Source organism: Pavona decussata, unplaced genomic scaffold, assembly GCF_977016875.1.
Source record: "Pavona decussata unplaced genomic scaffold, jaPavDecu1.1 SCAFFOLD_268, whole genome shotgun sequence".
NCBI classification, from domain to species: Eukaryota; Metazoa; Cnidaria; class Anthozoa; order Scleractinia; family Agariciidae; genus Pavona; species Pavona decussata.
The window spans coordinates 30,139-102,227 of record NW_028145670.1 but is presented as its reverse complement, the minus strand read 5'-3'; the positions used below and the strand labels follow the sequence as shown (position 1 = coordinate 102,227).

General features: G+C 40.8%; 3 protein-coding genes across 3 annotated transcripts in view; 1 reads left to right on the top strand and 2 right to left on the bottom strand.

The window, feature by feature from the left end:
• The window catches only part of LOC146455864 (uncharacterized), an 8,628-nt gene extending 7,627 nt beyond the window's left edge, over positions 1-1,001 (top strand). The window contains exon 5 of the mRNA XM_085093765.1: positions 1-1,001. This exon is cut by the window's left edge and continues 1,149 nt beyond it. The gene's annotated coding sequence lies outside the window, so the exon portion shown is untranslated.
• Positions 1,002-45,949: 44,948 nt separating this feature from the next.
• On the bottom strand, positions 45,950-51,027 carry LOC146455863 (uncharacterized). The gene is made up of 2 exons (XM_085093757.1): positions 50,716-51,027; positions 45,950-47,281 (listed from the first exon to the last, which is right to left on the bottom strand). The coding sequence occupies exons 1-2, from the start codon at positions 51,025-51,027 to the stop codon at positions 45,950-45,952; spliced, it is 1,644 nt and encodes a 547-aa protein (XP_084949883.1).
• A 310-nt stretch (positions 51,028-51,337) lies between these two features.
• LOC146455862 (uncharacterized) lies at positions 51,338-53,750 on the bottom strand. Its single transcript, XM_085093761.1, has 2 exons — positions 53,470-53,750; positions 51,338-51,927 (listed from the first exon to the last, which is right to left on the bottom strand). The coding sequence occupies exons 1-2, from the start codon at positions 53,650-53,652 to the stop codon at positions 51,406-51,408; spliced, it is 705 nt and encodes a 234-aa protein (XP_084949887.1). The 5' UTR covers positions 53,653-53,750; the 3' UTR covers positions 51,338-51,405.
• Positions 53,751-72,089: the final 18,339 nt, after the last annotated feature.

Here is a 72,089-nt window from a genome sequence, read left to right as displayed (position 1 = left end):
GATTTAGCATTTCTACACTTGAATCGTTTTCACATGGACCACTTAAAAACTTCATTGAGATTAATAGAAGTTGAATTTGTCAGTGTAAACAATTTGTAAAGAATTTTGACCAATAATTGCGCATTTCGCACTGTAAAAAACGATTGCATAAATGACGCCGAAATTTAATAACAATACGTTAAAAAACCTTAGCCGCCTTCTTTTGTTTGATTTCTCTCATTAATGCGAAACTACGGTTTTCTGACGTATGGTTATTCAAATTCGGCATAATTTAATAGTCCGGATTCCTTCGCTTGTTGTAGTAAAATAAAATAGAGTTTTAGGGTCCGTTCGATTGACCCTATTCCGGAATAGGAATACATACAACGATGACAAGAAATCCCCCCCCAAAAAAAGGTTTTAGGAGTTACTGGAGTACAAGACCGCTCTTAAATTCTCATGTGTGAGCGATAGTTTGCAGAATTGGCCTCCCAAATTTCTTAAAAAGAGAAATTTAACAGCTCTTCCGCTTATTATTCATCCGGAATAAGGTCAATCGAACGCATTCTTAGCCGCCTTATAATGAAGAGAAAACTAAGAGGCTTTTTCCCAGTTAGCCGATAGTTTCGGCTGTGTCACGTAAATGTATGTGTCCGCATTTGTTTGAATTATAGGACGAGTTACCTACGCCAACGTTTGCCGCGAGATTGAAGAATTGAATACGCAAAACCAATAAAGTGTGGACTTGGCCACTCATTCAGGCAAACTGATATTTGTACGGTTGTTGTACAAGGATTTCAATTTAGCGTGGTTCGGGTTTTGTCATACGATGACAGAATTTAATTAAAAAACACAATGTTGACAGCTACAACACACGTATCATAGTCTTCAGGCGAGAATATCCTTCGGAGGTCGAAACAAAAGACTCGCACCTAAAGGCGATCTTAATCCGCCACAAACATCCGAAGAACGCGTCTTTCAAAGGCGTCGAGGTCCTAAAATCTGGCCTCTGGCTTGTCATGTCATGATCTGCGGACCTGCGAATTCGGCCAAAACATTTCTACTTAACCCTCTCACAAGTGTCTACAGAACTTTTTGTAATCCTGCTTCGACTTCTTTTGCGTGGGTTGGAGCCGAAGAGGCAGAATGTATTTCCTTAAACGATTTTCGCTGGTCACAACAGATCATTCAGTGGCATGATTTCCTCCTTATGCTGGAAGGACAGTTGGTGCATCTTCCGGTGCCTAAAACGCATTATGCCAGGGACGTTGTTTTTGAAAAAGACACTCCTATTTTTTGTACGGGAAAACAGCCTTTCGTTTATATTAAAAACGGTGTTATCGATCAGTGGGAGACGGACATGATGTCTGTTAGGTGGAAGATCTTTCATTTCAATGTACAGATACAGCAGGATGTTCAAAAGGAGATCCCAAAGTGCTCTAAATGCTTTGCCACGTTTGTGTTGCGGTGATTGAAAAGTCTTTCGGACTTAAATTTCCTAAAGTGAACTGTTTGCTAAGTAGGCTCGAATTTTGCAGTGACGGTCTACACGGTCTACCATAGCGAATGACTTAAAAATAGATAACATATCATATTTCTTACTGTAGTGATGGTAGACCGTGTTGTGATGGTAGACCGTCATAAAATGATACATAACACATGGAATGCTTTCACCCCTGACTGTATTTTATCGTTGGCCATTTATAACTATTTAGGATTGACTACAAATGACATTAGTGCAAGTGTTTTGGTTTTATTGTGATCTTGCAAAAGTCACGCATTCTCGACGTGACATAACCAAATAGTGTGACATTGTTTTCCCTCAGTCACAAAATAAAGCAAAGACTTGTGTTTAATACTTTGTGGCCTCATTCTCCCCTAGACAATTTTTTCTTTAGTATTTAGTACGGCCGCCTCTGCTGTTTAGAACTAAATCTAATCGCTTATACATTGACCCGATAGTATTGTCAATAATTTCTCTTCGCACCGAGTATAGCGTACTTTTCACTCGTTGTGCAAACTCTTGAAATGACTCAGAAGTCAGATGTGATGTTATCGCTTGTCTCCTTAACTCACGCATTACTACATTAAAAACATTCTCGATAGGATTTAAATCGCCACTGCGCTTAGGAATAGCAAATAATTTGCCCCCAACGTCTTTGACAGTTCGTCGTGCCTTTGCACAATTCAAAATAGGACAATTATCATGCACAAATAACTTAGAACCTTGTTTACCGCTCTTTGTAAACATTTTCGGAAAATTTCTACGCACAAATGCAGAGAAGTAATCCCCATCCAGTTTATCATACTGTTCACAATAAATGACCCCTTTCCGATATGAGATAGCCACAATCATTTTCACAACTCTACCCCCGGAGCCCACATGCGAACCCTTGGCAGTGCACGAGAGTCCTTCATTCCGTTTACGCCAAACTTTCCCCTGAGGTGTTCTTGCATCGTCCAACGGATTGGTTTTGTGATAAAAACTGACCCCATCCAGGTAAAAACAAATGCCATTTTGGAAAAAGTCTTCCGGGTAGGTCCTTTTAACCGTACGAGCAAATTGACGACGTTCACTGTAATCTTTGTCCGTTAAGATACCTTTTTTTCGAGCCTCCATGAAGCGATATCCCATCCGCTTTAACGTACGATTTACTGTCCACGAAGATACGTGATGTAACCCTGATTCAGCTCTTATTCGGTGGCATGAAAAGTTCCCTTTTTGCTTGCGCAGCTTGTTGATATTTCGTTCAATAACCCTTTCCTCTCGTCCAGTTATTGCACGAGGCCTCCCGCGTGTCCCGCGTGACTGTCTGTTCTTGTCGCAAGTGTTTGTGTTTAAACAGTGATAAACGGACGCCCGAGATATACCACAGAGATGTACTATTTCACGCACAGTTAAATCGCTTTGCAAACGAAGACATCTCACATACGCTTTCGTCTGTGCATCTATATGTCCGCGATAAACCATTTTCTTTTACACAACGGAAGAAAACAAGAAACTCCGTAACGTCACAAAGAGCGAATTGACAATGCCACGAATTCGAACGGCCTATTTAGCGCACTTCCACCCCAATTAGAACCCTAAAATGTCCAGTGATGTACTAAATAGATGTTGCATTTTCCAAATTTAGGTCAACATCATTTGTACGTTCCTCCACATCCGAGAAAAGGGCCTGGATGTTCACCCCTAACTCAGACAACTAGTTGCAAAAAGACTTGAGACACTGTAACATATTTGGCCTTAAATGAAGTTGCCGTGATCACGTGCTTTCCATTCCCCCTCCCCCCCTTATCAATGTTGTTAGCAATGCAAGATGACGCTCAAAATTTGGAGGAACAACTTTGTATGGAGGGGAGGGAGGGGGGTACTGTCATGTCTCACAGATTTATGAGCGGCAGCAATTTGAAGTGGTAAAGGGCGATTTTTGGTTGGAGTGTCTCACTATTTTTGCAAATGGTTGTCTGAGCGCTTTGACGCTGTATGAGCATTCTCTTAGTTTCTGGATCGCTTTGGGAAGTGGTCTACGTTTGGCTATTTGTGAGGGGTTTTGGCAAAATTGGGTTTTATTGGTGGATGTTTCATGGATTACAAATGGCAGAGGAAGAAAGGTAATTTTGGGTTATTTTTGGAATGACGTCATAGCCGCAATTTTCATTGTTTTCAGTTAGCAAGTCAGAAAATATGCCTAAGTTTGGAAATAAAGAAGTGATATAAGGCCATTTTCGCTTGTGCGGTCTGTAAGGACGTGATTCAAAGTTATTTACTGAGCATTAACGTCAAACAAGTTTATTTACGTGCATAGGTTGCGCCAAAACCGTCATTAGATTTCGGAGATAAGCGTTTGTTGACGTTCTTGTTAGGGACATAAACACACGTTCTATTGTGATCGCGTGCCGTTTTAAGGGGAAAACCAGTTGCTTAGAAATGAGTCTTGAAAATTAGACCTTTGTGAATATACATTGTGATACACGCTTATTTCAGCAAATTGCTTTAAGCTAGTTACATTTTTCAGGACGTGTTTGCATTGCAATTACGACAGGTGAAACTTACACGTTCGTAAATTAAAGTGCGGCGAACGCGAGTTTGCCACTTACATGGTTATTTGCTACTCTCTGAACTTGTTTGCAATGGAATTTCTCAAAGAGTATGGCAACAGTGACTCGGACACCACGGATACAGAAAATAGTACAGACGCTGGAGGAAAAGCTAGCAACACGGGTGCATCAGAGAGAGTTATGAATGCGAGAGCTGTTCGGCAAGTGTATTTAATCACCTACAGCCACGCCGATTTAGAAAAGTTTCCCAGCAGATATTCTTTCGCGGAAGCTGTTGTCCGTTCTTTTAACAGTTTTAACACAAAAGTTGAACACTGGGTTTGTTGCAAGGAAGCTCACGAAACAACAGGATACCACTATCATATGGCTATTAAGCTCGAGCGCTGTAAAAGGTGGTTATCGTCTAAGAGGTTCCTTCAACAAAATTACGGGATTTCCGTACACTTTTCAGATGTACATCACAACTATTATAGTGCTTGGCAATACACCACTAAAGAGGACAAATATGTGTTGGAAAGTGACAGTCATCCAGACTTATCGGATTTTAAAGCACCAAAGACTGAAACTGCCTCCATTTGCAGAAAAAAAAGCGTTGAACACTGTGAGGAAGATGAACAACCTAATGATTCGGAGGACGCAGATGACAGTCCGTTTGATGAATATGCTAGCGGCCCGTCTAAAGGTAAAAAAGGGAAGAAACGCATGTCTTCATTTGAGTTATCAGAAATAATCGTTACAAAGGGGATGAAAACTCGAACAGAACTTTTGGCGTATGCTAATAAACAAAAGTCAGAGGGGAAAAATGACATAGCAGAGTTTATTGTTAACAGAGGACCCCGCGTAGTCTCAGAGGTTTTGACAACTGCATGGGAAATGAGGAGCGCTCAAGAAAAGCTCGATAGATCTAAGAAATCTCGTCTTGAAATTCTCGAAGAAGCGGCACAAGGAGAATGCGTGTCTGGTTGTAATGGACAATGGCTTACTTGTGCATGTGAGGTACTAGAACAAAATGGTATTCGTAAGGACACTTTTACAAACGCTATAAAAGAACTACTGGAGAGAGGCCGTAGCAAATTTAGAAATGTCATGATCTGCGGACCTGCGAATTCGGCCAAAACATTTCTACTTAACCCTCTCACAAGTGTCTACAGAACTTTTTGTAATCCTGCTTCGACTTCTTTTGCGTGGGTTGGAGCCGAAGAGGCAGAATGTATTTCCTTAAACGATTTTCGCTGGTCACAACAGATCATTCAGTGGCATGATTTCCTCCTTATGCTGGAAGGACAGTTGGTGCATCTTCCGGCGCCTAAAACGCATTATGCCAGGGACATTGTTTTTGAAAAAGACACTCCTATTTTTTGTACGGGGAAACAGCCTTTCGTTTATATTAAAAACGGTGTTATCGATCAGTGGGAGACGGACATGATGTCTGTTAGGTGGAAGATCTTTCATTTCAATGTACAGATACAGCAGGATGTTCAAAAGGAGATCCCAAAGTGCTCTAAATGCTTTGCCACGTTTGTGTTGCGGTGATTGAAAAGTCTTTCGGACTTAAATTTCCTAAAGTGAACTGTTTGCTAAGTAGGCTCGAATTTTGCAGTGACGGTCTACACGGTCTACCATAGCGAATGACTTAAAAATAGATAACATATCATATTTCTTACTGTAGTGATGGTAGACCGTGTTGTGATGGTAGACCGTCATAAAATGATACATAACACATGGAATGCTTTCACCCCTGACTGTATTTTATCGTTGGCCATTTATAACTATTTAGGATTGACTACAAATGACATTAGTGCAAGTGTTTTGGTTTTATTGTGATCTTGCAAAAGTCACGCATTCTCGACGTGACATAACCAAATAGTGTGACATTGTTTTCCCTCGGTCACAAAATAAAGCAAAGACTTGTGTTTAATACTTTGTGGCCTCATTCTCCCCTAGACAATTTTTTCTTTAGTATTTAGTACGGCCGCCTCTGCTGTTTAGAACTAAATCTAATCGCTTATACATTGACCCGATAGTATTGTCAATAATTTCTCTTCGCACCGAGTATAGCGTACTTTTCACTCGTTGTGCAAACTCTTGAAATGACTCAGATGTCAGATGTGATGTTATCGCTTGTCTCCTTAACTCACGCTTTACTACATTAAAAACATTCTCGATAGGATTTAAATCGCCACTGCGCTTAGGAATAGCAAATAATTTGCCCCCAACGTCTTTGACAGTTCGTCGTGCCTTTGCACAATTCAAAATAGGACAATTATCATGCACAAATAACTTAGAACCTTGTTTACCGCTCTTTGTAAACATTTTCGGAAAATTTCTACGCACAAATGCAGAGAAGTAATCCCCATCCAGTTTATCATACTGTTCACAATAAATGACCCCTTTCCGATATGAGATAGCCACAATCATTTTCACAACTCTACCCCCGGAGCCCACATGCGAACCCTTGGCAGTGCACGAGAGTCCTTCATTCCGTTTACGCCAAACTTTCCCCTGAGGTGTTCTTGCATCGTCCAACGGATTGGTTTTGTGATAAAAACTGACCCCATCCAGGTAAAAACAAATGCCATTTTGGAAAAAGTCTTCCGGGTAGGTCCTTTTAACCGTACGAGCAAATTGACGACGTTCACTGTAATCTTTGTCCGTTAAGATACCTTTTTTTCGAGCCTCCATGAAGCGATATCCCATCCGCTTTAACGTACGATTTACTGTCCACGAAGATACGTGATGTAACCCTGATTCAGCTCTTATCCGGTGGCATGAAAAATTCCCTTCTTGCTTGCGCAGCTTGTTGATATTTCGTTCAATAACCCTTTCCTCTCGTCCAGTTATTGCACGAGGCCTCCCGCGTGTCCCGCGTGACTGTCTGTTCTTGTCGCAAGTGTTTGTGTTTAAACAGCGATAAACGGACGCCCGAGATATACCACAGAGATGTACTATTTCACGCACAGTTAAATCGCTTTGCAAACGAAGACATCTCACATACGCTTTCGTCTGTGCATCTATATGTCCGCGATAAACCATTTTCTTTTACACAACGGAAGAAAACAAGAAACTCCGTAACGTCACAAAGAGCGAATTGACAATGCCACGAATTCGAACGGCCTATTTAGCGCACTTCCACCCCAATTAGAACCCTAAAATGTCCGGTGATGTACTAAATAGATGTTGCATTTTCCAAATTTAGGTCAACATCATTTGTACGTTCCTCCACATCCGAGAAAAGGGCCTGGATGTTCACCCCTAACTCAGACAACTAGTTGCAAAAAGACTTGAGACACTGTAACATATTTGGCCTTAACCCTTTAAATCCTAGGTGTGTGGTATTTTTTTCAATGACTTTTTGGCAATAAATAGTCTGAGCCACTTAATTTCTCCATAAATGGAGATGAAATAAAAATATCTGCGGTCTTAAGAAACTGTGGGCTCAGGCTAAATTGTCACGTGATGCAAGTGACGGTTGTTGTTTGTTTCGAGCGAGTGCACGAGCACGAATCTGGTAAAATCATCGCTTTATAAGTGTTTTTCGAGCCATTTTCCTCTGCAGAAACCCCCATTCTGGCAACATCAAGCTGGAATGTGGGTAGAGGCAATCCTCTGAAAGAAAACAGAGGTGAGAGGTGATTTCATGCTGACTGAGTCGCCAAACATGCTGTGTAGCAGACATGGAGGCCCACGAGTGAAGTTGCCTCTCTGGCCGTTTTGTGGATGGATTCCAGGACCTGCCAAGGCTAATTGGGCGAGTTTGGAGTAGTAAAATATTCAATGGATTCGAAATTTTGCTGGTGGTACTGGGTGGCTCGACACTTATAAAAAAACTATGAAATGGAAAGAGCAGGAGTTCTACGCTCGCGCTATGGCTGAATTACCCAGAATTCTCTTCGGGCGTAAACGAGGCAACGTGAGATACGCAAGACTGGGTCTGATAAAATGGCTGAAGTATAGCCCTCGGAAAGCGTTGAGAGGAAAACTTCCAGTCAGATACCAAGGTCTGACCTTGAGGTTTGCTGTAAATATAGACTTTTCAATTTTGAACAAATTATTTGGATTAAAATTGACGATAAATAAGTGTAATTTTTGATGTTATTATTTGGCCGAACAATTGGCATTTAGGACTTTGTTGCCAAACGAACGGTGATATGCAGCGAAAATCGGGAGGCGTAGTCGATTTGCTGGGTTTGATGATGGAAATATACATCAGCTGGTGTCATTCACACATTATCATGACGTTGTAGCTTAAGTTAAACAAGAAGCAATTCATAGAAGCCAGAACGGTGTTTTCGACGCATATATGCGTTGTTAGTATGCGAAGGGTTAAATGAAGTTGCCGTGATCACGTGCTTTCCATTCCCCCTCCCCCCCTTATCAATGTTGTTAGCAATGCAAGATGACGCTCAAAATTTGGAGGAACAACTTTGTATGGAGGGGAGGGAGGGGGGTACTGTCATGTCTCACAGATTTATGAGCGGCAGCAATTTGAAGTGGTAAAGGGCGATTTTTGGTTGGAGTGTCTCACTATTTTTGCAAATGGTTGTCTGAGCGCTTTGACGCTGTATGAGCATTCTCTTAGTTTCTGGATCGCTTTGGGAAGTGGTCTACGTTTGGCTATTTGTGAGGGGTTTTGGCAAAATTGGGTTTTATTGGTGGATGTTTCATGGATTACAAATGGCAGAGGAAGAAAGGTAATTTTGGGTTATTTTTGGAATGACGTCATAGCCGCAATTTTCATTGTTTTCAGTTAGCAAGTCAGAAAATATGCCTAAGTTTGGAAATAAAGAAGTGATATAAGGCCATTTTCGCTTGTGCGGTCTGTAAGGACGTGATTCAAAGTTATTTACTGAGCATTAACGTCAAACAAGTTTATTTACGTGCATAGGTTGCGCCAAAACCGTCATTAGATTTCGGAGATAAGCGTTTGTTGACGTTCTTGTTAGGGACATAAACACACGTTCTATTGTGATCGCGTGCCGTTTTAAGGGGAAAACCAGTTGCTTAGAAATGAGTCTTGAAAATTAGACCTTTGTGAATATACATTGTGATACACGCTTATTTCAGCAAATTGCTTTAAGCTAGTTACATTTTTCAGGACGTGTTTGCATTGCAATTACGACAGGTGAAACTTACACGTTCGTAAATTAAAGTGCGGCGAACGCGAGTTTGCCACTTACATGGTTATTTGCTACTCTCTGAACTTGTTTGCAATGGAATTTCTCAAAGAGTATGGCAACAGTGACTCGGACACCACGGATACAGAAAATAGTACAGACGCTGGAGGAAAAGCTAGCAACACGGGTGCATCAGAGAGAGTTATGAATGCGAGAGCTGTTCGGCAAGTGTATTTAATCACCTACAGCCACGCCGATTTAGAAAAGTTTCCCAGCAGATATTCTTTCGCGGAAGCTGTTGTCCGTTCTTTTAACAGTTTTAACACAAAAGTTGAACACTGGGTTTGTTGCAAGGAAGCTCACGAAACAACAGGATACCACTATCATATGGCTATTAAGCTCGAGCGCTGTAAAAGGTGGTTATCGTCTAAGAGGTTCCTTCAACAAAATTACGGGATTTCCGTACACTTTTCAGATGTACATCACAACTATTATAGTGCTTGGCAATACACCACTAAAGAGGACAAATATGTGTTGGAAAGTGACAGTCATCCAGACTTATCGGATTTTAAAGCACCAAAGACTGAAACTGCCTCCATTTGCAGAAAAAAAAGCGTTGAACACTGTGAGGAAGATGAACAACCTAATGATTCGGAGGACGCAGATGACAGTCCGTTTGATGAATATGCTAGCGGCCCGTCTAAAGGTAAAAAAGGGAAGAAACGCATGTCTTCATTTGAGTTATCAGAAATAATCGTTACAAAGGGGATGAAAACTCGAACAGAACTTTTGGCGTATGCTAATAAACAAAAGTCAGAGGGGAAAAATGACATAGCAGAGTTTATTGTTAACAGAGGACCCCGCGTAGTCTCAGAGGTTTTGACAACTGCATGGGAAATGAGGAGCGCTCAAGAAAAGCTCGATAGATCTAAGAAATCTCGTCTTGAAATTCTCGAAGAAGCGGCACAAGGAGAATGCGTGTCTGGTTGTAATGGACAATGGCTTACTTGTGCATGTGAGGTACTAGAACAAAATGGTATTCGTAAGGACACTTTTACAAACGCTATAAAAGAACTACTGGAGAGAGGCCGTAGCAAATTTAGAAATGTCATGATCTGCGGACCTGCGAATTCGGCCAAAACATTTCTACTTAACCCTCTCACAAGTGTCTACAGAACTTTTTGTAATCCTGCTTCGACTTCTTTTGCGTGGGTTGGAGCCGAAGAGGCAGAATGTATTTCCTTAAACGATTTTCGCTGGTCACAACAGATCATTCAGTGGCATGATTTCCTCCTTATGCTGGAAGGACAGTTGGTGCATCTTCCGGCGCCTAAAACGCATTATGCCAGGGACGTTGTTTTTGAAAAAGACACTCCTATTTTTTGTACGGGGAAACAGCCTTTCGTTTATATTAAAAACGGTGTTATCGATCAGTGGGAGACGGACATGATGTCTGTTAGGTGGAAGATCTTTCATTTCAATGTACAGATACAGCAGGATGTTCAAAAGGAGATCCCAAAGTGCTCTAAATGCTTTGCCACGTTTGTGTTGCGGTGATTGAAAAGTCTTTCGGACTTAAATTTCCTAAAGTGAACTGTTTGCTAAGTAGGCTCGAATTTTGCAGTGACGGTCTACACGGTCTACCATAGCGAATGACTTAAAAATAGATAACATATCATATTTCTTACTGTAGTGATGGTAGACCGTGTTGTGATGGTAGACCGTCATAAAATGATACATAACACATGGAATGCTTTCACCCCTGACTGTATTTTATCGTTGGCCATTTATAACTATTTAGGATTGACTACAAATGACATTAGTGCAAGTGTTTTGGTTTTATTGTGATCTTGCAAAAGTCACGCATTCTCGACGTGACATAACCAAATAGTGTGACATTGTTTTCCCTCAGTCACAAAATAAAGCAAAGACTTGTGTTTAATACTTTGTGGCCTCATTCTCCCCTAGACAATTTTTTCTTTAGTATTTAGTACGGCCGCCTCTGCTGTTTAGAACTAAATCTAATCGCTTATACATTGACCCGATAGTATTGTCAATAATTTCTCTTCGCACCGAGTATAGCGTACTTTTCACTCGTTGTGCAAACTCTTGAAATGACTCAGATGTCAGATGTGATGTTATCGCTTGTCTCCTTAACTCACGCTTTACTACATTAAAAACATTCTCGATAGGATTTAAATCGCCACTGCGCTTAGGAATAGCAAATAATTTGCCCCCAACGTCTTTGACAGTTCGTCGTGCCTTTGCACAATTCAAAATAGGACAATTATCATGCACAAATAACTTAGAACCTTGTTTACCGCTCTTTGTAAACATTTTCGGAAAATTTCTACGCACAAATGCAGAGAAGTAATCCCCATCCAGTTTATCATACTGTTCACAATAAATGACCCCTTTCCGATATGAGATAGCCACAATCATTTTCACAACTCTACCCCCGGAGCCCACATGCGAACCCTTGGCAGTGCACGAGAGTCCTTCATTCCGTTTACGCCAAACTTTCCCCTGAGGTGTTCTTGCATCGTCCAACGGATTGGTTTTGTGATAAAAACTGACCCCATCCAGGTAAAAACAAATGCCATTTTGGAAAAAGTCTTCCGGGTAGGTCCTTTTAACCGTACGAGCAAATTGACGACGTTCACTGTAATCTTTGTCCGTTAAGATACCTTTTTTTCGAGCCTCCATGAAGCGATATCCCATCCGCTTTAACGTACGATTTACTGTCCACGAAGATACGTGATGTAACCCTGATTCAGCTCTTATCCGGTGGCATGAAAAATTCCCTTCTTGCTTGCGCAGCTTGTTGATATTTCGTTCAATAACCCTTTCCTCTCGTCCAGTTATTGCACGAGGCCTCCCGCGTGTCCCGCGTGACTGTCTGTTCTTGTCGCAAGTGTTTGTGTTTAAACAGCGATAAACGGACGCCCGAGATATACCACAGAGATGTACTATTTCACGCACAGTTAAATCGCTTTGCAAACGAAGACATCTCACATACGCTTTCGTCTGTGCATCTATATGTCCGCGATAAACCATTTTCTTTTACACAACGGAAAAAAACAAGAAACTCCGTAACGTCACAAAGAGCGAATTGACAATGCCACGAATTCGAACGGCCTATTTAGCGCACTTCCACCCCAATTAGAACCCTAAAATGTCCGGTGATGTACTAAATAGATGTTGCATTTTCCAAATTTAGGTCAACATCATTTGTACGTTCCTCCACATCCGAGAAAAGGGCCTGGATGTTCACCCCTAACTCAGACAACTAGTTGCAAAAAGACTTGAGACACTGTAACATATTTGGCCTTAAATGAAGTTGCCGTGATCACGTGCTTTCCATTCCCCCTCCCCCCCTTATCAATGTTGTTAGCAATGCAAGATGACGCTCAAAATTTGGAGGAACAACTTTGTATGGAGGGGAGGGAGGGGGGTACTGTCATGTCTCACAGATTTATGAGCGGCAGCAATTTGAAGTGGTAAAGGGCGATTTTTGGTTGGAGTGTCTCACTATTTTTGCAAATGGTTGTCTGAGCGCTTTGACGCTGTATGAGCATTCTGTTAGTTTCTGGATCGCTTTGGGAAGTGGTCTACGTTTGGCTATTTGTGAGGGGTTTTGGCAAAATTGGGTTTTATTGGTGGATGTTTCATGGATTACAAATGGCAGAGGAAGAAAGGTAATTTTGGGTTATTTTTGGAATGACGTCATAGCCGCAATTTTCATTGTTTTCAGTTAGCAAGTCAGAAAATATGCCTAAGTTTGGAAATAAAGAAGTGATATAAGGCCATTTTCGCTTGTGCGGTCTGTAAGGACGTGATTCAAAGTTATTTACTGAGCATTAACGTCAAACAAGTTTATTTACGTGCATAGGTTGCGCCAAAACCGTCATTAGATTTCGGAGATAAGCGTTTGTTGACGTTCTTGTTAGGGACATAAACACACGTTCTATTGTGATCGCGTGCCGTTTTAAGGGGAAAACCAGTTGCTTAGAAATGAGTCTTGAAAATTAGACCTTTGTGAATATACATTGTGATACACGCTTATTTCAGCAAATTGCTTTAAGCTAGTTACATTTTTCAGGACGTGTTTGCATTGCAATTACGACAGGTGAAACTTACACGTTCGTAAATTAAAGTGCGGCGAACGCGAGTTTGCCACTTACATGGTTATTTGCTACTCTCTGAACTTGTTTGCAATGGAATTTCTCAAAGAGTATGGCAACAGTGACTCGGACACCACGGATACAGAAAATAGTACAGACGCTGGAGGAAAAGCTAGCAACACGGGTGCATCAGAGAGAGTTATGAATGCGAGAGCTGTTCGGCAAGTGTATTTAATCACCTACAGCCACGCCGATTTAGAAAAGTTTCCCAGCAGATATTCTTTCGCGGAAGCTGTTGTCCGTTCTTTTAACAGTTTTAACACAAAAGTTGAACACTGGGTTTGTTGCAAGGAAGCTCACGAAACAACAGGATACCACTATCATATGGCTATTAAGCTCGAGCGCTGTAAAAGGTGGTTATCGTCTAAGAGGTTCCTTCAACAAAATTACGGGATTTCCGTACACTTTTCAGATGTACATCACAACTATTATAGTGCTTGGCAATACACCACTAAAGAGGACAAATATGTGTTGGAAAGTGACAGTCATCCAGACTTATCGGATTTTAAAGCACCAAAGACTGAAACTGCCTCCATTTGCAGAAAAAAAAGCGTTGAACACTGTGAGGAAGATGAACAACCTAATGATTCGGAGGACGCAGATGACAGTCCGTTTGATGAATATGCTAGCGGCCCGTCTAAAGGTAAAAAAGGGAAGAAACGCATGTCTTCATTTGAGTTATCAGAAATAATCGTTACAAAGGGGATGAAAACTCGAACAGAACTTTTGGCGTATGCTAATAAACAAAAGTCAGAGGGGAAAAATGACATAGCAGAGTTTATTGTTAACAGAGGACCCCGCGTAGTCTCAGAGGTTTTGACAACTGCATGGGAAATGAGGAGCGCTCAAGAAAAGCTCGATAGATCTAAGAAATCTCGTCTTGAAATTCTCGAAGAAGCGGCACAAGGAGAATGCGTGTCTGGTTGTAATGGACAATGGCTTACTTGTGCATGTGAGGTACTAGAACAAAATGGTATTCGTAAGGACACTTTTACAAACGCTATAAAAGAACTACTGGAGAGAGGCCGTAGCAAATTTAGAAATGTCATGATCTGCGGACCTGCGAATTCGGCCAAAACATTTCTACTTAACCCTCTCACAAGTGTCTACAGAACTTTTTGTAATCCTGCTTCGACTTCTTTTGCGTGGGTTGGAGCCGAAGAGGCAGAATGTATTTCCTTAAACGATTTTCGCTGGTCACAACAGATCATTCAGTGGCATGATTTCCTCCTTATGCTGGAAGGACAGTTGGTGCATCTTCCGGCGCCTAAAACGCATTATGCCAGGGACGTTGTTTTTGAAAAAGACACTCCTATTTTTTGTACGGGGAAACAGCCTTTCGTTTATATTAAAAACGGTGTTATCGATCAGTGGGAGACGGACATGATGTCTGTTAGGTGGAAGATCTTTCATTTCAATGTACAGATACAGCAGGATGTTCAAAAGGAGATCCCAAAGTGCTCTAAATGCTTTGCCACGTTTGTGTTGCGGTGATTGAAAAGTCTTTCGGACTTAAATTTCCTAAAGTGAACTGTTTGCTAAGTAGGCTCGAATTTTGCAGTGACGGTCTACACGGTCTACCATAGCGAATGACTTAAAAATAGATAACATATCATATTTCTTACTGTAGTGATGGTAGACCGTGTTGTGATGGTAGACCGTCATAAAATGATACATAACACATGGAATGCTTTCACCCCTGACTGTATTTTATCGTTGGCCATTTATAACTATTTAGGATTGACTACAAATGACATTAGTGCAAGTGTTTTGGTTTTATTGTGATCTTGCAAAAGTCACGCATTCTCGACGTGACATAACCAAATAGTGTGACATTGTTTTCCCTCAGTCACAAAATAAAGCAAAGACTTGTGTTTAATACTTTGTGGCCTCATTCTCCCCTAGACAATTTTTTCTTTAGTATTTAGTACGGCCGCCTCTGCTGTTTAGAACTAAATCTAATCGCTTATACATTGACCCGATAGTATTGTCAATAATTTCTCTTCGCACCGAGTATAGCGTACTTTTCACTCGTTGTGCAAACTCTTGAAATGACTCAGATGTCAGATGTGATGTTATCGCTTGTCTCCTTAACTCACGCTTTACTACATTAAAAACATTCTCGATAGGATTTAAATCGCCACTGCGCTTAGGAATAGCAAATAATTTGCCCCCAACGTCTTTGACAGTTCGTCGTGCCTTTGCACAATTCAAAATAGGACAATTATCATGCACAAATAACTTAGAACCTTGTTTACCGCTCTTTGTAAACATTTTCGGAAAATTTCTACGCACAAATGCAGAGAAGTAATCCCCATCCAGTTTATCATACTGTTCACAATAAATGACCCCTTTCCGATATGAGATAGCCACAATCATTTTCACAACTCTACCCCCGGAGCCCACATGCGAACCCTTGGCAGTGCACGAGAGTCCTTCATTCCGTTTACGCCAAACTTTCCCCTGAGGTGTTCTTGCATCGTCCAACGGATTGGTTTTGTGATAAAAACTGACCCCATCCAGGTAAAAACAAATGCCATTTTGGAAAAAGTCTTCCGGGTAGGTCCTTTTAACCGTACGAGCAAATTGACGACGTTCACTGTAATCTTTGTCCGTTAAGATACCTTTTTTTCGAGCCTCCATGAAGCGATATCCCATCCGCTTTAACGTACGATTTACTGTCCACGAAGATACGTGATGTAACCCTGATTCAGCTCTTATCCGGTGGCATGAAAAATTCCCTTCTTGCTTGCGCAGCTTGTTGATATTTCGTTCAATAACCCTTTCCTCTCGTCCAGTTATTGCACGAGGCCTCCCGCGTGTCCCGCGTGACTGTCTGTTCTTGTCGCAAGTGTTTGTGTTTAAACAGCGATAAACGGACGCCCGAGATATACCACAGAGATGTACTATTTCACGCACAGTTAAATCGCTTTGCAAACGAAGACATCTCACATACGCTTTCGTCTGTGCATCTATATGTCCGCGATAAACCATTTTCTTTTACACAACGGAAAAAAACAAGAAACTCCGTAACGTCACAAAGAGCGAATTGACAATGCCACGAATTCGAACGGCCTATTTAGCGCACTTCCACCCCAATTAGAACCCTAAAATGTCCGGTGATGTACTAAATAGATGTTGCATTTTCCAAATTTAGGTCAACATCATTTGTACGTTCCTCCACATCCGAGAAAAGGGCCTGGATGTTCACCCCTAACTCAGACAACTAGTTGCAAAAAGACTTGAGACACTGTAACATATTTGGCCTTAAATGAAGTTGCCGTGATCACGTGCTTTCCATTCCCCCTCCCCCCCTTATCAATGTTGTTAGCAATGCAAGATGACGCTCAAAATTTGGAGGAACAACTTTGTATGGAGGGGAGGGAGGGGGGTACTGTCATGTCTCACAGATTTATGAGCGGCAGCAATTTGAAGTGGTAAAGGGCGATTTTTGGTTGGAGTGTCTCACTATTTTTGCAACTGGTTGTCTGAGCGCTTTGACGCTGTATGAGCATTCTGTTAGTTTCTGGATCGCTTTGGGAAGTGGTCTACGTTTGGCTATTTGTGAGGGGTTTTGGCAAAATTGGGTTTTATTGGTGGATGTTTCATGGATTACAAATGGCAGAGGAAGAAAGGTAATTTTGGGTTATTTTTGGAATGACGTCATAGCCGCAATTTTCATTGTTTTCAGTTAGCAAGTCAGAAAATATGCCTAAGTTTGGAAATAAAGAAGTGATATAAGGCCATTTTCGCTTGTGCGGTCTGTAAGGACGTGATTCAAAGTTATTTACTGAGCATTAACGTCAAACAAGTTTATTTACGTGCATAGGTTGCGCCAAAACCGTCATTAGATTTCGGAGATAAGCGTTTGTTGACGTTCTTGTTAGGGACATAAACACACGTTCTATTGTGATCGCGTGCCGTTTTAAGGGGAAAACCAGTTGCTTAGAAATGAGTCTTGAAAATTAGACCTTTGTGAATATACATTGTGATACACGCTTATTTCAGCAAATTGCTTTAAGCTAGTTACATTTTTCAGGACGTGTTTGCATTGCAATTACGACAGGCGAAACTTACACGTTCGTAAATTAAAGTGCGGCGTACGCGAGTTTGCCACTTACATGGTTATTTGCTACTCTCTGAACTTGTTTGCAATGGAATTTCTCAAAGAGTATGGCAACAGTGACTCGGACACCACGGATACAGAAAATAGTACAGACGCTGGAGGAAAAGCTAGCAACACGGGTGCATCAGAGAGAGTTATGAATGCGAGAGCTGTTCGGCAAGTGTATTTAATCACCTACAGCCACGCCGATTTAGAAAAGTTTCCCAGCAGATATTCTTTCGCGGAAGCTGTTGTCCGTTCTTTTAACAGTTTTAACACAAAAGTTGAACACTGGGTTTGTTGCAAGGAAGCTCACGAAACAACAGGATACCACTATCATATGGCTATTAAGCTCGAGCGCTGTAAAAGGTGGTTATCGTCTAAGAGGTTCCTTCAACAAAATTACGGGATTTCCGTACACTTTTCAGATGTACATCACAACTATTATAGTGCTTGGCAATACACCACTAAAGAGGACAAATATGTGTTGGAAAGTGACAGTCATCCAGACTTATCGGATTTTAAAGCACCAAAGACTGAAACTGCCTCCATTTGCAGAAAAAAAAGCGTTGAACACTGTGAGGAAGATGAACAACCTAATGATTCGGAGGACGCAGATGACAGTCCGTTTGATGAATATGCTAGCGGCCCGTCTAAAGGTAAAAAAGGGAAGAAACGCATGTCTTCATTTGAGTTATCAGAAATAATCGTTACAAAGGGGATGAAAACTCGAACAGAACTTTTGGCGTATGCTAATAAACAAAAGTCAGAGGGGAAAAATGACATAGCAGAGTTTATTGTTAACAGAGGACCCCGCGTAGTCTCAGAGGTTTTGACAACTGCATGGGAAATGAGGAGCGCTCAAGAAAAGCTCGATAGATCTAAGAAATCTCGTCTTGAAATTCTCGAAGAAGCGGCACAAGGAGAATGCGTGTCTGGTTGTAATGGACAATGGCTTACTTGTGCATGTGAGGTACTAGAACAAAATGGTATTCGTAAGGACACTTTTACAAACGCTATAAAAGAACTACTGGAGAGAGGCCGTAGCAAATTTAGAAATGTCATGATCTGCGGACCTGCGAATTCGGCCAAAACATTTCTACTTAACCCTCTCACAAGTGTCTACAGAACTTTTTGTAATCCTGCTTCGACTTCTTTTGCGTGGGTTGGAGCCGAAGAGGCAGAATGTATTTCCTTAAACGATTTTCGCTGGTCACAACAGATCATTCAGTGGCATGATTTCCTCCTTATGCTGGAAGGACAGTTGGTGCATCTTCCGGCGCCTAAAACGCATTATGCCAGGGACATTGTTTTTGAAAAAGACACTCCTATTTTTTGTACGGGGAAACAGCCTTTCGTTTATATTAAAAACGGTGTTATCGATCAGTGGGAGACGGACATGATGTCTGTTAGGTGGAAGATCTTTCATTTCAATGTACAGATACAGCAGGATGTTCAAAAGGAGATCCCAAAGTGCTCTAAATGCTTTGCCACGTTTGTGTTGCGGTGATTGAAAAGTCTTTCGGACTTAAATTTCCTAAAGTGAACTGTTTGCTAAGTAGGCTCGAATTTTGCAGTGACGGTCTACACGGTCTACCATAGCGAATGACTTAAAAATAGATAACATATCATATTTCTTACTGTAGTGATGGTAGACCGTGTTGTGATGGTAGACCGTCATAAAATGATACATAACACATGGAATGCTTTCACCCCTGACTGTATTTTATCGTTGGCCATTTATAACTATTTAGGATTGACTACAAATGACATTAGTGCAAGTGTTTTGGTTTTATTGTGATCTTGCAAAAGTCACGCATTCTCGACGTGACATAACCAAATAGTGTGACATTGTTTTCCCTCAGTCACAAAATAAAGCAAAGACTTGTGTTTAATACTTTGTGGCCTCATTCTCCCCTAGACAATTTTTTCTTTAGTATTTAGTACGGCCGCCTCTGCTGTTTAGAACTAAATCTAATCGCTTATACATTGACCCGATAGTATTGTCAATAATTTCTCTTCGCACCGAGTATAGCGTACTTTTCACTCGTTGTGCAAACTCTTGAAATGACTCAGATGTCAGATGTGATGTTATCGCTTGTCTCCTTAACTCACGCTTTACTACATTAAAAACATTCTCGATAGGATTTAAATCGCCACTGCGCTTAGGAATAGCAAATAATTTGCCCCCAACGTCTTTGACAGTTCGTCGTGCCTTTGCACAATTCAAAATAGGACAATTATCATGCACAAATAACTTAGAACCTTGTTTACCGCTCTTTGTAAACATTTTCGGAAAATTTCTACGCACAAATGCAGAGAAGTAATCCCCATCCAGTTTATCATACTGTTCACAATAAATGACCCCTTTCCGATATGAGATAGCCACAATCATTTTCACAACTCTACCCCCGGAGCCCACATGCGAACCCTTGGCAGTGCACGAGAGTCCTTCATTCCGTTTACGCCAAACTTTCCCCTGAGGTGTTCTTGCATCGTCCAACGGATTGGTTTTGTGATAAAAACTGACCCCATCCAGGTAAAAACAAATGCCATTTTGGAAAAAGTCTTCCGGGTAGGTCCTTTTAACCGTACGAGCAAATTGACGACGTTCACTGTAATCTTTGTCCGTTAAGATACCTTTTTTTCGAGCCTCCATGAAGCGATATCCCATCCGCTTTAACGTACGATTTACTGTCCACGAAGATACGTGATGTAACCCTGATTCAGCTCTTATCCGGTGGCATGAAAAATTCCCTTCTTGCTTGCGCAGCTTGTTGATATTTCGTTCAATAACCCTTTCCTCTCGTCCAGTTATTGCACGAGGCCTCCCGCGTGTCCCGCGTGACTGTCTGTTCTTGTCGCAAGTGTTTGTGTTTAAACAGCGATAAACGGACGCCCGAGATATACCACAGAGATGTACTATTTCACGCACAGTTAAATCGCTTTGCAAACGAAGACATCTCACATACGCTTTCGTCTGTGCATCTATATGTCCGCGATAAACCATTTTCTTTTACACAACGGAAGAAAACAAGAAACTCCGTAACGTCACAAAGAGCGAATTGACAATGCCACGAATTCGAACGGCCTATTTAGCGCACTTCCACCCCAATTAGAACCCTAAAATGTCCAGTGATGTACTAAATAGATGTTGCATTTTCCAAATTTAGGTCAACATCATTTGTACGTTCCTCCACATCCGAGAAAAGGGCCTGGATGTTCACCCCTAACTCAGACAACTAGTTGCAAAAAGACTTGAGACACTGTAACATATTTGGCCTTAAATGAAGTTGCCGTGATCACGTGCTTTCCATTCCCCCTCCCCCCCTTATCAATGTTGTTAGCAATGCAAGATGACGCTCAAAATTTGGAGGAACAACTTTGTATGGAGGGGAGGGAGGGGGGTACTGTCATGTCTCACAGATTTATGAGCGGCAGCAATTTGAAGTGGTAAAGGGCGATTTTTGGTTGGAGTGTCTCACTATTTTTGCAACTGGTTGTCTGAGCGCTTTGACGCTGTATGAGCATTCTCTTAGTTTCTGGATCGCTTTGGGAAGTGGTCTACGTTTGGCTATTTGTGAGGGGTTTTGGCAAAATTGGGTTTTATTGGTGGATGTTTCATGGATTACAAATGGCAGAGGAAGAAAGGTAATTTTGGGTTATTTTTGGAATGACGTCATAGCCGCAATTTTCATTGTTTTCAGTTAGCAAGTCAGAAAATATGCCTAAGTTTGGAAATAAAGAAGTGATATAAGGCCATTTTCGCTTGTGCGGTCTGTAAGGACGTGATTCAAAGTTATTTACTGAGCATTAACGTCAAACAAGTTTATTTACGTGCATAGGTTGCGCCAAAACCGTCATTAGATTTCGGAGATAAGCGTTTGTTGACGTTCTTGTTAGGGACATAAACACACGTTCTATTGTGATCGCGTGCCGTTTTAAGGGGAAAACCAGTTGCTTAGAAATGAGTCTTGAAAATTAGACCTTTGTGAATATACATTGTGATACACGCTTATTTCAGCAAATTGCTTTAAGCTAGTTACATTTTTCAGGACGTGTTTGCATTGCAATTACGACAGGTGAAACTTACACGTTCGTAAATTAAAGTGCGGCGAACGCGAGTTTGCCACTTACATGGTTATTTGCTACTCTCTGAACTTGTTTGCAATGGAATTTCTCAAAGAGTATGGCAACAGTGACTCGGACACCACGGATACAGAAAATAGTACAGACGCTGGAGGAAAAGCTAGCAACACGGGTGCATCAGAGAGAGTTATGAATGCGAGAGCTGTTCGGCAAGTGTATTTAATCACCTACAGCCACGCCGATTTAGAAAAGTTTCCCAGCAGATATTCTTTCGCGGAAGCTGTTGTCCGTTCTTTTAACAGTTTTAACACAAAAGTTGAACACTGGGTTTGTTGCAAGGAAGCTCACGAAACAACAGGATACCACTATCATATGGCTATTAAGCTCGAGCGCTGTAAAAGGTGGTTATCGTCTAAGAGGTTCCTTCAACAAAATTACGGGATTTCCGTACACTTTTCAGATGTACATCACAACTATTATAGTGCTTGGCAATACACCACTAAAGAGGACAAATATGTGTTGGAAAGTGACAGTCATCCAGACTTATCGGATTTTAAAGCACCAAAGACTGAAACTGCCTCCATTTGCAGAAAAAAAAGCGTTGAACACTGTGAGGAAGATGAACAACCTAATGATTCGGAGGACGCAGATGACAGTCCGTTTGATGAATATGCTAGCGGCCCGTCTAAAGGTAAAAAAGGGAAGAAACGCATGTCTTCATTTGAGTTATCAGAAATAATCGTTACAAAGGGGATGAAAACTCGAACAGAACTTTTGGCGTATGCTAATAAACAAAAGTCAGAGGGGAAAAATGACATAGCAGAGTTTATTGTTAACAGAGGACCCCGCGTAGTCTCAGAGGTTTTGACAACTGCATGGGAAATGAGGAGCGCTCAAGAAAAGCTCGATAGATCTAAGAAATCTCGTCTTGAAATTCTCGAAGAAGCGGCACAAGGAGAATGCGTGTCTGGTTGTAATGGACAATGGCTTACTTGTGCATGTGAGGTACTAGAACAAAATGGTATTCGTAAGGACACTTTTACAAACGCTATAAAAGAACTACTGGAGAGAGGCCGTAGCAAATTTAGAAATGTCATGATCTGCGGACCTGCGAATTCGGCCAAAACATTTCTACTTAACCCTCTCACAAGTGTCTACAGAACTTTTTGTAATCCTGCTTCGACTTCTTTTGCGTGGGTTGGAGCCGAAGAGGCAGAATGTATTTCCTTAAACGATTTTCGCTGGTCACAACAGATCATTCAGTGGCATGATTTCCTCCTTATGCTGGAAGGACAGTTGGTGCATCTTCCGGCGCCTAAAACGCATTATGCCAGGGACATTGTTTTTGAAAAAGACACTCCTATTTTTTGTACGGGGAAACAGCCTTTCGTTTATATTAAAAACGGTGTTATCGATCAGTGGGAGACGGACATGATGTCTGTTAGGTGGAAGATCTTTCATTTCAATGTACAGATACAGCAGGATGTTCAAAAGGAGATCCCAAAGTGCTCTAAATGCTTTGCCACGTTTGTGTTGCGGTGATTGAAAAGTCTTTCGAACTTAAATTTCCTAAAGTGAACTGTTTGCTAAGTAGGCTCGAATTTTGCAGTGACGGTCTACACGGTCTACCATAGCGAATGACTTAAAAATAGATAACATATCATATTTCTTACTGTAGTGATGGTAGACCGTGTTGTGATGGTAGACCGTCATAAAATGATACATAACACATGGAATGCTTTCACCCCTGACTGTATTTTATCGTTGGCCATTTATAACTATTTAGGATTGACTACAAATGACATTAGTGCAAGTGTTTTGGTTTTATTGTGATCTTGCAAAAGTCACGCATTCTCGACGTGACATAACCAAATAGTGTGACATTGTTTTCCCTCAGTCACAAAATAAAGCAAAGACTTGTGTTTAATACTTTGTGGCCTCATTCTCCCCTAGACAATTTTTTCTTTAGTATTTAGTACGGCCGCCTCTGCTGTTTAGAACTAAATCTAATCGCTTATACATTGACCCGATAGTATTGTCAATAATTTCTCTTCGCACCGAGTATAGCGTACTTTTCACTCGTTGTGCAAACTCTTGAAATGACTCAGATGTCAGATGTGATGTTATCGCTTGTCTCCTTAACTCACGCTTTACTACATTAAAAACATTCTCGATAGGATTTAAATCGCCACTGCGCTTAGGAATAGCAAATAATTTGCCCCCAACGTCTTTGACAGTTCGTCGTGCCTTTGCACAATTCAAAATAGGACAATTATCATGCACAAATAACTTAGAACCTTGTTTACCGCTCTTTGTAAACATTTTCGGAAAATTTCTACGCACAAATGCAGAGAAGTAATCCCCATCCAGTTTATCATACTGTTCACAATAAATGACCCCTTTCCGATATGAGATAGCCACAATCATTTTCACAACTCTACCCCCGGAGCCCACATGCGAACCCTTGGCAGTGCACGAGAGTCCTTCATTCCGTTTACGCCAAACTTTCCCCTGAGGTGTTCTTGCATCGTCCAACGGATTGGTTTTGTGATAAAAACTGACCCCATCCAGGTAAAAACAAATGCCATTTTGGAAAAAGTCTTCCGGGTAGGTCCTTTTAACCGTACGAGCAAATTGACGACGTTCACTGTAATCTTTGTCCGTTAAGATACCTTTTTTTCGAGCCTCCATGAAGCGATATCCCATCCGCTTTAACGTACGATTTACTGTCCACGAAGATACGTGATGTAACCCTGATTCAGCTCTTATTCGGTGGCATGAAAAATTCCCTTCTTGCTTGCGCAGCTTGTTGATATTTCGTTCAATAACCCTTTCCTCTCGTCCAGTTATTGCACGAGGCCTCCCGCGTGTCCCGCGTGACTGTCTGTTCTTGTCGCAAGTGTTTGTGTTTAAACAGCGATAAACGGACGCCCGAGATATACCACAGAGATGTACTATTTCACGCACAGTTAAATCGCTTTGCAAACGAAGACATCTCACATACGCTTTCGTCTGTGCATCTATATGTCCGCGATAAACCATTTTCTTTTACACAACGGAAGAAAACAAGAAACTCCGTAACGTCACAAAGAGCGAATTGACAATGCCACGAATTCGAACGGCCTATTTAGCGCACTTCCACCCCAATTAGAACCCTAAAATGTCCAGTGATGTACTAAATAGATGTTGCATTTTCCAAATTTAGGTCAACATCATTTGTACGTTCCTCCACATCCGAGAAAAGGGCCTGGATGTTCACCCCTAACTCAGACAACTAGTTGCAAAAAGACTTGAGACACTGTAACATATTTGGCCTTAAATGAAGTTGCCGTGATCACGTGCTTTCCATTCCCCCTCCCCCCCTTATCAATGTTGTTAGCAATGCAAGATGACGCTCAAAATTTGGAGGAACAACTTTGTATGGAGGGGAGGGAGGGGGGTACTGTCATGTCTCACAGATTTATGAGCGGCAGCAATTTGAAGTGGTAAAGGGCGATTTTTGGTTGGAGTGTCTCACTATTTTTGCAACTGGTTGTCTGAGCGCTTTGACGCTGTATGAGCATTCTCTTAGTTTCTGGATCGCTTTGGGAAGTGGTCTACGTTTGGCTATTTGTGAGGGGTTTTGGCAAAATTGGGTTTTATTGGTGGATGTTTCATGGATTACAAATGGCAGAGGAAGAAAGGTAATTTTGGGTTATTTTTGGAATGACGTCATAGCCGCAATTTTCATTGTTTTCAGTTAGCAAGTCAGAAAATATGCCTAAGTTTGGAAATAAAGAAGTGATATAAGGCCATTTTTGCTTGTGCGGTCTGTAAGGACGTGATTCAAAGTTATTTACTGAGCATTAACGTCAAACAAGTTTATTTACGTGCATAGGTTGTGCCAAAACCGTCATTAGATTTCGGAGATAAGCGTTTGTTGACGTTCTTGTTAGGGACATAAACACACGTTCTATTGTGATCGCGTGCCGTTTTAAGGGGAAAACCAGTTGCTTAGAAATGAGTCTTGAAAATTAGACCTTTGTGAATATACATTGTGATACACGCTTATTTCAGCAAATTGCTTTAAGCTAGTTACATTTTTCAGGACGTGTTTGCATTGCAATTACGACAGGTGAAACTTACACGTTCGTAAATTAAAGTGCGGCGAACGCGAGTTTGCCACTTACATGGTTATTTGCTACTCTCTGAACTTGTTTGCAATGGAATTTCTCAAAGAGTATGGCAACAGTGACTCGGACACCACGGATACAGAAAATAGTACAGACGCTGGAGGAAAAGCTAGCAACACGGGTGCATCAGAGAGAGTTATGAATGCGAGAGCTGTTCGGCAAGTGTATTTAATCACCTACAGCCACGCCGATTTAGAAAAGTTTCCCAGCAGATATTCTTTCGCGGAAGCTGTTGTCCGTTCTTTTAACAGTTTTAACACAAAAGTTGAACACTGGGTTTGTTGCAAGGAAGCTCACGAAACAACAGGATACCACTATCATATGGCTATTAAGCTCGAGCGCTGTAAAAGGTGGTTATCGTCTAAGAGGTTCCTTCAACAAAATTACGGGATTTCCGTACACTTTTCAGATGTACATCACAACTATTATAGTGCTTGGCAATACAACACTAAAGAGGACAAATATGTGTTGGAAAGTGACAGTCATCCAGACTTATCGGATTTTAAAGCACCAAAGACTGAAACTGCCTCCATTTGCAGAAAAAAAAGCGTTGAACACTGTGAGGAAGATGAACAACCTAATGATTCGGAGGACGCAGATGACAGTCCGTTTGATGAATATGCTAGCGGCCCGTCTAAAGGTAAAAAAGGGAAGAAACGCATGTCTTCATTTGAGTTATCAGAAATAATCGTTACAAAGGGGATGAAAACTCGAACAGAACTTTTGGCGTATGCTAATAAACAAAAGTCAGAGGGGAAAAATGACATAGCAGAGTTTATTGTTAACAGAGGACCCCGCGTAGTCTCAGAGGTTTTGACAACTGCATGGGAAATGAGGAGCGCTCAAGAAAAGCTCGATAGATCTAAGAAATCTCGTCTTGAAATTCTCGAAGAAGCGGCACAAGGAGAATGCGTGTCTGGTTGTAATGGACAATGGCTTACTTGTGCATGTGAGGTACTAGAACAAAATGGTATTCGTAAGGACACTTTTACAAACGCTATAAAAGAACTACTGGAGAGAGGCCGTAGCAAATTTAGAAATGTCATGATCTGCGGACCTGCGAATTCGGCCAAAACATTTCTACTTAACCCTCTCACAAGTGTCTACAGAACTTTTTGTAATCCTGCTTCGACTTCTTTTGCGTGGGTTGGAGCCGAAGAGGCAGAATGTATTTCCTTAAACGATTTTCGCTGGTCACAACAGATCATTCAGTGGCATGATTTCCTCCTTATGCTGGAAGGACAGTTGGTGCATCTTCCGGCGCCTAAAACGCATTATGCCAGGGACATTGTTTTTGAAAAAGACACTCCTATTTTTTGTACGGGGAAACAGCCTTTCGTTTATATTAAAAACGGTGTTATCGATCAGTGGGAGACGGACATGATGTCTGTTAGGTGGAAGATCTTTCATTTCAATGTACAGATACAGCAGGATGTTCAAAAGGAGATCCCAAAGTGCTCTAAATGCTTTGCCACGTTTGTGTTGCGGTGATTGAAAAGTCTTTCGGACTTAAATTTCCTAAAGTGAACTGTTTGCTAAGTAGGCTCGAATTTTGCAGTGACGGTCTACACGGTCTACCATAGCGAATGACTTAAAAATAGATAACATATCATATTTCTTACTGTAGTGATGGTAGACCGTGTTGTGATGGTAGACCGTCATAAAATGATACATAACACATGGAATGCTTTCACCCCTGACTGTATTTTATCGTTGGCCATTTATAACTATTTAGGATTGACTACAAATGACATTAGTGCAAGTGTTTTGGTTTTATTGTGATCTTGCAAAAGTCACGCATTCTCGACGTGACATAACCAAATAGTGTGACATTGTTTTCCCTCAGTCACAAAATAAAGCAAAGACTTGTGTTTAATACTTTGTGGCCTCATTCTCCCCTAGACAATTTTTTCTTTAGTATTTAGTACGGCCGCCTCTGCTGTTTAGAACTAAATCTAATCGCTTATACATTGACCCGATAGTATTGTCAATAATTTCTCTTCGCACCGAGTATAGCGTACTTTTCACTCGTTGTGCAAACTCTTGAAATGACTCAGATGTCAGATGTGATGTTATCGCTTGTCTCCTTAACTCACGCTTTACTACATTAAAAACATTCTCGATAGGATTTAAATCGCCACTGCGCTTAGGAATAGCAAATAATTTGCCCCCAACGTCTTTGACAGTTCGTCGTGCCTTTGCACAATTCAAAATAGGACAATTATCATGCACAAATAACTTAGAACCTTGTTTACCGCTCTTTGTAAACATTTTCGGAAAATTTCTACGCACAAATGCAGAGAAGTAATCCCCATCCAGTTTATCATACTGTTCACAATAAATGACCCCTTTCCGATATGAGATAGCCACAATCATTTTCACAACTCTACCCCCGGAGCCCACATGCGAACCCTTGGCAGTGCACGAGAGTCCTTCATTCCGTTTACGCCAAACTTTCCCCTGAGGTGTTCTTGCATCGTCCAACGGATTGGTTTTGTGATAAAAACTGACCCCATCCAGGTAAAAACAAATGCCATTTTGGAAAAAGTCTTCCGGGTAGGTCCTTTTAACCGTACGAGCAAATTGACGACGTTCACTGTAATCTTTGTCCGTTAAGATACCTTTTTTTCGAGCCTCCATGAAGCGATATCCCATCCGCTTTAACGTACGATTTACTGTCCACGAAGATACGTGATGTAACCCTGATTCAGCTCTTATTCAGTGGCATGAAAAATTCCCTTCTTGCTTGCGCAGCTTGTTGATATTTCGTTCAATAACCCTTTCCTCTCGTCCAGTTATTGCACGAGGCCTCCCGCGTGTCCCGCGTGACTGTCTGTTCTTGTCGCAAGTGTTTGTGTTTAAACAGCGATAAACGGACGCCCGAGATATACCACAGAGATGTACTATTTCACGCACAGTTAAATCGCTTTGCAAACGAAGACATCTCACATACGCTTTCGTCTGTGCATCTATATGTCCGCGATAAACCATTTTCTTTTACACAACGGAAGAAAACAAGAAACTCCGTAACGTCACAAAGAGCGAATTGACAATGCCACGAATTCGAACGGCCTATTTAGCGCACTTCCACCCCAATTAGAACCCTAAAATGTCCAGTGATGTACTAAATAGATGTTGCATTTTCCAAATTTAGGTCAACATCATTTGTACGTTCCTCCACATCCGAGAAAAGGGCCTGGATGTTCACCCCTAACTCAGACAACTAGTTGCAAAAAGACTTGAGACACTGTAACATATTTGGCCTTAAATGAAGTTGCCGTGATCACGTGCTTTCCATTCCCCCTCCCCCCCTTATCAATGTTGTTAGCAATGCAAGATGACGCTCAAAATTTGGAGGAACAACTTTGTATGGAGGGGAGGGAGGGGGGTACTGTCATGTCTCACAGATTTATGAGCGGCAGCAATTTGAAGTGGTAAAGGGCGATTTTTGGTTGGAGTGTCTCACTATTTTTGCAACTGGTTGTCTGAGCGCTTTGACGCTGTATGAGCATTCTCTTAGTTTCTGGATCGCTTTGGGAAGTGGTCTACGTTTGGCTATTTGTGAGGGGTTTTGGCAAAATTGGGTTTTATTGGTGGATGTTTCATGGATTACAAATGGCAGAGGAAGAAAGGTAATTTTGGGTTATTTTTGGAATGACGTCATAGCCGCAATTTTCATTGTTTTCAGTTAGCAAGTCAGAAAATATGCCTAAGTTTGGAAATAAAGAAGTGATATAAGGCCATTTTCGCTTGTGCGGTCTGTAAGGACGTGATTCAAAGTTATTTACTGAGCATTAACGTCAAACAAGTTTATTTACGTGCATAGGTTGTGCCAAAACCGTCATTAGATTTCGGAGATAAGCGTTTGTTGACGTTCTTGTTAGGGACATAAACACACGTTCTATTGTGATCGCGTGCCGTTTTAAGGGGAAAACCAGTTGCTTAGAAATGAGTCTTGAAAATTAGACCTTTGTGAATATACATTGTGATACACGCTTATTTCAGCAAATTGCTTTAAGCTAGTTACATTTTTCAGGACGTGTTTGCATTGCAATTACGACAGGTGAAACTTACACGTTCGTAAATTAAAGTGCGGCGAACGCGAGTTTGCCACTTACATGGTTATTTGCTACTCTCTGAACTTGTTTGCAATGGAATTTCTCAAAGAGTATGGCAACAGTGACTCGGACACCACGGATACAGAAAATAGTACAGACGCTGGAGGAAAAGCTAGCAACACGGGTGCATCAGAGAGAGTTATGAATGCGAGAGCTGTTCGGCAAGTGTATTTAATCACCTACAGCCACGCCGATTTAGAAAAGTTTCCCAGCAGATATTCTTTCGCGGAAGCTGTTGTCCGTTCTTTTAACAGTTTTAACACAAAAGTTGAACACTGGGTTTGTTGCAAGGAAGCTCACGAAACAACAGGATACCACTATCATATGGCTATTAAGCTCGAGCGCTGTAAAAGGTGGTTATCGTCTAAGAGGTTCCTTCAACAAAATTACGGGATTTCCGTACACTTTTCAGATGTACATCACAACTATTATAGTGCTTGGCAATACACCACTAAAGAGGACAAATATGTGTTGGAAAGTGACAGTCATCCAGACTTATCGGATTTTAAAGCACCAAAGACTGAAACTGCCTCCATTTGCAGAAAAAAAAGCGTTGAACACTGTGAGGAAGATGAACAACCTAATGATTCGGAGGACGCAGATGACAGTCCGTTTGATGAATATGCTAGCGGCCCGTCTAAAGGTAAAAAAGGGAAGAAACGCATGTCTTCATTTGAGTTATCAGAAATAATCGTTACAAAGGGGATGAAAACTCGAACAGAACTTTTGGCGTATGCTAATAAACAAAAGTCAGAGGGGAAAAATGACATAGCAGAGTTTATTGTTAACAGAGGACCCCGCGTAGTCTCAGAGGTTTTGACAACTGCATGGGAAATGAGGAGCGCTCAAGAAAAGCTCGATAGATCTAAGAAATCTCGTCTTGAAATTCTCGAAGAAGCGGCACAAGGAGAATGCGTGTCTGGTTGTAATGGACAATGGCTTACTTGTGCATGTGAGGTACTAGAACAAAATGGTATTCGTAAGGACACTTTTACAAACGCTATAAAAGAACTACTGGAGAGAGGCCGTAGCAAATTTAGAAATGTCATGATCTGCGGACCTGCGAATTCGGCCAAAACATTTCTACTTAACCCTCTCACAAGTGTCTACAGAACTTTTTGTAATCCTGCTTCGACTTCTTTTGCGTGGGTTGGAGCCGAAGAGGCAGAATGTATTTCCTTAAACGATTTTCGCTGGTCACAACAGATCATTCAGTGGCATGATTTCCTCCTTATGCTGGAAGGACAGTTGGTGCATCTTCCGGCGCCTAAAACGCATTATGCCAGGGACATTGTTTTTGAAAAAGACACTCCTATTTTTTGTACGGGGAAACAGCCTTTCGTTTATATTAAAAACGGTGTTATCGATCAGTGGGAGACGGACATGATGTCTGTTAGGTGGAAGATCTTTCATTTCAATGTACAGATACAGCAGGATGTTCAAAAGGAGATCCCAAAGTGCTCTAAATGCTTTGCCACGTTTGTGTTGCGGTGATTGAAAAGTCTTTCGGACTTAAATTTCCTAAAGTGAACTGTTTGCTAAGTAGGCTCGAATTTTGCAGTGACGGTCTACACGGTCTACCATAGCGAATGACTTAAAAATAGATAACATATCATATTTCTTACTGTAGTGATGGTAGACCGTGTTGTGATGGTAGACCGTCATAAAATGATACATAACACATGGAATGCTTTCACCCCTGACTGTATTTTATCGTTGGCCATTTATAACTATTTAGGATTGACTACAAATGACATTAGTGCAAGTGTTTTGGTTTTATTGTGATCTTGCAAAAGTCACGCATTCTCGACGTGACATAACCAAATAGTGTGACATTGTTTTCCCTCAGTCACAAAATAAAGCAAAGACTTGTGTTTAATACTTTGTGGCCTCATTCTCCCCTAGACAATTTTTTCTTTAGTATTTAGTACGGCCGCCTCTGCTGTTTAGAACTAAATCTAATCGCTTATACATTGACCCGATAGTATTGTCAATAATTTCTCTTCGCACCGAGTATAGCGTACTTTTCACTCGTTGTGCAAACTCTTGAAATGACTCAGATGTCAGATGTGATGTTATCGCTTGTCTCCTTAACTCACGCTTTACTACATTAAAAACATTCTCGATAGGATTTAAATCGCCACTGCGCTTAGGAATAGCAAATAATTTGCCCCCAACGTCTTTGACAGTTCGTCGTGCCTTTGCACAATTCAAAATAGGACAATTATCATGCACAAATAACTTAGAACCTTGTTTACCGCTCTTTGTAAACATTTTCGGAAAATTTCTACGCACAAATGCAGAGAAGTAATCCCCATCCAGTTTATCATACTGTTCACAATAAATGACCCCTTTCCGATATGAGATAGCCACAATCATTTTCACAACTCTACCCCCGGAGCCCACATGCGAACCCTTGGCAGTGCACGAGAGTCCTTCATTCCGTTTACGCCAAACTTTCCCCTGAGGTGTTCTTGCATCGTCCAACGGATTGGTTTTGTGATAAAAACTGACCCCATCCAGGTAAAAACAAATGCCATTTTGGAAAAAGTCTTCCGGGTAGGTCCTTTTAACCGTACGAGCAAATTGACGACGTTCACTGTAATCTTTGTCCGTTAAGATACCTTTTTTTCGAGCCTCCATGAAGCGATATCCCATCCGCTTTAACGTACGATTTACTGTCCACGAAGATACGTGATGTAACCCTGATTCAGCTCTTATTCGGTGGCATGAAAAGTTCCCTTTTTGCTTGCGCAGCTTGTTGATATTTCGTTCAATAACCCTTTCCTCTCGTCCAGTTATTGCACGAGGCCTCCCGCGTGTCCCGCGTGACTGTCTGTTCTTGTCGCAAGTGTTTGTGTTTAAACAGTGATAAACGGACGCCCGAGATATACCACAGAGATGTACTATTTCACGCACAGTTAAATCGCTTTGCAAACGAAGACATCTCACATACGCTTTCGTCTGTGCATCTATATGTCCGCGATAAACCATTTTCTTTTACACAACGGAAGAAAACAAGAAACTCCGTAACGTCACAAAGAGCGAATTGACAATGCCACGAATTCGAACGGCCTATTTAGCGCACTTCCACCCCAATTAGAACCCTAAAATGTCCAGTGATGTACTAAATAGATGTTGCATTTTCCAAATTTAGGTCAACATCATTTGTACGTTCCTCCACATTCGAGAAAAGGGCCTGGATGTTCACCCCTAACTCAGACAACTAGTTGCAAAAAGACTTGAGACACTGTAACATATTTGGCCTTAAATGAAGTTGCCGTGATCACGTGCTTTCCATTCCCCCTTCCCCCCTTATCAATGTTGTTAGCAATGCAAGATGACGCTCAAAATTTGGAGGAACAACTTTGTATGGAGGGGAGGGAGGGGGGTACTGTCATGTCTCACAGATTTATGAGCGGCAGCAATTTGAAGTGGTAAAGGGCGATTTTTGGTTGGAGTGTCTCACTATTTTTGCAACTGGTTGTCTGAGCGCTTTGACGCTGTATGAGCATTCTGTTAGTTTCTGGATCGCTTTGGGAAGTGGTCTACGTTTGGCTATTTGTGAGGGGTTTTGGCAAAATTGGGTTTTATTGGTGGATGTTTCATGGATTACAAATGGCAGAGGAAGAAAGGTAATTTTGGGTTATTTTTGGAATGACGTCATAGCCGCAATTTTCATTGTTTTCAGTTAGCAAGTCAGAAAATATGCCTAAGTTTGGAAATAAAGAAGTGATATAAGGCCATTTTCGCTTGTGCGGTCTGTAAGGACGTGATTCAAAGTTATTTACTGAGCATTAACGTCAAACAAGTTTATTTACGTGCATAGGTTGCGCCAAAACCGTCATTAGATTTCGGAGATAAGCGTTTGTTGACGTTCTTGTTAGGGACATAAACACACGTTCTATTGTGATCGCGTGCCGTTTTAAGGGGAAAACCAGTTGCTTAGAAATGAGTCTTGAAAATTAGACCTTTGTGAATATACATTGTGATACACGCTTATTTCAGCAAATTGCTTTAAGCTAGTTACATTTTTCAGGACGTGTTTGCATTGCAATTACGACAGGTGAAACTTACACGTTCGTAAATTAAAGTGCGGCGAACGCGAGTTTGCCACTTACATGGTTATTTGCTACTCTCTGAACTTGTTTGCAATGGAATTTCTCAAAGAGTATGGCAACAGTGACTCAGACACCACGGATACAGAAAATAGTACAGACGCTGGAGGAAAAGCTAGCAACACGGGTGCATCAGAGAGAGTTATGAATGCGAGAGCTGTTCGGCAAGTGTATTTAATCACCTACAGCCACGCCGATTTAGAAAAGTTTCCCAGCAGATATTCTTTCGCGGAAGCTGTTGTCCGTTCTTTTAACAGTTTTAACACAAAAGTTGAACACTGGGTTTGTTGCAAGGAAGCTCACGAAACAACAGGATACCACTATCATATGGCTATTAAGCTCGAGCGCTGTAAAAGGTGGTTATCGTCTAAGAGGTTCCTTCAACAAAATTACGGGATTTCCGTACACTTTTCAGATGTACATCACAACTATTATAGTGCTTGGCAATACACCACTAAAGAGGACAAATATGTGTTGGAAAGTGACAGTCATCCAGACTTATCGGATTTTAAAGCACCAAAGACTGAAACTGCCTCCATTTGCAGAAAAAAAAAGCGTTGAACACTGTGAGGAAGATGAACAACCTAATGATTCGGAGGACGCAGATGACAGTCCGTTTGATGAATATGCTAGCGGCCCGTCTAAAGGTAAAAAAACGGAAGAAACGCATGTCTTCATTTGAGTTATCAGAAATAATCGTTACAAAGGGGATGAAAACTCGAACAGAACTTTTGGCGTATGCTAATAAACAAAAGTCAGAGGGGAAAAATGACATAGCAGAGTTTATTGTTAACAGAGGACCCCGCGTAGTCTCAGAGGTTTTGACAACTGCATGGGAAATGAGGAGCGCTCAAGAAAAGCTCGATAGATCTAAGAAATCTCGTCTTGAAATTCTCGAAGAAGCGGCACAAGGAGAATGCGTGTCTGGTTGTAATGGACAATGGCTTACTTGTGCATGTGAGGTACTAGAACAAAATGGTATTCGTAAGGACACTTTTACAAACGCTATAAAAGAACTACTGGAGAGAGGCCGTAGCAAATTTAGAAATGTCATGATCTGCGGACCTGCGAATTCGGCCAAAACATTTCTACTTAACCCTCTCACAAGTGTCTACAGAACTTTTTGTAATCCTGCTTCGACTTCTTTTGCGTGGGTTGGAGCCGAAGAGGCAGAATGTATTTCCTTAAACGATTTTCGCTGGTCACAACAGATCATTCAGTGGCATGATTTCCTCCTTATGCTGGAAGGACAGTTGGTGCATCTTCCGGCGCCTAAAACGCATTATGCCAGGGACATTGTTTTTGAAAAAGACACTCCTATTTTTTGTACGGGGAAACAGCCTTTCGTTTATATTAAAAACGGTGTTATCGATCAGCGGGAGACGGACATGATGTCTGTTAGGTGGAAGATCTTTCATTTCAATGTACAGATACAGCAGGATGTTCAAAAGGAGATCCCAAAGTGCTCTAAATGCTTTGCCACGTTTGTGTTGCGGTGATTGAAAAGTCTTTCGGACTTAAATTTCCTAAAGTGAACTGTTTGCTAAGTAGGCTCGAATTTTGCAGTGACGGTCTACACGGTCTACCATAGCGAATGACTTAAAAATAGATAACATATCATATTTCTTACTGTAGTGATGGTAGACCGTGTTGTGATGGTAGACCGTCATAAAATGATACATAACACATGGAATGCTTTCACCCCTGACTGTATTTTATCGTTGGCCATTTATAACTATTTAGGATTGACTACAAATGACATTAGTGCAAGTGTTTTGGTTTTATTGTGATCTTGCAAAAGTCACGCATTCTCGACGTGACATAACCAAATAGTGTGACATTGTTTTCCCTCAGTCACAAAATAAAGCAAAGACTTGTGTTTAATACTTTGTGCCTCATTCTCCCCTAGACAATTTTTTCTTTAGTATTTAGTACGGCCGCCTCTACTGTTTAGAACTAAATCTAATCGCTTATACATTGACCCGATAGTATTGTCAATAATTTCTCTTCGCACCGAGTATAGCGTACTTTTCACTCGTTGTGCAAACTCTTGAAATGACTCAGATGTCAGATGTGATGTTATCGCTTGTCTCCTTAACTCACGCTTTACTACATTAAAAACATTCTCGATAGGATTTAAATCGCCACTGCGCTTAGGAATAGCAAATAATTTGCCCCCAACGTCTTTGACAGCTCGTCGTGCCTTTGCACAATTCAAAATAGGACAATTATCATGCACAAATAACTTAGAACCTTGTTTACCGCTCTTTGTAAACATTTTCGGAAAATTTCTACGCACAAATGCAGAGAAGTAATCCCCATCCAGTTTATCATACTGTTCACAATAAATGACCCCTTTCCGATATGAGATAGCCACAATCATTTTCACAACTCTACCCCCGGAGCCCACATGCGAACCCTTGGCAGTGCACGAGAGTCCTTCATTCCGTTTACGCCAAACTTTCCCCTGAGGTGTTCTTGCATCGTCCAACGGATTGGTCTTGTGATAAAAACTGACCCCATCCAGGTAAAAACAAATGCCATTTTGGAAAAAGTCTTCCGGGTAGGTCCTTTTAACCGTACGAGCAAATTGACGACGTTCACTGTAATCTTTGTCCGTTAAGATACCTTTTTTTCGAGCCTCCATGAAGCGATATCCCATCCGCTTTAACGTACGATTTACTGTCCACGAAGATACGTGATGTAACCCTGATTCAGCTCTTATTCGGTGGCATGAAAAATTCCCTTCTTGCTTGCGCAGCTTGTTGATATTTCGTTCAATAACCCTTTCCTCTCGTCCAGTTATTGCACGAGGCCTCCCGCGTGTCCCGCGTGACTGTCTGTTCTTGTCGCAAGTGTTTGTGTTTAAACAGCGATAAACGGACGCCCGAGATATACCACAGAGATGTACTATTTCACGCACAGTTAAATCGCTTTGCAAACGAAGACATCTCACATACGCTTTCGTCTGTGCATCTATATGTCCGCGATAAACCATTTTCTTTTACACAACGGAGGAAAACAAGAAACTCCGTAACGTCACAAAGAGCGAATTGACAATGCCACGAATTCGAACGGCCTATTTAGCGCACTTCCACCCCAATTAGAACCCTAAAATGTCCAGTGATGTACTAAATAGATGTTGCATTTTCCAAATTTAGGTCAACATCATTTGTACGTTCCTCCACATCCGAGAAAAGGGCATGGATGTTCACCCCTAACTCAGACAACTAGTTGCAAAAAGACTTGAGACACTGTAACATATTTGGCCTTAAATGAAGTTGCCGTGATCACGTGCTTTCCATTCCCCCTCCCCCCCTTATCAATGTTGTTAGCAATGCAAGATGACGCTCAAAATTTGGAGGAACAACTTTGTATGGAGGGGAGGGAGGAGGGTACTGTCATGTCTCACAGATTTATGAGCGGCAGCAATTTGAAGTGGTAAAGGGCGATTTTTGGTTGGAGTGTCTCACTATTTTTGCAACTGGTTGTCTGAGCGCTTTGACGCTGTTTGAGCATTCTGTTAGTTTCTGGATCGCTTTGGGAAGTGGTCTACGTTTGGCTATTTGTGAGGGGTTTTGGCAAAATTGGGTTTTATTGGTGGATGTTTCATGGATTACAAATGGCAGAGGAAGAAAGGTAATTTTGGGTTATTTTTGGAATGACGTCATAGCCGCAATTTTCATTGTTTTCAGTTAGCAAGTCAGAAAATATGCCTAAGTTTGGAAATAAAGAAGTGATATAAGGCCATTTTCGCTTGTGCGGTCTGTAAGGACGTGATTCAAAGTTATTTACTGAGCATTAACGTCAAACAAGTTTATTTACGTGCATAGGTTGCGCCAAAACCGTCATTAGATTTCGGAGATAAGCGTTTGTTGACGTTCTTGTTAGGGACATAAACACACGTTCTATTGTGATCGCGTGCCGTTTTAAGGGGAAAACCAGTTGCTTAGAAATGAGTCTTGAAATTAGACCTTTGTGAATATACATTGTGATACACGCTTATTTCAGCAAATTGCTTTAAGCTAGTTACATTTTTCAGGACGTGTTTGCATTGCAATTACGACAGGTGAAACTTACACGTTCGTAAATTAAAGTGCGGCGAACGCGAGTTTGCCACTTACATGGTTATTTGCTACTCTCTGAACTTGTTTGCAATGGAATTTCTCAAAGAGTATGGCAACAGTGACTCGGACACCACGGATACAGAAAATAGTACAGACGCTGGAGGAAAAGCTAGCAACACGGGTGCATCAGAGAGAGTTATGAATGCGAGAGCTGTTCGGCAAGTGTATTTAATCAGCTACAGCCACGCCGATTTAGAAAAGTTTCCCAGCAGATATTCTTTCGCGGAAGCTGTTGTCCGTTCTTTTAACAGTTTTAACACAAAAGTTGAACACTGGGTTTGTTGCAAGGAAGCTCACAAAACAACAGGATACCACTATCATATGGCTATTAAGCTCGAGCGCTGTAAAAGGTGGTTATCGTCTAAGAGGTTCCTTCAACAAAATTACGGGATTTCCGTACACTTTTCAGATGTACATCACAACTATTATAGTGCTTGGCAATACACCACTAAAGAGGACAAATATGTGTTGGAAAGTGACAGTCATCCAGACTTATCGGATTTTAAAGCACCAAAGACTGAAACTGCCTCCATTTGCGGAAAAAAAAGCGTTGAACACTGTGAGGAAGATGAACAACCTAATGATTCGGAGGACGCAGATGACAGTCCGTTTGATGAATATGCTAGCGGCCCGTCTAAAGGTAAAAAAAACGGAAGAAACGCATGTCTTCATTTGAGTTATCAGAAATAATCGTTACAAAGGGGATGAAAACTCGAACAGAACTTTTGGCGTATGCTAATAAACAAAAGTCAGAGGGGAAAAATGACATAGCAGAGTTTATTGTTAACAGAGGACCCCGCGTAGTCTCAGAGGTTTTGACAACTGCATGGGAAATGAGGAGCGCTCAAGAAAAGCTCGATAGATCTAAGAAATCTCGTCTTGAAATTCTCGAAGAAGCGGCACAAGGAGAATGCGTGTCTGGTTGTAATGGACAATGGCTTACTTGTGCATGTGAGGTACTAGAACAAAATGGTATTCGTAAGGACACTTTTACAAACGCTATAAAAGAACTACTGGAGAGAGGCCGTAGCAAATTTAGAAATGTCATGATCTGCGGACCTGCGAATTCGGCCAAAACATTTCTACTTAACCCTCTCACAAGTGTCTACAGAACTTTTTGTAATCCTGCTTCGACTTCTTTTGCGTGGGTTGGAGCCGAAGAGGCAGAATGTATTTCCTTAAACGATTTTCGCTGGTCACAACAGATCATTCAGTGGCATTATTTCCTCCTTATGCTGGAAGGACAGTTGGTGCATCTTCCGGCGCCTAAAACGCATTATGCCAGGGACATTGTTTTTGAAAAAGACACTCCTATTTTTTGTACGGGGAAACAGCCTTTCGTTTATATTAAAAACGGTGTTATCGATCAGCGGGAGACGGACATGATGTCTGTTAGGTGGAAGATCTTTCATTTCAATGTACAGATACAGCAGGATGTTCAAAAGGAGATCCCAAAGTGCTCTAAATGCTTTGCCACGTTTGTGTTGCGGTGATTGAAAAGTCTTTCGGACTTAAATTTCCTAAAGTGAACTGTTTGCTAAGTAGGCTCGAATTTTGCAGTGACGGTCTACACGGTCTACCATAGCGAATGACTTAAAAATAGATAACATATCATATTTCTTACTGTAGTGATGGTAGACCGTGTTGTGATGGTAGACCGTCATAAAATGATACATAACACATGGAATGCTTTCACCCCTGACTGTATTTTATCGTTGGCCATTTATAACTATTTAGGATTGACTACAAATGACATTAGTGCAAGTGTTTTGGTTTTATTGTGATCTTGCAAAAGTCACGCATTCTCGACGTGACATAACCAAATAGTGTGACATTGTTTTCCCTCAGTCACAAAATAAAGCAAAGACTTGTGTTTAATACTTTGTGCCTCATTCTCCCCTAGACAATTTTTTCTTTAGTATTTAGTACGGCCGCCTCTACTGTTTAGAACTAAATCTAATCGCTTATACATTGACCCGATAGTATTGTCAATAATTTCTCTTCGCACCGAGTATAGCGTACTTTTCACTCGTTGTGCAAACTCTTGAAATGACTCAGATGTCAGATGTGATGTTATCGCTTGTCTCCTTAACTCACGCTTTACTACATTAAAAACATTCTCGATAGGATTTAAATCGCCACTGCGCTTAGGAATAGCAAATAATTTGCCCCCAACGTCTTTGACAGCTCGTCGTGCCTTTGCACAATTCAAAATAGGACAATTATCATGCACAAATAACTTAGAACCTTGTTTACCGCTCTTTGTAAACATTTTCGGAAAATTTCTACGCACAAATGCAGAGAAGTAATCCCCATCCAGTTTATCATACTGTTCACAATAAATGACCCCTTTCCGATATGAGATAGCCACAATCATTTTCACAACTCTACCCCCGGAGCCCACATGCGAACCCTTGGCAGTGCACGAGAGTCCTTCATTCCGTTTACGCCAAACTTTCCCCTGAGGTGTTCTTGCATCGTCCAACGGATTGGTCTTGTGATAAAAACTGACCCCATCCAGGTAAAAACAAATGCCATTTTGGAAAAAGTCTTCCGGGTAGGTCCTTTTAACCGTACGAGCAAATTGACGACGTTCACTGTAATCTTTGTCCGTTAAGATACCTTTTTTTCGAGCCTCCATGAAGCGATATCCCATCCGCTTTAACGTACGATTTACTGTCCACGAAGATACGTGATGTAACCCTGATTCAGCTCTTATTCGGTGGCATGAAAAATTCCCTTCTTGCTTGCGCAGCTTGTTGATATTTCGTTCAATAACCCTTTCCTCTCGTCCAGTTATTGCACGAGGCCTCCCGCGTGTCCCGCGTGACTGTCTGTTCTTGTCGCAAGTGTTTGTGTTTAAACAGCGATAAACGGACGCCCGAGATATACCACAGAGATGTACTATTTCACGCACAGTTAAATCGCTTTGCAAACGAAGACATCTCACATACGCTTTCGTCTGTGCATCTATATGTCCGCGATAAACCATTTTCTTTTACACAACGGAGGAAAACAAGAAACTCCGTAACGTCACAAAGAGCGAATTGACAATGCCACGAATTCGAACGGCCTATTTAGCGCACTTCCACCCCAATTAGAACCCTAAAATGTCCAGTGATGTACTAAATAGATGTTGCATTTTCCAAATTTAGGTCAACATCATTTGTACGTTCCTCCACATCCGAGAAAAGGGCATGGATGTTCACCCCTAACTCAGACAACTAGTTGCAAAAAGACTTGAGACACTGTAACATATTTGGCCTTAAATGAAGTTGCCGTGATCACGTGCTTTCCATTCCCCCTCCCCCCCTTATCAATGTTGTTAGCAATGCAAGATGACGCTCAAAATTTGGAGGAACAACTTTGTATGGAGGGGAGGGAGGAGGGTACTGTCATGTCTCACAGATTTATGAGCGGCAGCAATTTGAAGTGGTAAAGGGCGATTTTTGGTTGGAGTGTCTCACTATTTTTGCAACTGGTTGTCTGAGCGCTTTGACGCTGTTTGAGCATTCTGTTAGTTTCTGGATCGCTTTGGGAAGTGGTCTACGTTTGGCTATTTGTGAGGGGTTTTGGCAAAATTGGGTTTTATTGGTGGATGTTTCATGGATTACAAATGGCAGAGGAAGAAAGGTAATTTTGGGTTATTTTTGGAATGACGTCATAGCCGCAATTTTCATTGTTTTCAGTTAGCAAGTCAGAAAATATGCCTAAGTTTGGAAATAAAGAAGTGATATAAGGCCATTTTCGCTTGTGCGGTCTGTAAGGACGTGATTCAAAGTTATTTACTGAGCATTAACGTCAAACAAGTTTATTTACGTGCATAGGTTGCGCCAAAACCGTCATTAGATTTCGGAGATAAGCGTTTGTTGACGTTCTTGTTAGGGACATAAACACACGTTCTATTGTGATCGCGTGCCGTTTTAAGGGGAAAACCAGTTGCTTAGAAATGAGTCTTGAAATTAGACCTTTGTGAATATACATTGTGATACACGCTTATTTCAGCAAATTGCTTTAAGCTAGTTACATTTTTCAGGACGTGTTTGCATTGCAATTACGACAGGTGAAACTTACACGTTCGTAAATTAAAGTGCGGCGAACGCGAGTTTGCCACTTACATGGTTATTTGCTACTCTCTGAACTTGTTTGCAATGGAATTTCTCAAAGAGTATGGCAACAGTGACTCGGACACCACGGATACAGAAAATAGTACAGACGCTGGAGGAAAAGCTAGCAACACGGGTGCATCAGAGAGAGTTATGAATGCGAGAGCTGTTCGGCAAGTGTATTTAATCAGCTACAGCCACGCCGATTTAGAAAAGTTTCCCAGCAGATATTCTTTCGCGGAAGCTGTTGTCCGTTCTTTTAACAGTTTTAACACAAAAGTTGAACACTGGGTTTGTTGCAAGGAAGCTCACAAAACAACAGGATACCACTATCATATGGCTATTAAGCTCGAGCGCTGTAAAAGGTGGTTATCGTCTAAGAGGTTCCTTCAACAAAATTACGGGATTTCCGTACACTTTTCAGATGTACATCACAACTATTATAGTGCTTGGCAATACACCACTAAAGAGGACAAATATGTGTTGGAAAGTGACAGTCATCCAGACTTATCGGATTTTAAAGCACCAAAGACTGAAACTGCCTCCATTTGCGGAAAAAAAAGCGTTGAACACTGTGAGGAAGATGAACAACCTAATGATTCGGAGGACGCAGATGACAGTCCGTTTGATGAATATGCTAGCGGCCCGTCTAAAGGTAAAAAAAACGGAAGAAACGCATGTCTTCATTTGAGTTATCAGAAATAATCGTTACAAAGGGGATGAAAACTCGAACAGAACTTTTGGCGTATGCTAATAAACAAAAGTCAGAGGGGAAAAATGACATAGCAGAGTTTATTGTTAACAGAGGACCCCGCGTAGTCTCAGAGGTTTTGACAACTGCATGGGAAATGAGGAGCGCTCAAGAAAAGCTCGATAGATCTAAGAAATCTCGTCTTGAAATTCTCGAAGAAGCGGCACAAGGAGAATGCGTGTCTGGTTGTAATGGACAATGGCTTACTTGTGCATGTGAGGTACTAGAACAAAATGGTATTCGTAAGGACACTTTTACAAACGCTATAAAAGAACTACTGGAGAGAGGCCGTAGCAAATTTAGAAATGTCATGATCTGCGGACCTGCGAATTCGGCCAAAACATTTCTACTTAACCCTCTCACAAGTGTCTACAGAACTTTTTGTAATCCTGCTTCGACTTCTTTTGCGTGGGTTGGAGCCGAAGAGGCAGAATGTATTTCCTTAAACGATTTTCGCTGGTCACAACAGATCATTCAGTGGCATTATTTCCTCCTTATGCTGGAAGGACAGTTGGTGCATCTTCCGGCGCCTAAAACGCATTATGCCAGGGACATTGTTTTTGAAAAAGACACTCCTATTTTTTGTACGGGGAAACAGCCTTTCGTTTATATTAAAAACGGTGTTATCGATCAGCGGGAGACGGACATGATGTCTGTTAGGTGGAAGATCTTTCATTTCAATGTACAGATACAGCAGGATGTTCAAAAGGAGATCCCAAAGTGCTCTAAATGCTTTGCCACGTTTGTGTTGCGGTGATTGAAAAGTCTTTCGGACTTAAATTTCCTAAAGTGAACTGTTTGCTAAGTAGGCTCGAATTTTGCAGTGACGGTCTACACGGTCTACCATAGCGAATGACTTAAAAATAGATAACATATCATATTTCTTACTGTAGTGATGGTAGACCGTGTTGTGATGGTAGACCGTCATAAAATGATACATAACACATGGAATGCTTTCACCCCTGACTGTATTTTATCGTTGGCCATTTATAACTATTTAGGATTGACTACAAATGACATTAGTGCAAGTGTTTTGGTTTTATTGTGATCTTGCAAAAGTCACGCATTCTCGACGTGACATAACCAAATAGTGTGACATTGTTTTCCCTCAGTCACAAAATAAAGCAAAGACTTGTGTTTAATACTTTGTGCCTCATTCTCCCCTAGACAATTTTTTCTTTAGTATTTAGTACGGCCGCCTCTACTGTTTAGAACTAAATCTAATCGCTTATACATTGACCCGATAGTATTGTCAATAATTTCTCTTCGCACCGAGTATAGCGTACTTTTCACTCGTTGTGCAAACTCTTGAAATGACTCAGATGTCAGATGTGATGTTATCGCTTGTCTCCTTAACTCACGCTTTACTACATTAAAAACATTCTCGATAGGATTTAAATCGCCACTGCGCTTAGGAATAGCAAATAATTTGCCCCCAACGTCTTTGACAGCTCGTCGTGCCTTTGCACAATTCAAAATAGGACAATTATCATGCACAAATAACTTAGAACCTTGTTTACCGCTCTTTGTAAACATTTTCGGAAAATTTCTACGCACAAATGCAGAGAAGTAATCCCCATCCAGTTTATCATACTGTTCACAATAAATGACCCCTTTCCGATATGAGATAGCCACAATCATTTTCACAACTCTACCCCCGGAGCCCACATGCGAACCCTTGGCAGTGCACGAGAGTCCTTCATTCCGTTTACGCCAAACTTTCCCCTGAGGTGTTCTTGCATCGTCCAACGGATTGGTTTTGTGATAAAAACTGACCCCATCCAGGTAAAAACAAATGCCATTTTGGAAAAAGTCTTCCGGGTAGGTCCTTTTAACCGTACGAGCAAATTGACGACGTTCACTGTAATCTTTGTCCGTTAAGATACCTTTTTTTCGAGCCTCCATGAAGCGATATCCCATCCGCTTTAACGTACGATTTACTGTCCACGAAGATACGTGATGTAACCCTGATTCAGCTCTTATTCGGTGGCATGAAAAATTCCCTTCTTGCTTGCGCAGCTTGTTGATATATCGTTCAATAACCCTTTCCTCTCGTCCAGTTATTGCACGAGGCCTCCCGCGTGTCCCGCGTGACTGTCTGTTCTTGTCGCAAGTGTTTGTGTTTAAACAGCGATAAACGGACGCCCGAGATATACCACAGAGATGTACTATTTCACGCACAGTTAAATCGCTTTGCAAACGAAGACATCTCACATACGCTTTCGTCTGTGCATCTATATGTCCGCGATAAACCATTTTCTTTTACACAACGGAAGAAAACAAGAAACTCCGTAACGTCACAAAGAGCGAATTGACAATGCCACGAATTCGAACGGCCTATTTAGCGCACTTCCACCCCAATTAGAACCCTAAAATGTCCAGTGATGTACTAAATAGATGTTGCATTTTCCAAATTTAGGTCAACATCATTTGTACGTTCCTCCACATCCGAGAAAAGGGCCTGGATGTTCACCCCTAACTCAGACAACTAGTTGCAAAAAGACTTGAGACACTGTAACATATTTGGCCTTAAATGAAGTTGCCGTGATCACGTGCTTTCCATTCCCCCTCCCCCCCTTATCAATGTTGTTAGCAATGCAAGATGACGCTCAAAATTTGGAGGAACAACTTTGTATGGAGGGGAGGGAGGGGGGTACTGTCATGTCTCACAGATTTATGAGCGGCAGCAATTTGAAGTGGTAAAGGGCGATTTTTGGTTGGAGTGTCTCACTATTTTTGCAACTGGTTGTAGGAAATCCAAAAGCTGCTGCTCAAGGGCGGACTTCTGTCGCTGGTAGGGCTTGCCTTTAAACACATCTGTAAATTCTTGGAAACGTTTGGCAATCTCCGCATGGTCTACCGTACTGGTTGACACAGCAATCTTCTTAACACACGTCCGTGAACCACAAGCTTGACAAAAGGTCCCGTCCACATCGTTAGGGTATAAACAAGCGGGACAACGCCGGGCAGCTTTTTAAGGCCTTGAAACCTAAGGATCCAGGTAACGATATGACGAAGATATTAACACTAGCAGACACACCGAAACGCCCAGAGATCCCACTGTAGGGGGCGGGACACCCATTCCTGGGAATGCCGGGAAGGAAAAAGAAGAACCGAACTTGAACCCTTCTTGCCCAAAAGAAAACGATCGACTACGAAAGCTTGGACGGTTGCCCACCAGAAAGGTCCAGGACGAATATCTGGGGCAATAAGTGAAAAGGCGCCATGGAATTCTTGGTCGATGACGTAGCGAAGAAAAGGCCCAATAAGAACAAAAGGTGGAAACACGTAAATATTGTGTCCCGACGGAAGGGGATTGGAGAAAACGTTGACGCCAGCGGATCCGGGGGTAGACCAAGGCGTGTAGTGGGGGAAGGGGGTACCGTTTCTGTTCCTCTGACAGTTGCTGTCCAAGGACATTAAATCGAAAGAATGGGGACCGAAAAAACGCTCCACACAAAGTAAAGCTTCAGGAGACAGCATGCAGTCCAAATCTGAATGCTTTCGCGAAGGCTCATCAGCGGGATTATTCTTCGAGGGCACGTAGCAAGTTTGAATGCTGAAGTTCTGGTCGCGACTGCAGCGGCGTATCCCCTTGATGACCTCGTTAACTTCGGAATTCTTGCAACCATCGTTGTCCAGTGCAGACTTGAGGACCTTGTTGTCAACATAGACATCAACACGGGAATTTGACAACTGCCCTTTAAAGGAAATAAGGGCATTTAACAGAGCCCTTGACTCCAACAGATTCACATCCGTGACAGACTCAGAAGGCCAGTAATCCCTAGAAACCAACTCTCTTCCGTCCCAGGACAGGACCGCACCCCAAGCACGTGTCGAGGCATCCGAAAAGAGTGAAACCGATACATGACGCTCGGAGCGCCAAGGGAAACAATCCAACCATTCATCGAGGAAACGCCAGTAGAGAACCTCTGCACGGAGGTTTCCTTCAACAGGAACGTGAGGCTTGGAGGAGTGACAAAGTTGCGAGATGGCCTTAAAAATTTCTCTGACGTAGAGTTTGCAACTGGGAATGGCCAAACTGAAGGAGATCACCTTCTCTTCGAATCTCTGAAGTGTCTTAACACCAACGTAAGAAGACGATAAAACTTCCTCCCTGAGAACTTTGAACTTTAGCTTCTTGTCAGGCGGGAGTAGGAATGCCTGGCGGAAGGAGCCGAGAAAACGAACCACACTGGAAGGGACACTCTGCGATTTGGCGAGGGCCACAAAGTAACCCGCTTCTATGAGAAGATAACACAAAATATAGGCGGCGGCCTCAGCCAAAACTCTGCTAGGAGGTAAAAAGGACGCAGCTGGCGCCCGGTAGAGCTGACCAACGTGACGATCATCTATATACTGAGACACAGGGACTCCGAACGAACGTGCTGCGCTTGTAACCGCAAGGCCAAGATTGTGGTATATATAGGCACTCGCTTTCCACCCAAACGGGAGAGTACAAAACACAAAATAAACGCCATTCCATTCCAAGCCAAAGAAGGTACGCGATAAAGGGTGGAGAAGAACATGCCGATAGCCGCTTTTCTCATCAAATGACGTCTGAAAATGGCCTGGGAGGACGTACCTGGGCAAGTCTGGAAGGTGGTCCAGCTTAAAGGGGAGGTCTAGTATCCACAAATTCAAAAATCGTTCGTCATGGCATAAACGTATGGCGCGTTTTTAGTGTCAAAATTCAAACTATCAATTCAAACATTCGATCCTTCAATTCAAACATTCAATCTTTCAATTCAAACATTCGATCCTTCAATTCAAATCTGCAATTGTTCGGTTCAAACTTTCGATCCTTCAATACAAACATTCAATCCTTCAGTGCAAATATGGAATGGGTCGATTCAAACATTCCATCATTCAATCCAAATATGGAATTGTTTGTTTCAAACATTCGATTCTTCAATTTAAACACCCTTTTCTTCAATCCAGAAATGCCATTCTTCAAGTTAAACATGCATTCATTGTATTGCCTGGCCTATCATTCAGTTCAAGCATGCATTTCGTCGATTCAAACATGCCATTTTTCAATTCAAACATTTGATCATTCAATCCAAACGTGCATTTCTTCAATCAAATCCTGAAACTCAAACACTACACCATAAATTCCGCGTTCAATTTCGATAGAAAATGCTGAAATCCTGCTGTTGAAACATTCTGCACTTTAATTTTAAGATATGAAATCCAGATTATAAATTCAAACATAGTCTCACAATGTAGTTGTGCAGTGGCTCGATTCAAACATTCACTTCGGCAATTCAAACATTCACTTCGGCGATTCAAACATTCAGCTCAGCAGTCCAAACTTTCAGTTCCTCTCCAGTAGTCTGGAACCGAGGGGACTCTGTAAAACAAGGATACGGACGGGCGGATGCGGACGGCGGATTAAATTTATTGGTTAATTGTCACCTTCTAAGAAATGCTAGCTTTGGCTTTTTTTTAATTTTTTTTTTTTTTTAATTTGAATTGATTTTATATCTTATTGTCAGTCAAACAGCGAAAACGCTATGGGATGTTTCTTCTCGTTTTTCAACCAAATCAGTCTGAGTTTGCAGTGGAACTCGGTACATTAGTCGACACACCATCCGGAAAAAAACAAGTTCACATTATTCATGAACATTTACAGGATAATCTGATTAACAGGTAAAGTACTGTACGAGCTTTTGTTAGGCATTAAATATTGGAAAACGTGGTTATTTTTCAAACAGACAGATCGATACAAGTTATTAAAAAATTATTTTAAGATGTCCAAAGATTTCCCGGCGTAGGATTTCTGAACGTGTCATTTTCTTCCCTTTAAATTTGTACACAAGCGAAATTTTCCTTGCAATATGGGGGCTTTTTTTGATCGGGTTTTGCGTCTTTTCGGTTTTGATATTCATTGCGGACTTTGGTTTTTCTCATCTTGGAACATTCAGATTATTTTATCTGACAGAAAAACATGTTTTTTTCGGTCAGTTTCTGGTTTTCCTCCGGTTGCCTCGGCGGCGGCCTTCAGTCCCCAGTCAGGTCAGGGGTCGTCTTCTCCGTGAACTTGGTACAGTCGAACCTCGATTATCCGGACTCGTTGGAACTTGAATAAAATGTCCGGATAATCGAAAATATGAATATTAATGAGACAGGAATGTAAAAAAAAATGTAATAAAGAAAGCAGAATTTGTCTAACCAACCGGTTGATGCTTTGAAGCTTTCGCGATTGGTCGAACCAGGCCCCAGTTGTTCAAAGAGTGGATAACTTTATCCACCGGATAAGTCGCTATCCAGCGGAGCAAATGTACTCCAACTACCGGTAACGCCTTTTGGCAAGTTTTCCACACAATCCCATACTTAAATTTGACATATGTTTCTACTCTATCCATAAATTATAGGGCTATTGGGAAAATCTTGCACGCATTTCATCTGCTGGATAGCAACCTATCCAGTGAATAAAACTATCCGCTCTTTGAACAACTGGGGCCAGGCGTATAAGGTTTTGTCCAATTGCTCTGACACGTTCGCAAATCTGACGCAGGGAAGTCTTTGGACGTCTTAAAATAATTTTTTAATAACTTGTATCGATCTGTCTGTTCGAACAATAACCACGATTTCCAATCTATAATACCTAACAAGAGCTCGTACAGTACTTTACCCGTTAATCAGATTATCCTGTGAATGTTCATGAATGTGAACGTGTTGTTTTGCCGGATGGTGTGTCGTACTTATGTACGGAGTTCCACTGCAAACTCAGACTGATTTGGTTAAAAAACGAGAAGAAACATTCCACAGCGTTTTCGCTGTTTGACTGACAATAAGATATAAAATTAATTCAAATTAAAAAAAAAGAAAAATAAAATTTAAAAAAAGCCAAAGCTAGCATTTCTTAGAAGGTGACAATTAACCAATAAGTTTAACCGTATCAACATCCTATTTTCTTCCACTTCTTCTTCTTCTTCTTTTTTTTTTTTTACTTTAAAGCCCCATCCGCCGTCCGCATCCGCCTGTCCGTATCCTTGTTTTAAAGAGTCCCCTCGGTTCCAGACTACTGGAGAGGAACTGAAAGTTTGGACTGCTGAGCTGAATGTTTGAATCGCCGAAGTGAATGTTTGAATTGCCGAAGTGAATGTTTGAATCGAGCCACTGCACAACTACATTGTGAGACTATGTTTGAATTTATAATCTGGATTTCATATCTTAAAATTAAAGTGCAGAATGTTTCAACAGCAGGATTTCAGCATTTTCTATCGAAATTGAACGCAGAATTTATGGTGTAGTGTTCGAGTTTCAGGATTTGATTGAAGAAATGCACGTTTGGATTGAATGATCAAATGTTTGAATTGAAAAATGGCATGTTTGAATCGACGAAATGCATGCTTGAACTGAATGATAGGCCAGGCAATACAATGAATGCATGTTTAACTTGAAGAATGGCATTTCTTGATTGAAGAAAAGGGTGTTTGGATTGAAGAATCGAATGTTTGAAACAAACAATTCCATATTTGGATTGAATGATGGAATGTTTGAATCGACCCATTCCATATTTGCACTGAAAGATTGAATGTTTGTATTGGAGGATCGAAAGTTTGAACCGAACAATTGCAGATTTGAATTGAAGGATCGAATGTTTGAATTGAAAGATTGAATGTTTGAATTGAAGGATCGAATCTTTGAATTGATAGTTTGAATTTTGACACTAAAAACGCGCCATATAAACGAGGCTTGGAAGGCTCCACTGTAAGGGGGAGGACCAGATGTGGAGGAGAGATTGCGCCAACCCTGCCCCATATCGCGAGAACCCCAGCGCTTACCCAATCGATGATGGTGTCGGTGATGAAATCCCTGAATCGCTCACATATCTTCGCGTTCTTAATATGCATGGGAGGGGGAAGCTGCGAATTGTACGAAGAACCTTTAAAGTTCCCCTTGAAGGGCTTGAAGAAACGATGGATTTTAACGCCCTCCTTGATTATTTCCATAAAATCCACCTGAGTAGAACTACGCCCGCTGAGCAGGTGTTCCCATACCGGCACGTGGTTGTTGATTGCGATCGCTCTGAAGTGCTGAGGTTGAAAGAATCTAAGCTGTTCTAGCATCGACAAACTTGGGCAGGCTGCGACCATACTTGGTGAAGGGAGGGGGCCAACGAAGGGGTGGGGTCCCTGCCTTATATCACACAGCGGAATTACGTCTTTTGAAGAATCTGCGGCAACAGCAACTCTGGCAAAGAAAGACGAAGGGTCCTAAAGGTGAACAAAGGAAAACCCGAGTGAGAAACCAAAAGGAAGCATGCAGGGAACCCACCCTTCGTTGACCCCGAGCTCCGAACTAGGTCCGAAATTGAGACACAGGGCAGGTCCCCCCAAGGTCAACGAAGAGAGCGGATAACGATATGGAAAATAAAAACAAAAATAAATAAATAAAACAAATGAGCCCAGAGACAACAATAATTTATTACACCAAAAATACAGGGTGAAACTGTTTAGGGAGCCAAGAAAGAACTAAGAACGCCCGGCTCGTCCGCGACCATTCTGGCGTCTTGGTGGGATGTTGCGGCAAGAACGGGCATAATGTCCCCATTTCAGGCAGCGAAAGCACTGGACGCTTTGCTGGGGAGGGTAAGGAGATGGCCTGCGGACAACGGAACGATAACCAGGCGACGGAGGAGGGGCCTTGCCCACGCCCTTTAAAATGGTGTTTGCTTCTTTAGCAATCTTGGCGCGCACCGGATCTCCTATTAAACCAAGATACAGCCGCTGCAGCTGAGAATGCTCCAGGACGTCTGATCGGGATCTTATCTCGTCTAGGGCCGCCGCGTACTCGTCCGCCTTCTGATGGCTCTCATACCTGGCGAGTCTGACCAAGGACTGCAGTAGATCTAGCGCCTCAAATCTGTCGAACATGGCCGACGGGAGGCTGACATGCCTTCTCAACGCTGCGAGAGCGGATTCGGAACTCTCCGACGTTCTCAGCTGCTCCAACGACTTGATTTTATCTTCCAATATCTTTATACGCGCAGTGACCTACGACAAAAAAAAATGAAAAACCAGTAAGCCCGCGTTAAATCCTGACGTGTTATTATAAACTAGACAACGCATGGTACTTAATTACAATAACATCTTGCTTTCGCGAGCGCTTAACGCGAGAAGTCACTATGCAACAAACCCCATGCTTCTTGCCTTAACAAGGAGACAATAACATGCTTTTCTCACCAGCGGAATACACAAAGTCGAAACGAAATAGCACGAAGCACCCACCAGTGCCTAACACAATCCAGCGCCGTGCAAGAATCACGTGACCTCCACCTGCGATATGCACAAACTATAACGCAACAAACACGCCGCCTTACTAGCGGTATCCGCAAACTCTAACGTAAAAAACACGTTGCCTTAGCTTGCGGTATCCGCAAAACCGTAACACAACAAAACGCTGCTACCACAAGCGGCATACCCAAAACTGTAACGTAACAAACACGTTGACCTGACTAGCGGTATCCGCCAAATTGTAACGCGCACGCAACAACACGCTGCCTTCACTAGTGGCATCCGCAAAACTGTAACGCGCACGCAACAACACGTTGCCTTCACTAGTGGTATACTTAAAACGGTAACACAACTACGTTGTCTTCACTAGTGGTATCCGCCAAATCGTAACGCAACAAACACGTCGTCTTTACTAGTGGTATCCGCCAAACTGTAACGCAACAACACGTTGCCTTCACTAGTGGTATCCGCCAAATTGTAACGCAACGACACGTTGCCCTCACTAGTGGTATCCGCCAAACTGTAACGCAACGACAAGTTGCCTTCACCAGTGGTATACCCGAAACTGTAACGTAACAACACGTTGCCTTTACTAGTGGTATCCGGAAAACTGTAACGCAACAACACGTCGCTTTAACTAATGGTAAACTCAAAACTGTAACGCAACAACTATGTTGCCTTAAACAGTGGCAATCGCAAAAACCGTAACGCAACTTACCTGTTTACACAAAAAGCAACACAGTGATAGTGCAAGCAAACCCGCGTGCGGTGGCAAAAACGAAATGCCAAAACATATAAGCACGTGAAAACCCAACAAGAGAGCCTAATAGCGAGAAAATGCGCAAACAAAACTAAATTGTAAAGAAAACTGGCAAATACGAAAAAGGTTGCAAAAAAGAAACGCCCGACAAACGCCGCGAAAACAAAACAAAAACAATAGCAGATGCATAAACAAAGCAACATAAAAACCGGCAAATACCAAAGCATAAATAAACCCGCACAAGGCGGCGAAAAGAAAACACCCGGACAATGCCGGGAATAAAATACAAGAAAGCCAAATTGCGTATAACGAACTGCAAAACATACTGGGCAAAAATAAAACTGAACTGGAGCGCCGCGGAGACGCAAAAAGGCCTAAAACCAATACAAGCGTAAAACAATAGCCCTGAAACAAAGCTAACGAGGCACACCCAAAAATGAAAAATAAATAAACTAGCGGCGAACGTAGGTACAAGAGCTACGGGCGATGAATAGCACTAAACATGGCTAGGACAAGAATGTGCTACCAAAAGAAAAAATTACCTCCTCTCCTGCTCCTCCGGCCGGGGCCGGGTTTGCGTCGGGAATTGGAACTGGCGGTGGAACAGCTTGGTCGGCCACCGGCGGGTCTTGAACAACTTGAACTTGTGGAGGTTCAACTGCATTTGCAGCAGCCGGCGCGGGAGCGGGCGCCGCCGGTGGCGGAGGAAGTTCAACATCTGCCATAAGAACAAGTCTGCTGGTGGCGGTTGACTGTAAACTAGAAGCGAAATTCGGCCATCGTCCCGGAGTACGGTTAAAAAGACCACGTTTCAAGCGGAGTGGCGAAATATATACTCTAAGGCCGCAAAGTATCACCATCGCAGCAGGCACGCGCGGAAACGGGGGAATTCAAACACATTATGAAAAACTCTGCTATGAGCTAATTAATTATGCAGTGAGAATATTTCTCGCTTCTTTTTACATTTGCATTTTGAACTTGGTAACAACAAGCTTTTCCCTAATTCTAGATTAAGTCTGGGAGTCATTCTGTTGTTGATATTTGTTAATTAAAATAAAAACAGCAACAAATACCAGTGAATTACCGAACCTCCTGTACGAGATGTTCGTTACATAACAGACAATTGATTTGAAAGAACAACAAACCTTTCTTATGTAATGCGTTGGGTTCCGCCGTGGATCTGAAGTGCTCTTTCTGGTCTGTGGATTCGCCTCGTAACGCTGAAGGTGTTGGTTTCAGGATTTTTCCCTTGCTATCCTGCACACGAGATATTGAATCGCATCTCGTCAGTCTTGGTTTGGGAAGCAAGCGTGGCGCGACGGGTTCAAAGATCTCCGAAGCCGATTTGATTCTCAACAGAACAAGTCAATTGTGATCTCCCTGAAGATGAGAAGAGAGGAATGACTGTTTCCCCCAGACATCGCAAGAACCTTGCAACAGACTGGTCCAGCCGAAAACGGACTATGTGTTGCCACCCAAGTCATAAGGGAGAACGAAAGGGTAATACACAAACCCGACGAGTAAATGCCAAGATGTCACAACGCATTCTTGAGCTGCATAACGCTGTTGTTCCCAGCGGTTCAGGTTCGTTTCATGTTAACTGACTGACTGCATACTAGACTAATTTAAAAAATATAAACAACATAGCATTTACGGCCGTGGGAACCGAACGCGAAGTTTAGCACATTTGTTTTGTTTACAGTCGCAATGCCGCCTCAAATTAGTCGTATCACAGGGCAACCAATCTTAACCTCCATGCTGCTGTTGTATTTTGATATAGTTTAACAGCTTTTAGTTGGAATTTGGAATAAAGGCGGGAAACATTCTACCTCATTAAAGTGTTTCTCAAATATACATTCAATATTCATATCCATCAGAAGAAACTAGTTTTGTTTTAATGACAGCAGGATTGGCATGAGCTCTCTCTCCTTCAATACTCCTTCAATAATTTACTTCATTTAGTAAACTATCAGTACAACTTTTGCGCTCTCCAATAAATGTACACAAACCGTGTACATTTAATGTTTCTCATCTTCTAGCAATTTGCTGGGGTTGCTGAAAGGTACATTACGCAGCACTTGTGACGGAAAAGGAAACTGAAGGAGAAATATTGGTACAGGTACGTTGGAGAAAATGCATGCACATTCCTGGTACGAATTTACTGTCATGTTTGGATATTTTTTCACTTTATCCCTGAAACAGGCGAGAGGCCAGTCTAGGAATTCGGGGCAATAATTTCCCCCGCACTATTTTGAAGAGGTTAAGTTGAATGAGGGGGCATAGAGAGTTGACCAAAACTGCTTTTGCGAGAAAAAGTAGGGAAATACCGAAATACCGCAGTGAAAAAAAGTGAAATATCAAAAACGCAATGAATGTCAGTTATTGTTTGACTGGCATTTAAATCGGTGATTTCAAGGACATGCTAATTAATGGATGGCTGGTAAGGAAATTTCGATGGAATGTGGTAGTGGCACTACTACATTCCATCGAAATTTGAAGTAAGACTGGAAAACATCGAGTGCTCCCCGGAATCAAATAACCGAAATATATAAGCAGGGTGCGAGCATGTTTAAACACTTCTATCAGGAATGACGTAAAAAATGCAGAAAAATGTAGTGTATTCTACAAGGCGGATACCACTCTTACTTCCTTTCTACAACTTGCTTCTCCACCTTATTGAAGGAGAGAGAGCTCATGCCAATCATGCTGTCATTTTTAACTCGTGAATGCGCGCATGCGCAATGAACGAGTTATAGCGATATCTGACTGTTGACTTGGTTGGTCGGTCGGTTCTGTCGTTAACTTTCGGGTGTGCGCAGTGAATGAGTTTTTTAATTCAATTAGTGGAAAAACACGCGAACATTTATTGTTCACGGCGCATCAGGATTTTTTTATTCAATATGTAGAGAACATTTATACGATCATTTAGTGCAAGAATGGAGATTTTTCGTTAAATCTGAGCAAAGTTACAAGTTTTTTTCAGTTTTTCAGAAAGTCCGGGGTCGTAAACTCAATTGGTAAAAAAAAAAAAACACGTAAACATTTTTTTTTCACGACGCATCAGAATTCTCTTATTCTTTCTGTAGATAATAATTGGACAATCATTTTAGTGTAAGAATGGAGATTTTTCGTTGAATCTGAGCAAAGTTATAGGTTTTTTCGGTTTTTTTTTACAAAGTTCGGTGTCTTTTAAGAATTAAAAATAATTTAACTTAGAAATAATTTAATTAAAATATAAGTTAATTTAAAAGTAATTGTCGGCATGGACTTTGAATAAACAAGATACTTTTTAGAGCTTTTACATTTAGCACTAGTGGCCTTATTACACGGGATGCCCGCAGGGCATGACGTGTCTAGGTTTCGGTCGGGTATCTTTTTTTTTCATCGGTGTCGCAAATGTGCACATTAATTTATGCATTAAACTCTGTCCTCCCCTAGTAAGGATATTTTGTTCTGATTGTCTTCAACAGAAGCGGCCCAATCAAAATCTATTTTTCAGGCACATATCACGAGAGAGGGGACCCACTCATCACTTCTGTGTGACGTCAAATTATCATTTGATTTATTCATTAAAACTAGATTAAATTCTTCCCTCTCCCAGAAGGGATCTATTGTTTTGATTGTCTTGAACAAAAGCGGCCCAATCAAACTCCATTATCTGCGCGTATATCACGAGGGAGGGGACCCACTCATCTCTACTTGTGTGACGTCAAAGCAAATCATCATTTGGAAAAGTTGTTTTCGTTCAATGGCGGCCACATGTCTGAATTTAAGACTCCGGATCTGCCGTTTTCAGAGAGAAAACCAACCTTTTTCAAGCAGTAAATCGAAATAATAACTTCTAGGTAGTACTCGACAGTTGAAACGGCGGAAATTGGGAGAGTTCACAGCAAAGAAAATCCGCTTTAAAAAACAGATCGAATGATCAACGCGAAGGATTAGAGCTAGAGGATCAGCGGGGTCATGACGTTATTGCATAGTTATTTCTGGTATGATTCCTAGTAACACAACGATAAGTATCACGCAATATATCTGAATAAAACCATTCAGACAATTATTTCAATGGCCAAGGGAGGATATTTTTTAAATATCTACGAAACATACAATGGGGAATAATTGGGGCTACATTAAGCATTCCGTGTAATGCCATTAGAGGGGCATCTTGTTTATTGTAGGCCTCGCCGATTTTTTAACCTAACCTCCCTTCGCGATTGAACTAACTGAATCGTTTTAGGCAGAAAGAATGCGTGATATAGCGTTGCACAAATTGAAATTTGCCACCAGAAAATGTCCTCAGCTGCAAGAAGCACTCTTTTTAACTGAAATGTTCACTGCTAATCATAACTTTTTGCATACATGAAAACTCGACATCTTTCATCATATTTTTCCATCAAGTAGATTAGTTTGCTAAAAAAACTAGTTTTGCTAGTTAACGTAGAATTACGGTTTAAAGGTTACTATATTTCGGCTGGCCAAACCAGCCTTCTTCAGGTATAATGAAAATTTACATTGGGACACACGCTTATATAGCTGACAAATATTTGCGCAATAGCGGAACTACGTAAAACTAAATTGATTGACAGTAAATATGAAGCAAATGAAATAATAGTAACAAAAAATAAAAAATAATAAAAGGAAAAAGCTAGTACATTTCTTCGCGAATATTAAGGCCATGTGGAGAGAGTGTTCTGCCTTTTGAGATTAAAAAGGCTTCCCTGGCCTTACGGATTGAGTCTCGGTTAGAGTAGACTTTTTCTATGGGGATTAATTGCATGCCGCTAACGACATGCAATTAATTATAATCCCCATAGAAAAAGTCTACTCTAACCGAGACTCAATCCGTAAGGCCAGGGAAGCCTTTTTAATCTCAAAAGGCAGAACACTCTCTCCACATGGCCTTAATATTCGCGAAGAAATGTACTAGCTTTTTCCTTTTATTATTTTTTTATTTTTTGTTACTATTATTTCATTTGCTTCATATTTACTGTCAATCAATTTAGTTTTACGTAGTTCCGCTATTGCGCAAATATTTGTCAGCTATATAAGCGTGTGTCCCAATGAAAATTTTCATTATACCTGAAGAAGGCTGGTTTGGCCAGCCGAAATATAGTAACCTTTAAACCGTAATTCTACGTTGTATCGGTCTCTGCTTCTTTTATCATTTGTATTTTTTAAAGCCGATCAGATCTACAATTGATCCAACGTATACCAGCAGGATTATCGTCCACGGTTGTTGCTTGGACTTGATTTTTAAATTTAGTGAATTTTGGCCAAAAATCATGAAATCTCCCATGATACTGCCCCTATTAGATCTTGTCAGCTTTCATAGAGGTTTCAAAGGGAAAAAATGTTTCATTTTCAAAATTTACAACTGGTAATTTATGGGAAAGAAAAAGGACGCGGTCGATAAATAATTCTTATTTAGCAAGAGCTTGTCAAATTTCATTCTTTTTACTTGAGGATTGCGTGGACTGAACTCCAAAGGAAAAATTTCACGTATTTATGTCGGGCATGAAATGTAATGCGATACTTTGTTGAACAGATTTCCCTTTGTGAGATCAGCTTGAAAAACGCAAATCTACCTGGAAGTTAAAAAAAGTATGCCCTACAGTAATTTTGTAATTTTAATTCCCAAAAAAAACTTCACCTGCCCATCGGGCAAGTAATGGTCAGAATCCACTAGCCCGATCGCAAAATGCAGTAGCGCCGGACTATCGGACACGAATTTGCATGATGTAGCTGCACATGGCGTGCTTCTATGAACTTTGAATTAAAAAAACATGAGATTTTTTTTTTAATCGGCGTCTAAATTTCAATTACTATGTGTCATCTGCATTCACGAGTTGGCTCACAGGAGCCTTTGAATTTTTACAAGGAACGTATTTTTGGTATAAAACAAACCTAGTTTCTTCTGATGGATATGGAATATTGAATGTATGTTTGAGAAACACTTTAATGAGGTAGAATGTTTCCCGCCTTTATTCCAAATTCCAACTAAAAGCTGTTAAACTATATCAAAATACAACAGCTAGCATGGAGGTTAAGATTGGTTGCCCTGTGATACGACTAATTTGAGGCGGCATTGCGACTCCGCGGACAAATGTGAATAAAACAAATGCGCTAAACTTCGCGTTCGGTTCCCACGGCCGTAAATGCTATGTTGTTTATATTTTTTAAATTAGTCTAGTATGCAGTCAGTCAGTTAACATAAAACGAACCTGAACCGCTGGGAACAACAGCGTTATGCAGCTCAAGAATGCCTTGTGACATCTTGGCATTTACTCGTCGGGTTTGTGTATTACCCTTTCGTTCTTGGGTGGCAACACATAGTCCGTTTTCGGCCGGTCCAGTCTGTTGCAAGGTTCTTGCGATGTCTCGGGGAAACAGTCATTCCTCTCTTCTCATCTTCAGGGAGATCACAATTGACTTGTTCTGTTGAGAATCAAATCGGCTTCGGAGATCTTTGAACCCGTCGCGCCACGCTTGCTTCCCAAACCAAGACTGACGAGATGCGATTCAATATTTCGTGTACAGGATAGCAAGGGAAAAATCCTCAAACCAACGCCTTCAGCGTTACAAGGCGAATCCACAGACCAGAAAAAGCACTTCAGATCACAGGCAGCCCAAGATCACTATCAGAGAACCGTTGAATTATAAGGATTTGTATCGGAATACGACGGATTTGTTGAAAATAACAGTGTTTTGTCAATCAAGTCAACTTACCCTGTTTCTTCTTGTATTCTTTGTCATTTACCAGCTTTTCAAGACGATTCGGAGCGATTATGGTGAGTTAGCGTCATTCGGATTTCTACTGTTAAGTGTAACGAAAGGCCAAACAGTACTTTCAGCCATGCCCGAAGCGTGAAACGCAATAAATCCGTTGAAATCATCCCTGGTGTCTCAATTCCTTCAAAGAATCAAAGTAGAGATGAATACCTATCCTTCCAGCGCATTTCCGACTCGATTGAAGTCGTATCACGTTTGCTAGAAAGATTTTCTTTCAAGTCGGCTCGCTTCTGAAATTTCGGAAGACCCGCGGCCAGAACGCCATGGACACATTGAACGTTCGAACAGAGCGCTGGGTAACAAAAGTTCCCTGGCACGGGGGGAACAGCGGCCAGTTGTCCACAGGCAAACAGATTTGTTCGCGGGGTCTCCTCGTGTCCTTTTTGTGAAGACCGTCAAGGGACCATTGTTTCCATAGACAAATCAAAATTACTACCGGACGTTGTTCCCAAATTTAAAGGGCGCGATCTATTCAACCTAAATTTCCGGTAAAGAATCAAATATATCGATAACGTGTTGTCCTTTTTCCCGGAAATTTGGAAATTCCGGGAATTTTCAGTTCCATTGGTCATAGCATTTCGCCAGATGCTCAGCCCAAGTTTCTTACGGGATTTAAAAATTACGCTCGCGTTTTCTGAATAAATTTGCGATAATTTCTACTCATTTAGTTTGTGTAATGTGGCCGAACTATCCTGGAGCTAACGTCGTGGGAGCGACTTTAAAGTTCAAAAAAGGGAAAGGAAAATAAATCATCAAATGTTCACGTTCTCCATAAAACCTTGAATGGTGATTACACGTCGTTGTTTTGTAGAGGACGACAAAAAAAATGTACCAAAGTTTATAACACACGTGCAGAGCCAGTGTTTTGCTAATTAAAACTATTGTTTTCTGACGTTCTTGCTGTTGTAGTCGTCGTCTCTGCAGGTCCCAACGATAACGAAAAAGACACCTGAAAATGTAACTTTATTTCATTTATGCTGCCTCACGATTATCACGATTATCAACTCGTTAGCTCCTGGATAGGTTATAATTAAGCCCGCTGTACCATGAAAAATCAAAATTGCGGCGAGATCTGCTCGAAGCCAAGCACTAGTTATTCTCGACAAGCTTCTTCGTAATATAATTGGTATGTTCCACGGATTACATGATTTGTCAATACAGCAGTCAACTGCCTTAAAGTCCTTTGTATCCGGCTCAGATACGTTCGTAACTCTTCCTACCGGACACAGCAAATCGTTAACTTATCAACTAGCGATTCCGTTAGTGAAAGAGTTATCCAAGCGGTCAGATGTACTTTCGTTTCAAGTTCCCTTGCACCCGATCTTATTGGAGGTTTCTTCTCTCACCGCCCTGATAATGGATCAGTTTAATTCTTGTGAAAGGTTTGGCTTCTAAATGCTATAAGTTGGAGGACTTGAAATAGCGGCGGGTTCGAAACTGTATCCTGGCAACATGCAGCGCATGCTCAATAAAGATCTTACTCGATTCATGCAGAGTCTTTCTCGAGAACGTCAAAATCGAGCAAACAAAAGAAAGGCACTGCTAGCAGGGTGTGGCATGAAACTTTGACAGCTTTCTTTTTGAACTGGTATAAAATAGGCGAAATTTGCAGAATCTCAGGTTAAAAATGACTAAAACAGGCAGAAACAACTGCACAGAACAACGACGATAAAGACAAATACACAAAGAAACACATGAACAGTTGCATGACTTAACCTTGCAGTGAATACTGAGAAATAACCAGCAGATCAGGTTTTCAACTCCTATTTTTTCATAACTTATTGGCAAAAATCAGATAGAGGCAACTTTAAAGTCTATTGGAATGTTGGAGATGTCATAAGCGTTATTATCAGTAAACACCTTCCTGTTTATTTGTGTTGCATCTCGGTCTTTTTTTTTTTTTTTTTTTCTTTTTTTTTGCAGAACAAAGCTTGTATTAAGGTTTTCTTTTCTTGTTGAATTGCACGAGCAAAGTCTTGAGTGATACAACTCAAGCATCCGTGTATCTGTGTAAGGACTTTAGTCGGTTTTTGACCGAGACTACTGCGTCCCTGTCTTCTCTTACAAATCATGCAATTGTTGATATGTAGTGAGGTTTTTATCGAAACACGGTCACCCCCAGTCTCGCTTCCAATTCAAGGTCAGGTCACTAAGCACACAGCTGTAAAATGGGTTATTCGTCAAGATTTCCGTAGAGCCGCCGACATTAATTAACAACTAGTAATAGTTTTCACTAGAGTTGCCCCCGCTTTGCAAGATCTGTTTAACACCTGTATATGGTTTTTACTGGATATAAATACTGTGCATACGAATGTTAAAAAAGAAACGTTTGAATATTTATTGAAGTTAACATCCATGTAACTGGTTAGCATATTTCTCTGTAAATTTGACATTGAAATCTATTACAGTCGTACAGTTTTGTTTTGTGAAACAGCAACGTATTGTATGTATAATTATGTGAACTCGTGGTTTAAAAGGCTGCTAAAGATACAGAAGATGGCGAAACGTGACTTCGTGGTTGCAAGACCTTGACACGCTACTAGAAGATGGCAAAACGCGAACTCGTGGTTGAAATGCTGCTAAATGATGGCGAAATGCGAACTCGTGGTTGCAAGACCTTGAAACACTGCTAGAAAGAACTCGAAATGCTGCTTGAGGACGACGAAACGCAAACTCTTGCTTGCAAGAACGTCAAATGCTGCTCGAAGACCTCGTGGTTGCAGAATGACAGCTACCCGACAGCACCTTTCGCGCTTGCTGAAATATTACCCGAGACGACCGTGCGCGCCTAGTTTGATCAAATCGAGATTTTTTTCGCATACTAACAAATTTACTTACAGTACTTAATTTCTTACATTTTGAAATTCCTTATATGTATACACGCGGGGAATCCTAGGATGCCTCCTCGGGTTTTGGCCTCTGGGCCAAACCCCTGCGGGGGCAATTATTCCATGAGCGCGCGTTGGATATGAGATGGTAAATAGCCAACGAGGCGCGAAGCGCCGAGTTGGCTATAACTAATTTCAGATCCAACAAGCGCGAATGGAATAATTGTTTTATTAAATTCTCGGCGTTTGGATATTGTTGTTGAAATTTTCTGAATCTTATTTTAAAGAAAGATTTCTTTCAAATTAAAACGACCGGATGCTGAGGCAACTTCCTAACAAGGCGCGCGAAACCTAATGATCACATGACACGCGCAGCTCTTTGCAAACGGAGTTGAATGAAATGACACAGTCGGACATCTCAAATTCAAGAAACGTTTAAATGTATTAGTTACAACCTTTCTGAGACAAGCATTCAAGTACTTTTGAAGTTCAAGCTCATCGAGAAGCGTAATAGTTGTGCACATATGGGCAAATGTTCTGCTATGTGGTGCCGAGCGAAGGAAGGGATCAAGGACGGCTTTTTTTATTCTGAACTGAATTCCTCGCGGACGATTTAAAACACTTCAGGAAAGCCAAGTGTACGAGATACAACCTCACTGAGACATTCAGTGCAAGTTTTTAAACTTCAAGCTGATCGAGAAGCGTAAGAGCTGTGCAAATTTGTGCAAATGTTTTGCTGAGTGATGCCAAGCGACGGAAACGAACATTATGGCCACCGCTCGTACAGATTTCATAGATGAACTTTTCCTGTAGTCCTGGTAAATGCGTAAAAACATAAAAGCAGGCATAAAGCTCTTCCAGAGAAATTTCTTCGAACGGGTTTAACCTCTTATTGCCAGAATTTGCAAGCCATCCTTAAATTTTTCAAGGTAACCGGTTGTTATTGTGGTTGTTGTTATGTGAACTAAATCGTAAAATCTTACAATTTTAAAGATATTACAGGAAACTTCAGAGATACGTACCATTAAATAGTGTCATACCGAACTTTGTGGCCTTTATTGTAGTCGGTTCGGCAATCGGTAGACATTTCTTAGAAGCTCACGGTAACAGTAACCTTTTGAGAGAAAACAATTTAAGGTCTCAAGAAAGTGCCAGGGCAAATTTGATTGTTTAGTTTTTGAAATGCTTTTCATCAAGAAGCTCAAGCCCAATTTAAACGTCCAGACGGACTTCATACGTGCGAAACTTTTTGTTTGATATTTTTAATTTTTTTCTCACGTTACAGCTTTTAATTAGCCATTGTTGTTTTTTAGCATTTATAGACTGCTACTATCCAACATATTTTGACTTGATAATGACGTTTTGCTTACGTATTTATAATCAACCTGCTGTTACAAAAAATCCAATTAATTCATCAAAACACTATTCATTCACACATTCTAAAAAATAGAAGTAACTTAACCTGACATAAAAGAAGAGGAAATAGATATAATTAATAATAAAAGTTCAAAATTCTATAATAATAATATTCTATTATAATAATAATTTTATTATAATAATATTCTATAATAATAATAATAATAACAATAATCATGATAGTAATAAATACTTATACTTATACTTATACTTATCCTTATACTTATACTTATACTTATACTTATACTTTATACTTATACTTATACTTATACTTATACTTATACTTATACTTATACTTATACTTATACTTATACTTTATACATACTTTCTCTTCCGCCTATACCTTTAATAAGACTTGTTTTTTTCGTCATTAAGGACCATAATTTAACTTCGGAATATATTTTTAGCGATGATAGATCGTATGATTTTTTATTACGAATAAGAATACTATTTTAACGTGATAAGATTTTTTTCCCTTTTTCTTCCAAAAAAAAATTGTGCTTGAAATAGTCCCTTTTTTAATCGACAAGAATTGTAAATAGGTTTTAATAGCTCCAATTGTAAATAGGTTTTAATAGCTCTTTTTTCTACTTTTAACTTGTAAATAACAATTTGCTTGGAATATTTTAATAAAAAGATTTTAATAATAATAATAATAATAATAATAATCATAATAATAATAATAATAATACTCCAGGCTAAATGCAATTATATAGGAACCTGGGTGTCAAATACATTTCTTACAAAAATCTACCACCTAAAATAGTAATCTCTTTATTAACATATACCAAGCAAATTGTTATTTACTAGTTATATATACATACATATTTACAATTCATTTCGATTTCGAGACTAATTTTCAAGCACAAATTTTTTTAAAGAAAAAACAAATGTCATAATAATAATAGAAATAATAAAAAACAACATCTTTTTCAACATATTTCAAACTATTTACTATTATTTTATTAATAATAATAATAATAATAATAATAATAATAATAATAATAATAATAATAATAATAATAATAATAATGATAATAGGCAAAGTTGTCCAACCACTCTGCATCGTTCTTTTGGTGACACTCTTAAAATACGAAACCACCAACTTGGCTTGTTCAATACACATCGTAACAAGCTCTTTCACCAACTTCTTTTGCTTTGCCTCAATTTTTCACCTATTTTTGATGAGTGCCGTAAGAGTGGTTTATGGCGATCAAACGTCCGCACACTTACACTGAAACTGTCACCAAGACTCGAATACTAGGGGTATCGAATGGTCTTTGCGAGCATTTGCGAGCATGCGAGCAGTGTGTTTATTTTTGCGAGCACGAGCAGTTGTCATATTTTTCTTGCGAGCAGCGAACGCTTTAGAAAAATACAGATGGTGAGCAGCGAGCACTTCGAGTACTTCGTAAATTTTCCGCTAGCCGAAATCTCTCTTTTATTAACAGGATAAATGTTTTACGCCAAGTAATAGCTAATAATCTGGCTGACACCTCCAAAACAGAACAATTGTTACAGGCTGAGCTGTTGAAGAAAGACTGAATCCAGAGGTAAGGATCGATGTTTAAACCTTTTTGTCTTAAGCCTATCATAACTGATTTATCGTTTATATATGTATAAAAAATAACTACAAAGGAGGATTAACGAAATTTCGAGCAATCGAGCACATGTTAACGAGAAGGCGAGCATGCTAGCAGTTGCAAAAATTTTGCCAGCACGAGCAAGCGAGCACCCGTGTAATTTTTGCGAGCAATTCGAGCAAAGGCTAAATTTTGCGAGCACTTTTAAATAAAACGGGACCATTCGATACCCCTAATACTGATAGGGTCTGCCACAGCATGGATCTTTACTGTACTTATGCAGATAATATTGCACGTTGACGATCAGTTTTTCTTGGCTATCACCAATCCCCTATTAACCACATTAATCGTTATTGTTAATGTCATACTCTACCATAGTTAATTGAAGGCAATGGTTATGAAACCTGACAAACTTCTCTAGGATATGTTTTTGTTTGCCTTTTTGGCCTTGACCCTGCACAAACAACAATAGAATTTGGAATGTGTTGGAGCAACTGACCAATCGAATCGTTACGTTTGTTAAAATATTCAACTGTGGTGTGAATGTTAAAACAAAGGATTGTGCAGGGTCGCAGCCCTTGCAACATAAATTGCAGCACCATTGTTTACATGGCAAGGTTTCATAACCAGTCCCTCAAGTAACTATGACTCTACAACGAGATCCGTCGACATGAACAGCAAATAGCCGCTCAGCAAGTGTCTGTGGATGCCAGAGAAATCTTTTTGAGACAGAAGCGAGTGTTCAGACCGCTTCTATTGTTTCAGCTTTGATTTCAGTTATCTACGAATAGCTCGTTTTAGAGAATTACGGGACAATCTGAAAAATACTGTCTCTGTAGAATACTTTGGGTGCTATTTCAGTGACTGCAGGCACTCTGGTTATCATCAACTCTTTTGTTAATCCGTTAATTTATTGCGCAAGATTAAGGTAGTGTCGTGTTGCTTTCATCAAGTTACTGTTGAGGAAAAATCATAATCAAGCTGGAGACCTTGACAGGAAGATATTAGGATCAAACGCTACAGCCAATAATGTATAAAACCAGGGAGAGGAGAAAGAAGCACAGGAATGACTTGACCGAGAGATAGTTACTGAAGACGCATGCCATCTGACGCTTAAGAATTGGTTCATGCTCAGCGTGCGCGTATATCGAGTTATGGATGCCCGCGGGAAGTTTGGAGAGCACGAGAGAAACGTAAGAGTTGCTCGAGGCGTAGCCGAGAGCATCTCTAGCTTCTTGAGTGCTCTCCAAACTTCCCAAGTGCATCCATAACTCGATATACGTACAGATAAAAGTATGAACCAATTCTTTTATAACATAGTGAAAATTGAGTAAAGGATTCCTGGAAAACACCTCAAAAACGGCTGCGAGGGAGACTAGTCTCCGGATGGACGCACGGCCGTGCGTATGTTAAGAAATGTACCATGATGACGCCAGTGGGAATTAGATAAGGATACACGCGCGCTATGTTATAAATAAAAATTCATCAGGGAAGGAAGAGAGAGGAGAAAGATTGTCGCCGCATTATTCTAGTATGAACTTTAAAACAATTTCGGCATGAAGGAGGAGCGAAGTTGCTACCATTACAATGCAAACAGTGAAAATGAAACAAGCTTAAGCTCTCATGCGGCTCAGGCACTTGGCGAGTTACATTGGACTGATCTTCACGTTAGGCGCAAAATCAATCGGCTCATTATGTTTTGCTTTACAAAAACATAAGGTAATAGGTCTCATAATAGTCTTTCTTAACATTTGGTTCACTGTTTGTTATTTTCAATGAAATCTTCAAAGAACCTCTCCTTGATAGCCACACACGCCCAACGTGAGAATAAAATTCAGTCACCAAAAAAATGAAAGTTGCCTGAAAACGTTTCTTCTGATCGACATGCGTTTAAAAACGCTGCTTTCGAGATTCCATTGGCAAGCCTGGATCAGAAGGGACAAAAGCCTTAAAATATTATGTAACATGCATGAACAATAACTAGCAATTCGGCTAGCAAGTCGAATGAACATCCTGCAATGTGCCGACTTTAAATACACAGCTTACAAGACTGGACAATTTGGGCCTCAAGTCAGTGTCCAGTCTAACGAGCATATAAATATCACACAAGATACGCTTTGAACTCACATTTGAAGCTGCCATATAATATCATAAAACTCCCCACTTTTTAAAAAAATTCTTCAACTGATTGACTGACTATTTGACTGACCAATTATGATATAAATTTTAAATAAATTTTATTTTATTCATGTTATGTAAAGGGTGCGAAATATGCCAGACAAGGAGCGCTATTGGCAGTATGTATCTTGCAATTGGATGGCAAATAATTTGTCTGAGACCCTTTATGCGTCAACAGAAATATGGAAATAAGCGCATTCCTTCATAAGACGTACAGATTACACAACGTTGCATTTCCAAAAAAAAAAATAAATAAATAAATAAAAGCGGGTAACCCCACCTTAAACAAGAAAAATGGCAATTAAAAGATGTTGTTGCTTTCGGTTGGAGTAAATAACTCATATACATCTATGTTGTCCTTTTACTAAGTCAAAGAGACAACAGTCTATTTACGCCTAAGGTTATACATGTTTCATTTTGCGTCCATATGTGAGAGGCCGTCCTCAGCAACGAAGAAATGGCAGACGGAATCAATGGTTAAAACGCAACCCAACGGCACCGTTCTCAATTCCCGTTTTTTACGGTCTTTCTCCAAACCTGAATTTGTCATTTCATTGTCCATGGTATAATGCAGTATTTTTCCGAGTGATAACAGCAAAATAAAAGACCATCCTAGTCACGTTTGTTGTAACAGTTCTCCCCGTGCCGTCTTCCAATGTTGATAACAAACGATTTGGCTGAGCATTTAGGGTAGAGAGAGTAGAATTAATACGTAGGTATATTCTATATCTTTGGCTTAGTGCTGTAGTTCCCTAAGCCCCTGGGGACGAGGTTTAAAATTTCGCCCCTTGGTCACCCAAATAATGATTGTTCTGCTCGTTTCCGCTGACTATGTATACATATACATATGTCACATATGCTTTTTTTCTGAGGGTCCCCTTTACCTCTTCTGAAAACAGTTTCACGCATAAGTAATTTGCCTTTTCACGCATCACGAATGCAAAAAACACCTTCACATTCAGAGAAAAAAGCAAGCAATCACGTTTCACGTAAAAATGCTGCGGCCAAATCATGTTTCACGAAAAGATACAAATACTATTCACGTTTCGCAAAACATACAAATACGATCATTACAAAAATGTATTTAAACATTTTACCTGACATTACTGAAGTGTGCTACAGTAGATACATGGTCATCTTTTGGTAATTTCGGACTCTGTTCTCGTCGATGTCTAGATCTTTTGTGGCTTGGGTAATTGAGCGTAGGATAACTATCCTCTACTGTAGTTCGGCTAGTTTAGTTACTTCCAATCATTTCGACTTCTACCTCAATCTCGAGATACATGTATTGCATTTCATCCAGAACCACTACCGATTAAAAACAGTTATACGCCATACTTCTTATTGATGGGAATATTGCGTCCTGAGCGAGTGGTTCTCAAAAACGACAAGTTTTGTCTTGTCAGTTCATCATCACTCAGATCACTGTCAGGTTCAGTACCACTTTCATCACTATACTTGTCACCTTCAGTTGCTTTTTCCCTTTCCTCACTTGAACAAATTACACGCAAATTACACAGCATATTCTGTTAACACCGAGGGTAGAAACCTACCTCATTGTGTATTTTTATTTTAAACTAAAAACGTATTTAAAGAAACAACAAAAATTACAAAAAATCCCACTTAAATACCTCTTCAGGGAAACACACAACCCATAGCTTGAGCCCACATCGGATCTAAATTACAGCAATCTGTCTGGCTGGCAAGGACCAATCAGAATGCACCATTTTCGATCCTACCATCCTACATAAGTGGCTATAAAAACCCAAAACTGCCATACTGTCTGCGAAACGAAATTGAGTTAAACACTCTACCTTTCCCCATAACAAATCTTCAAATAGCAACTGACGAGAATCGTAAGATTCCGAAACCGTGGTCTTGCTTGCAAACTCACATTGCTGGCACAAATTGTTAGTCAAAGCGTCGTTAAACCTACAGTTTGGTAACGTTATATTCTGACAATATTTTTTCTCTGTGGGACACTGGTAAACACGATAGAGAACGGTTCATATTAAAACACATTTCAAGCCGACTGAAACATTTCAATACACACCTTTTTCCTCTAGCCACCCACCAGGGGTCAAAAAAAGATTTGTCAAGGACGAAGCCCTGAGACTCCTACGAACAAACTCCTTTAAAACAACATTTGAGGATAATATTAAAAAAATGAAATCACGACTCCTTGCTAGAGGCTACACAAATAATGTGATTGAAAAAATTTTATCAGATGTCAAATGTACAGAAAGGTCATCGGCATTGAAGCAAAAAGACAACACCCCCAAACAAATATTGCCTTTGGTAACACAATATCAACCATCAGTGCCCAACCTCAAACATGTTTTAATTGGAAAATGGCACTTAATACAAAACCAGCCTTTCCTACGAGAAATCTTCAAAGAGCCATCACTAATGTCCTTTTAAAAAAGGAAAATCTCTAAATGACATGCTTGTCAGAGCAAAAATATAAAGAGGTTACACTTCAAAAATGTTTCCATTGTTAGGAGTCGTGCAGGCCTGTCACCCCTTGCTATCTCCAATTGAGCAGACATCAGTAAAGGCTGGATAGAGTGTGGACACTGACAGATTAGCTCACCTTTACCGCAGAACCTTTCAAATGGCGTGTGCGACACATTGTGACACACTGTATTCTAGGCCCTCCTGTTAGTTCTCAGTCGAATCGAATAGGCAGGTTTTACATCTAGTAGTTTGGTCTAGTCCCGGAGTATCTAATCGATGGAATCGATAATCGATGATAATCGATATCAATCGCTACCAATCGATATCAATTAATCGATTGATATTGATAATCGATGACCAATTAATGGCGAAGATTCGTGTGGTTATCGATTGGTATCGATTATCAATACCAATCGATAGATAAATTGATAACGATTGGCTGCGGATTGACGGAACCGGAATTGACGCATAAAAACACAACTTTGTACGCAGTAATTGTAAACACATTTGAATACTCAATACTCAATACTCTCTTCTTTGTCTTTTTAAAACGTTAACGCACCATCCACAGGAATCCATTATGACACGGAAAGGCAATGACGGGCAAGTGCGTAATTCGAGTAAACGTGCAACGGGGTATATTCTTTGCGTTGAAAAGACTGGGTCGGAATTTGTTTTACCAATTTCGTCCCCAGGGCTTCCTAAAAATGGCAGATGATCGGACAGGTAGCGTGCGTGACGTCTGTTCGAGGTTGCTGAGCCAATCGATAGCAATCGATCAACGGTTTTTGTGTGGTTATCGATTGGTCATCGATTGGCCGATACCAATCGATACCAATTAACTAATTTTATCGATTGATATCGATTGATCGATTGAATTTCCGATCATCGGTTTCCATCGATTGGATACTCCGGGTCTAGTTTACGAGCTTTAAGGACGCCAAAATCTCAAAAAAAGTGAAAATTTATTCCCGCAAAAGTCGTTGTTTACAAATCACGCGTAAGTTAATGCATATTTCACAGATCACGAAAAAATGGAAAACCAGTTTCCCGAGGACGGAAAAATATAGATTCACGAATCACGGAAAAAATAAATCCTCATTCACGCTTCACGCAAAGCAAAAAAAGTTAATGCCCATTCACGCGTCACGGAAAAAGTATAGGGGACCCTCTTTTCTTTCAGATACTGATACGCAAGTGGTATTGATCTCCCAATCTAAGGAGGACCGTAGTTTGAAACCGCCGAGACTTTAAATGTTTGTAACTTTTTAATTTTGATACGTGAGCAAGCTCCACTGAAGTGTGGAAAATGTTCGGGAATTTTCAAGAAACAATTTGGTGTTGTAGATGAGTGTTCTTTAATTTGATGTTACCATAGTTTGCCAGCCAAGTTTTTCCAGTTTTTATTCACAAATTAAACGTTAACTTTCTTACGTAATAATTTTTTTGGTCAATTTTGGTGGCTTTGTGAATTTCGAGGGAATCTTTGAAATCAAAGATGGCGAATCCAAGATGGCCGATCCACGATGGCCGCCGTTAAGAAATAAAAAGAAAATCATGGCGTAGGAATGCATATATGAAGTCATTAATATTCGTTATGGACGGGTACTCCGGTTTTCCTCCCTCCACAAAAACCAACATTTCCAAATTCCAATTCGACCTGGAAACAGTGGAGAGAAGAGCCACTCCGTGGATTCCACTGAAATACCTAATTATTTTATTTATTTCTTATTTACTACCCCTTTAATTTTCGGAAAAAAGTCTTCCAAATCACAAGGTTTTTTCCGTAATGGAACTGGAGCCCTGTACACAATGGAGATAAAAATTGGCTGCAAAAGGACATGATGGGCCGGAACGACTAATGGCCTATAAATAACTTTCAACTTAATCAAGGAGTCGATTTACATCGATGGA

Excerpts from the sequence above, each read along its gene's own strand:
- LOC146455863 (XM_085093757.1), bottom strand. The coding sequence starts at position 51,027 with ATGGTCGCAGCCTGCCCAAGTTTGTCGATGCTAGAACAGCTTAGATTC. Across the intron at positions 47,282-50,715 it reads CCGACACCATCATCGATTGG|TATATAGATGATCGTCACGT; the intron begins GTAAGCGCTGGG and ends CCTGTGTCTCAG.
- LOC146455862 (XM_085093761.1), bottom strand. The coding sequence starts at position 53,652 with ATGGCAGATGTTGAACTTCCTCCGCCACCGGCGGCGCCCGCTCCCGCG. Across the intron at positions 51,928-53,469 it reads CCGGAGGAGCAGGAGAGGAG|GTCACTGCGCGTATAAAGAT; the intron begins GTAATTTTTTCT and ends TTTTTGTCGTAG.